General features: G+C 38.0%; 3 protein-coding genes and 1 long non-coding RNA gene across 6 annotated transcripts; 2 read left to right on the top strand and 2 right to left on the bottom strand.

The window, feature by feature from the left end:
- The first annotated feature begins 7550 nt into the window (after window positions 1-7550).
- Window positions 7551-20823, top strand: LOC146485471 (uncharacterized). Of its 2 annotated transcripts, XR_014863368.1 has the most exons (7): window positions 7551-7803; window positions 8603-8810; window positions 9252-9336; window positions 9720-9780; window positions 12889-12955; window positions 14011-14093; window positions 20770-20823. It is a non-coding gene; the product is annotated as an uncharacterized LOC146485471 (long non-coding RNA). The 2 variants fall into 2 exon arrangements; XR_014863367.1 differs by lacking the exon at window positions 7551-7803 and having other exon boundaries at window positions 7984-8810.
- A 9522-nt stretch (window positions 20824-30345) lies between these two features.
- On the bottom strand, window positions 30346-32377 carry LOC146485470 (uncharacterized). The gene is made up of 2 exons (XM_085103294.1): window positions 31873-32377; window positions 30346-30495 (listed from the first exon to the last, which is right to left on the bottom strand). The coding sequence occupies exons 1-2, from the start codon at window positions 32375-32377 to the stop codon at window positions 30395-30397; spliced, it is 606 nt and encodes a 201-aa protein (XP_084959420.1). The 3' UTR covers window positions 30346-30394.
- Window positions 32378-36905: 4528 nt separating this feature from the next.
- On the bottom strand, window positions 36906-55176 carry LOC146485469 (prolyl 4-hydroxylase subunit alpha-1-like). 2 transcript variants are annotated; one of them, XM_085103464.1, is made up of 12 exons: window positions 54762-55176; window positions 53136-53464; window positions 52474-52525; window positions 51685-51884; window positions 51385-51555; window positions 50189-50259; window positions 40914-41013; window positions 40284-40337; window positions 39147-39209; window positions 38583-38651; window positions 37843-37939; window positions 36906-37408 (listed from the first exon to the last, which is right to left on the bottom strand). In XM_085103464.1, exons 1-12 carry the CDS (start codon window positions 55105-55107, stop codon window positions 37338-37340), a joined length of 1623 nt encoding a protein of 540 aa, XP_084959590.1. In that variant the 5' UTR covers window positions 55108-55176; the 3' UTR covers window positions 36906-37337. The 2 variants fall into 2 exon arrangements, with proteins under 2 accessions (XP_084959590.1, XP_084959589.1); XM_085103463.1 differs by lacking the exon at window positions 50189-50259 and adding an exon at window positions 43313-43383 and having other exon boundaries at window positions 54762-55173.
- A 2381-nt stretch (window positions 55177-57557) lies between these two features.
- LOC146485468 (prolyl 4-hydroxylase subunit alpha-1-like) lies at window positions 57558-68933 on the top strand. The gene is made up of 13 exons (XM_085103467.1): window positions 57558-58119; window positions 60362-60502; window positions 61544-61734; window positions 62590-62641; window positions 62745-62911; window positions 63651-63821; window positions 64587-64657; window positions 65175-65274; window positions 65685-65735; window positions 66140-66202; window positions 67103-67171; window positions 67703-67799; window positions 68756-68933. The coding sequence occupies exons 1-13, from the start codon at window positions 57774-57776 to the stop codon at window positions 68824-68826; spliced, it is 1590 nt and encodes a 529-aa protein (XP_084959593.1). The 5' UTR covers window positions 57558-57773; the 3' UTR covers window positions 68827-68933.
- Window positions 68934-71932: the final 2999 nt, after the last annotated feature.

Raw genomic sequence — 71932 nt, 5'->3', positions numbered from 1 at the left:
CAACAACAATCGTAAAAAATCCTTTTAAAAAAGTAGAGTCATTAGAATATGAAACTTGTCGACTGAATTTCGTGTGTCGGTAATGAAAATTATAGTTCAAAGCCGTCTTAAAAAGTGATGTATTCTACGAAAGACAATTCCGGTTAACACAACCAATTAAATACTCTCTTAATGATCGCAAAACACGAATTTTACGTTTCACGGGTTTATTATTCGATTGACTGTTGAATCCATACTCAGTGTATTTTCCTTTGACAGCGAAAGCGAATTGACATTGCATGTAAATATATTTTCAACATCGGTCTTCACAGAAACGAACCGACCGGATAGCAAATGTAAGCTTTTTAAAAACCAACCATCGTATTTAATTTACCGTGCCAAGTCTTAAGTTTCAAGTTCAGGATTAAACCCTTTTAAAACCATTTAGCAAACAAATAATTCGGACCGCAAAAGATGCAAGATAACGAATTTAAAGGAAATTTTGAGGTTGGTAAATAAAGCTTGCAACATGTTCGAAATATTTTATTCAACACGCAGTCTTTGTTTGGTCACTGTTTAACTTCGGTTAAGGACAAACACAATGGCCTCTTTTGATTTCTATTGTAGCTGTTGTAGTTGCGATTTCGTTGGCCCGCTGTCGAACCGGTCATATAATAAATTTGATTTTAAATTTGATTTAAGTTCAATGCTATAGTGGTAGATAGTTATAGCGAAATTAAGGCAAATTATTGTCGCATAAGAAATTAAAATATCTTAATTATAATTTTTGCTTTTAAAAATACTGAAATCAAATAGACGCAAAAGCAACTATAGCTTTAACTCAAGAGCCTATGTTTTGACCACATAGAACAAACACAGATGACTAGTTTTTTGCGGGGGTGGGGGCAGGGGTGGGGGCGGGGGAGAGCTAAGGACAGTGTCAAGGGGCGCTGTCCATTCGACGAAATTTTCGAAAATTTCGGGTGGGAATCGAATGGAACAGGGTCTTTTCCGGAAAAGATTTTCGAAAATTTAGGACAATCTTTTTAGTGTTCCCGAAAAGTGGAAATTTCGGTATTTTCGAAAATTCTCGTGTTTCATTCAAAAGTTTCCAGTCGGACTGATTGAACACGTACGATAAACGGCGTCAAGAAGCCTGAGGCAAAAACTGACCACGTGATGACCGAGTATAAGCCCGAAAATTCAAACCGAAAATTTTTGGTGAATGGAAAGCACCCCCAAAGTGTGAAAGTTTTTTCGTTTGAAAACTCTGTTTACTTTCCATATTATCCCAATCTTTTTGAGAAGCTTCGATAGAGCGGTTTTCGATTGAGCCGGACGACAGTTTCTGCGTTTGCATTGCTTTTACTTGAATATGTCCTGTGATTGGTTGGCAAAATTCAAGCTACTTTCTCAACCAATAAGAAGCAAACCAACTAACCAATCGTGCCTCGCTTACACGCGTTTTCCCGCGCTTGGCGCCGGTTACACGTTTTCGCTACGAGTTTTAATTGCTTCATTGCGTTGCTTACGTTCGTTGTAGTTTGCGGTGTAATTACTTTGGTTTTGTTTTTACGTCGGTCAAATGAACTTAGTACAATACGTCAGTAAAGCTAAGATAAAAGAGAAAAATACGGGACAATGGTAAAGGAGAAATAATCAAAAGTAGTTTCCCAAACCGGGAGGCACACAAGCAGCGAGTCAAACAGCACACGTTTCCCTGTGCGAGTGAGGACCTCCCTGTTTACATAAATACCTCTTACTAACCGAGTTCGAGGTCCGTACGGTAAGTTACGGACCGAGTAATTTTCCCATTGATTTATGCCCCAAGCACGTGGGCCATAAATCAAAGGGAAAAAACGAGGATCCGTAACTTACAGTATACGGACCGAAAAAACGAGATTAGTAAGATATTTATGATATCTCTGAGGTTAATCGGGCACGCGGGAAAAGAAACTAGTTGAAGTCAAGGGAAACGGTCAACGGAATTTAGCGGACCGTATAGTGAAATACGGCCCGCAAAGTTGACCAATCACACCGCGCGCACTAACTGAGAGATATATAATAATAATAATAATAATAATAATAATAATAATAATAATAACAATAACAATAATAATAGATATAAAATATATAAATTCAAGTTAATCAATGTCCAAGTGCAATCCTTTCTATACCAAAAAAAAAAATTGGATTCGTAAAAACTATACATAAAGGGACAATTTATTAAGAAAATGTTTTCGAAAGCCGCGACGCCGAAAGTTTATACCGGCAAATTAGCGATAAATTAACAACCTGTGATCAGGCCCGATTTTAGAAGCCCTCGTATGTCCTCTTAGTTATTCACTCGCTAAGATTAACGAAAATAGAGCCTGATTGCAGATTAATTTGAATACGACCGATGTATCCGCGCCAATGGAAAAACAGACCTCCAGTAAATAACCGTCACTCGCTTACTAAGTCCCAACTAGCAGTTTCTATTGTCTTGACCTGTTTTAAACGGTCAAGCTAAAACATAGTAACAATTATTCACCGAAGTGGAGGTGAATAGTGATGGATATTTACCTCACCGCTTCACGGCTCGGTAAATATCCATTATGTTCACCGACACTGAGGTGAATAATTGTTTTAGTATATACCACACGAGCTGAATAACTAGCGGACCAAAAATTATTTTATATCTGACAATACACCGACATATGGTATGAACAGGTCTCGCACACCACGCGGTAAGCGATTTCTTATTGTAGAAAGTCACCATCTCGCTTTCTTGGAGACAAATAAAACTTTTGGAGGCACTTGTTTAGTTCCTACAGTGTCATTTCTTCAATTTTCTGTCGAATTCGTCTTGTTTTTGAAACCATGCTGAAAAATATTAGATGTTTCATTGTTTTCATTGTAATTTTAGTTGTCGGCAGTTTTCGTAAACAAGGGATTGTATTTTCATTTTTCGCCTTAGAATATGAGGTTGAAAAGATTAAAGAAATTACCTTTTAATGCCGTCAAACCAAACTTTTTTGTTAATTATGTATTTTTTTTTACAGCCGCCTCGTTTATCGAAATAATTTCCTCTTAAGTAACCGTGGCGAAACGGGAAGCCATCTTGTTTCTCTTCGGCTGCTCGGAGGTGAATAGCCAATCACCGCGCGCGAAAAGTGCTTTTTACTTGTGTGGTATATACGAATAGCCTACCAGGTACTCTGCCAGGTAATTAAATTTTCTAACGACCTGGTATTACTGACTGTAGGACATTGGTGTTAATGATTTTTTTTGGCCATTTTCATACTGTGTTCTCCTTTTTCATACCATTTTATCGTCGCAGCTTCTTAACCGAGCAAGTGATTTTGCGAGCGCTTTTGTGCATAAACTGTACATTAAGTTACCAAACGTTTTTATTGTGCTTGCCTGTCTTAAGCGGTCACTTTGCCTGATTCCCCGAGGATGACTACTTAGTGTAAGTTCGACTGTATTTCTCCCAGTCTCATATACCGACCTGGCAGTCTCAGCATTTGATCTTGTTGAAAAGCTCCCTCCCTCTCTGTCGCTCGCGGTTCGTCTCTGTCACTTAAGTCGTTAGTAATTGTCGAGCTGCACGGATGTTGTAAGGTGCCTTTGATGTAAGATATAGCCCAAGTAGTAACAGGTCAAGTCAGTGTCTGTAACGTTAAGTTCAGTGTTCTTGTAAGTGTTGTATCTAGCAAACAGAAATAGACATCAAAACAGTCTTCTTCCCCTGGCACTTTCTCTCGTGGTATGATGCGTCATGCGTGAATGAAGGAGACAGGAGAAAAATACCGATAAGTTCTCGTGGTAGCCTCGCAACCTGACAAGGGTATTCCCCAATTTCTACTTGTAATAGTCACCCTCGTCTCAGTTCTTTCACGGCGCCGCGTTTCACCGGCACCCAACTGGCGGTACTGTTTTAAAGTCGTCATTGCGCCTGCGTCTACATTAACCAATCAAATGGTCGTTTCTATACAGTATAGATGCATTCCAGATTTGAGGACCGGTCATTTCGACATCAGGTGATGATGTCAACCTCATCTCCAGGGCTCTCTCGCCATGTAAAAGGGCGGTGTAGACAAAACCTTGCCAAATAGCAGATCACCTTGAGATTTTCCAATAACTTGCAGTTTGATCACCACGGTGAACAATTAGGAGTGTATTAGGCTGATTTAGCAAAAGAACAGGAACGTCATTTGAGGACAGGAGTACGCGCGGAATAGCCTGGACGCGAGTCTCTTTCGACTATCTTTCATGATGCGCGCGCCGTTGTCAATTGACGTTCCCGTTCTAGATCTGTTGCTAAATCAGCCTGTTATTTCAAAACCGAACAGCGCGGGCATTTCTTTCAATAAAGATTGTAACTCTGCGCAGCGTAGTTAATTAATGAGAATTAAAAAGATTATAAAATTGACGTTGTTAAGAGAGTTTAAACCAACGTTTCGGCAATGCTGCCTTCTTCTGAAGAATGCAGAATTGCTGAAACGTCGGTTTAAACTCTCTTAACAGCGTCAATTTTATAATCTTTAAATTCTCGTTTATTTCAAGCCGCCGCGTGCACTTTCATCACGTGAGCTAAAGACGAATCTGATTGGCTGAATTTTGCGCGCGCACTTTTCCACCTTTGTTACGTCACAATTGAAAGTTGGCAGTTGCATAACGAAAATCACTTGCTTCGGACGTGTTTTGACGGGAAGAGAAAAAGTTAGCTAAATAACTTAGATTCGAAAGTCGCTTTGATTTCATTCACGTTGCAACGGAAAGAAAAAAGACCTCAGGTATGCCAGGTATTGCCGCAAAGAGTAGTGTTTGTCAAAAATATTTGAGTTGCTTCGCAACGCCTAAATCAAAATCATTTTGGACGAGTTTGAAAACTAGGGTCTTTCATGTCATGGCTCCTTTAATGCGCCTTCACAGGACAGACTAAAAGCGATGTTCCATGGGACATTTTTAACGCAATACTGACACTCGGATAACTGTTCACACAAAATTTTATTTCGGCAACGCGTTGAAAAACTTGCAATTTGTTACCGAAACAGAGTGCTTCGTTAAAAATTTTCCGCTTGCTATGTAACAAAGTTGCATCAAAAGTTATTCCGTCTAACATCACCTAACAGTTTGCAAGCGCCTGGTCGCAAATACAAGCTAACGTTGTTGTGCAAAAATGGTAAAAAAAGTTTGTCAACAGGTTACCGTTGTATATTTGTCAACAACGTGGACGCAAATTAAATTCAAACTACAGCACGCGCGCTCACATCACGTGGATACAAACGAATCTGATCGGTTGATTTATGAGCGCGCGTTTTCCTCCTTTGTGACGCCACAAAGGAAGGTTTCAGTTACAAAGCAAAAATCACTTGATTTAGCTGTGTTTTGCCGAAGAGAGCAAAAAGTTTGCCAAATAAATCGAGAAGAGAAGCGTTTTCTCTTCTTTTAAGGGAAAGAGAAGAAGAAGTTGGAAGCTAAAAGGTATGTCGAACTCAAGTTGCTTTTTAAATTAACGGATTAAAGTGAAGATGATGTTAAAGTGCCATGAGGTGGCAAGCTAACGTTACAAACTCCTGCTGGTAAATTGAATTTGGCGTGTTTCAGTAAAATAACTGTGATACTACTTGAGCAAGTGCATTTTCGCGCGTGTAAACCGATAAGAAAACAGTTTTTGTCAAAATATTAGCACTATTTCACAGAAGTATAAATCTACTAGCGTTCTATCACGAATACTGCTCTCTTATTGGCTACGCTACTCACTGTCTTTTCTGTTGTAGAGTGTGTAAAGTGAGTAGCCAAAAGTGTGCGGTTGTCCACAAAATGGCGGCCGCTTCTTCACGTTTTCGAAGTGTCTGTGAAGAAGATTTGTTGTTAAGTTTGGACAACTACTGAGCCTTTTTTTATAAGAACGTTGAAGCTGAGATTAACTAAAATTTATGAGCATACTAAGAACATTACTCAGCCTGAGAGGCAGTTAAGAACATTTTTATTACGACCAAATGTTTTTAGAACAAACAGTATAAATACCGATAAAATAATACATGTAAAACTTCAGTCTATATTGTCCAATTCGCCCAAATAATAGAAGTCTTGGTCACGTCCGCATATATTTATTGAAATACTATAGTAGGTAACCTAATAACATTTAAGGTCTTTTCAGGCTCAAATTGCCTCAGCCTCCGCCCCCAAAAATTAGACGTTCTTATAAAAAAAGAGAGTGTAGCAGATTTATACTTGTCTAAAACAATTAGATTATTCCCTCTCGATTTCTAGGTTTCATTGTTGATTCGGGGTATTCCCCTAATCAACTATCACACATAGAAATCGGCGAGAGCAAATAACTGTTAAATGTAGTATAAATACAGTATAAATACCGATAAAATAATACATGTAAAACTTCAGTCTATATTGTCCAATTCGCCCAAATAATAGATGTTTTGGTCACGTCCGCATATATTTATTGAAATACTATAATAGGTAACTTAAGAACACGTTAAGATCTTTTCAGGCTCAAATTGCCTCAGCCTCAGCCACCCAAAATAAGATGTTCTTATAAAAAAAGAGTGTAGTAGATTTATACTAAAACAATTAGATTATTCCCTCTCGATTTCTAGGTGTCATTGTTGATTCGGGGTTTTCCCCTCATCAACTATGACACATAGAAATCGAGAGCAAATATTGTTAAATATAACAGCAAACCGTTTTTGTCGAGTTTACAAACTTGTTAAGTTTTGCATATGGAGTCTTCTCACTGCAAACCTTAGCTAGCAAACAGGTCTTAAGTCTGTCTGTCTGACTGTCTGTCTTTTCATATACCAATGTCGTCTGTCTTGTCTTTCTTCTCTAATACCAGTTGGTCAATGTCCTGTGTGAACGTACGAAAGACAGGTTGCAAGCATGCCTATGCTGTCTGAATTCATTTTGGCAATCTGTTTTGAAAACGTGACAAACTTTTGCAAGCTTCATCTTTGCCTAAAAACACATTTACACAAGTTAATGCCATCTAAAAGCGTAAAAATGGTCAAAAAAGTCAGTGACCTTCATTTTTCGGTGGCAAAAGACGGTGTCTAAAGCTGATATTTGATAAAACGGTTTGCCACTTTAAAGCAACAAATCAAGAACAAACTTTAATTATTTCAGACTTTCTTTTCGCAGCGTTTAAGTTTCGTACACAGCAAATGATCGCCGGTTCACAAATTATCGTCAACGTGCAAATGTGAAAACACATGTACATACGCACTGACCATTGATTTTGCAACATCGCATACGCAATAGCAAGCACACAACTTTCAAACTTCACCTTGATTCCACGTTGTTGTTTTGCTAAAATGGCGCACAACGATTCTGAAGAAAAAAGGTAGAGTATTGTCAAGAATGGGAACAGGCTCCCACTCTTTCTGGGCAACCAATTTGTACTACAAAAGTGTGGCTTAATCCTTTTCGTCCCATGTAGGGACTCGAGCCTTCTCCCCTTTCCCGGGCAACATCTTGTGCCTCGTCCCAGATTAGATCCAGGTGTCCATCAGCTCCCGTGGGGGTACTCCTCCATATGGGCTATACGGGGACGTGTTAGATAGGGTATGGTTTTTGGCCCCTCTGCCTCGAACAGCGTATATAATTTCAATTGAGTCTGTCCTAATCAGGATCTTGATCCGTCCTAGATAGGGTGTGGCTGAAAGACTCTCGTCGAGTATTTAGCAATCCGAAATAGGAGACGTGCATCTGTATTTATTTAGCAGGTCATCAGTCAACATAACATAATTTTCAGGACAAGATATAATTAGCGCTATTGAAGGGTCTTAAATGGAGGGCGAGGACGTTGTCCTACAAAGGGTAAGTTTTTAAGGTTATTTTTGTCCTAAACAGGGTCAGCGTTTCAAATCCCCAGTGGCACCCCTATACCTAAACATGGGTCAAGTACCCTCCGGGGGGAGGGGGGGGGGGGTGGAGGCAGAGCATTAGCTCCGCCGTGAGAGTGATTGCCTTCCTTGAAAGACGCGACGAGTTCTGTTGAATCTTTTGATCAGGCCTTTAGGTGTCTCCCTTCAGTTGACTAAAGGGACTGATTAAACCGTACTTCTATATCCTCTAATATCCTTGACTGAGACATTCTAACTGTCACTGCTTTGAGAACATTGCTGCGAAATTTAAGCCCTCGTGAACTTCAATGCTTCGGAAACTGTTTTCTCGGCATTTGTGCGCGAATGCCTTGATAATCCACGCTGTTGTGTTTCACGAAGCATGAAAGCAAACAGAAATAATTTGAATTGTATGTTCGCAACAAAGCTTCCTTGTCTCAGCAAGGAGACTATTTATTTGACATTTTAAACGTTGAATTGCATTTATTTTCCAGGGATTAATATTCAGCTGCCTGAGTTGAGACAGTCTTAATTTACTGCAAATATAATTTAATATCTTTAGGTACACAAAATCTTCCATTTGTACCTTTCCGCACATTTTTGAAATTTGGTAAAAAATATCTCGGAAACCAAGGCGAAAATTATTGGATGTTGATCTGAATTGCAAATTATATGCTAAAAATGTATTTCTCACCTTTGACTTAATGCGGTGACCGTTTATGCGAAGAACGAAATATTGCTCTGTAAAGGGAGTTTTCCTGCCTTTTCTTCAGAGTTTTTGCCACGCTAAATCCCTGGTAATGTCCCTTGTGGTGGCAGAAAACACCGAGAAAAGTACGTAAGGACAAAATCTTCGTCGTACATCGAAGAAACTCTAAAAATGTGAGCACGTGGAGGCTGGGTCGTGGTCGCTGAAGAATCCTGGTCAACTTTGAAATTTAATTTCGAAAACAATCTCGTCGTACTCCAGTGAGTCGCTAGGTAATTTCCGTTATTCTATTTTCCTAGCTTAGAATTTATAGAACTTAATGCTGTTGATTTTCAACTAGATTCAACTCTGATAATTAAGAGCCATTCAGAACTCGGAACTAGTTAACGTTTGCGTATTTACTCATCAGTAAAGTGAATGAAATTATTATTCAAAGCTCGGTGACAAAACCACATTTTGTAGAACTATACTGCATGCTCATTTGGTTTTGAAGGATCCACAATTTAAACAGCCAGAACCACATTACGAAACTATAGTTTGTCTCTACTACGGTAGCGTTGTTCACTGATTTCTTGCCGAATAAGACGTTTGTGGTGGGCTATATTTTATTGCGGCATCGAGTACCGCTTATATATCTCGATGACAAATTCTAGAACTACCGGTAGTGCATCGAATTATTTAACTAACAGAAGGTATCTTCGATTTTACTGAAGGTTGGACACAATGAATGCAATGGATTGAAGATTTAACAGGGCCTTAACGCAACGACCATGAAACCCAACGAATTTATAGCGGAAGGTAAGCTTTTTTGTCATATGCATAGTGATAGAAGAATCGTTGTATTTTCTGTTATAAGTGGTCTGCAGATCTGTTGTTGGACCTACTGAAGAGTACTTAAATGAAATGGTTGCCCAATAGACAGATACCTGTAGAAATACAATATTGTGTTATCAAACGTTAGAGCCTAGAGGCTAATTAAACCGTTGAGTTTTCATCATCATCATCATCATCATCATCATCATCATCATCATCATTATTATTATGTTGTTGTTGTTGTTGTTGTTATTGCCATTGCTGATCAGATTGAAGTTTTATCTTCTCTGATGTTTCACTCAAATCTGTATTTAAATTTAAAAGCCAGTTACCCAGCATATCCTAACCTAACTGTTATTCATCTCCAGTGCGTCGTGAAGGCAAGTCTCTGACAAGGAATGATCAAGCCTGACCATTAAAGTTAAAGAGGTGAGACTTCATAAAGCACGTTAGAGGAGTATTATATTATAGAATAATATTTTGGTACACCCTTTTTCTTATACCCGACCTTGTAGATAAGGCGTGGGGAGCCTTTTAACCTTAAGTTTTCCTAAAGCCCAGGTCAAACGGCTCATGACAGTCGATGATTTGACTATCATCAACTATCATCGACTTTCAAGCGGGTGGTCAAACGACTCGGAGAAACTCGTGATAACTGACGATAGTTTACCGTGAGCCTCTAGTGTCAGGCACCTGCCGAGTGTCAACATCGCAAACAAAACTTCGCAGGGATGAATTTTTCGCGCCGAAAGAAAGCAGCTGCCTGCTTCTTTTTCCTTCAGTTGTTGGAAGAAGTAACTGAAAATTAATCTTGAGAGCGCTGGTGGAGAAAACAGCTGACCGAAGAACTATCATCAACTATCATGCGCGTGGTCAAACAGGAAAAACTATCATCAACTATCATGCGCGTGGTCAAACAGGAACAACTATCATCAACTATCATGAAGAATTTGAACACGCTCAAAGTGAATGATAGTTGATGATAGTCAATGATAGCGCATGATAGTTGGTGGTCAAACCAGCGCGCGCGCTTTAACTATCATCGACTATCATAGAGAATTTGAACACGCTCAAAGTGAATGATAGTTGATGATAGTCAATGATAGCGCATGATAGTTGGTGGTCAAACCAGCGCGCGCGCTTTAACTATCATCGACTATCATAGAGAATTTGAACACGCTCAAAGTGAATGATAGTTGATGATAGTCAATGATAGCGCATGATAGTTGGGGGTCAAACCAGCGCGCGCGCTTTAACTATCATCGACTATCATAGAGAATTTGAACACGCTCAAAGTGAATGATAGTTGATGATAGTCAATGATAGCGCATGATAGTTGGGGGTCAAACGAGCGCGCGCGCTTTAACTATCATCGACTATCATCAATTATTAAATTCTCAGCCTCGGATATTGCATTTCTAGCGTTCTGATTGGTTCACTAAATCTCGGTTATCAGCTCATATACCGTAGTTTGACCTTATATGAAAAACGAAAGCCTTAGGTGTCGCTAAGCTAAATTTCGGCGGGAAGCAAAAGTTTCTTCGGAAAAATGTAGGGAAAAAAAAGTTAAAAGGAAGAAATACCAAACAATGCCATCTCAATATAACAACAATAAAGGTCACAAAGTTCGGTATGACACTATTTAATGGTACGTATCTCTGAAGTTTCCTTTAAAATCTTCAAAATTGCAAGATTTTACGATTTTTTAGATCACATAACAACAACAGTAACAACCGGTTACCTTCAAAAATTTCAGGATGGCTTGCAAATCCTGGCGGTAAGAGGTTAAAGCCAATCGAAGAAATTTCTCAGGAAGAGCTTCATGCCTGCCTTTATGTTTTTACGAATTTACGAGGACTTCAGATGGTTCATCTACGAAATCCGTACGAGCGGCGGCCATATATAATGTTCGTTTCCGTCGCTCGGCAACACTCAGCAAAACATTTGCACTAATGTGCACAGCTCTTACGCTTCTCAAATAAGCTTGAAGTTTAAAAACTTGCATTGAATGCTTGTCTCAGTGAGGTTGTACCTCGTACACTTGGACTTTCCTGAAGTGTTTTAAATCGTCCGCAAGGAATTCAGTTCAGCATGAAAAAAGCTGTCCTTGCCCTGATCTCCTCCTTCGCTCGGCATCACACAGCCGAACATTTGCTCAAATGTACACAACTATTACGCTTCTCGATGAGCGGGAACTTCAAAAGCACTTGAATGCTAGTCTCAGAAAGGTTATAATTCGTACATTTAAACGTTTCTTGAATTTTAGATGTCCGACTGTGTCCGATTTTCTTCGCTTTCGATTTTTCATTCAACTCCGTTTGCAAAGCGCTGCGCATGTCATGTGATCATTAGGTTTCGCGCGCTTTGGTCGGAGGTTGCCTCAACATCCGGTCGTTTAAATTTTTAAAATATAAAAATTCATTAAACTTCAACAGCAATGTCCAAACACGGAGAATTTAATAAAACAATTATTCCATTCGCGCTTGTTGGATATGAGATTAGTTATAGCCAACTCATATCCAACGCGCGCTCATGGAATAATTGTTAACTATCATTGATTATCATGCGCCGTTTGACCAGGGCTTAAGTTAAAGCGGCTGGCACTGGTTTCCATGACTTTGCAGTACTAATACTTTTCACAGATTAATAGAAGCATTCTTTATCACTTGATACAACAATAATGGTATCAAAACCATGCCTAAACATTTGTGAACAAGTTATGGTCATTTTACTTGACATAATAGGTTACCATAGCAACAGTATGACCTGTTAAAAACACCACTAATTTTACCTTTAAGTGGTTATAACTTAAAAACGAGCTTAGTGGCCCCCAATTTGTTTTATTACGGAACTGTAATCAGCATGCTTAGATACAATTATTTGCAAAGTTTTAAAAAAATTCTACCAGAGGGGTCCAGAGCCACCTTAAATGTTTTGAAAATTTAAAGGTAAAATTAGGGGGTTTTAACAGATCACACTGTTGCTATGGTAAACCGTTATGTGGAGACTGCCATAACTTGTTCACCGGTATTGATGCTTGTTTTGGTATCATTATTGTTACATCCACTGATAAAGAGTGGTAGTATCGATCCGTGAAAGTGTCAGTGCTGTTGAAAGTAATGCAAAAAGGTGCCAGCCACCTTACGATGAACCTTGAGTTGATGAACCAACGGCTTTTTGTAAGCAATACTTGGACAATACAAGTTTCCCTTAGATGGCTTCACGAACCCTGCCTCTATTATCTGCATTGTCGTGTTCGTTCCTTGCACAAGAAACTTTTCTTCACATTGTCTGTACCCAGGTGTACAAATGTGTACCAGTTCAGCAAACTGTTACCTGAAATCGAATGAAATGTATGGGAAAACACTGCTATGGACTCTAATCTCATCTGGAAACCAGTTTTAGGTTTTAATTTTTGCCCGACTGCTCACGACTTCAACTTACCTCTGAAAGAGAGTAATGAGAACCATGTGTTCCAAAACCGTCCCTTAACTTCACTTCCAGTCGCTGATCCTCTATTTATCTCTTTCTCTCCAGGTAAATTTCAGACATGGGATGAGAAGTCACGAAAGACGCTTAAACCTAGAAATTACTGTCTAAAGAGGTGAGTTGGTTATTTATAATAGATGAATCTATAACCACTTTTTGGTGAGTTATTATTGGGGTGTTTAAGCAAAATCATTTATTGTGCGTTCGATTGGCCCTATTCCGGAATGGGAATACATTTAATGATTTCTACAAGTCCCTCATAAGAAGTTTTTGGAGTTACTGAGATAAAAAATGGTGCCTAAATTATCAATTATCAGCAAAAATTTGCAAAACTGTCTTCCCAAATTTATTAAAAAAAATGATCATTGCGCATATGCTATACATTGACATTCCAATCCTAGCAGTATGCAGGATGTTTGTCCCATGAACCTAGTTTAATGGCCTTAGCTCCCGCGAGTCTCCTGTAGCTCAGTGGTAGAGCATCCAAACTAGTAATCGAAAGGTCTTAGGTTCGACTCCTGATAGGATTTTTCGGATATGCCTGTGTCATTTACTGATTAAATACATCATTCTCATTTATTCACCAGGCTTAACATATTCCATCACGTTATTTCCACTGCGCAGAAATCTAACAGCTATTCCGCTTATTCTTATTCCGGAATAGGGTTCATCGAACGCAAGTTAGCTTAGAATGCGTTTGATTGGCCCTATACGATACGAATACATACAATGATTGCTTAAAATCGTTCATAATAGGTTTGGAATTACCAGGACACAAAATGGGTCTTGAATATCGTGCACAAGCAGATGTTTGTAAATTCACCTCCCAAAATTTACTCAACGAGAGAAACAAAGCGGTTATTACGTTTATTCCGGAATGTGGTCAACCGAACGCGACCTTAGACAAAAACGCAAGAAGGAGCAGAAACTGCTTCGCTATCGCCCTGTTAATTTTGGCAAAATAACCAGTTCTTTTTAAAACTATCAACACGAAATAACCAAATTATAGATCTCACCGTAAATCGTAGACAGGGCGTATAAAATTGAGACACTCTTAAATTGTCAACCAAACACATCGATATCTCAAAACAGTTTGAGCTTTCTATTACAATGTTGTCCTTGTCTTATTACATTTAGTGATCGATATATTTTTGTTTTCTTTTTATAAAGGATCCAAGGAAATTTCAGATGTCACATTCAAGCAAGCAACAAAGATGATCATCTCTGTAACTAAGCAAGCAATGCAAGTAGAGGTACAGAAAATAATTTTACTTTAGGAAGTGCAAAGATTATCGCATTTACTCACAGTTACGCCATACGAATTTGAAAAAAAAATAATTGTACATACAGTATAAGGTTTAAAGCTAAGAATGCAGCTTATACGCGAATACAAGCCATCCTCGGAGACCCAGGGGCAGCTAGTCGGGAGGAAGGGATTTTCATGGGCGAAAGTTTACCACAAGAACGGGAGATGTCCGGTTCTTTTTTATCATAGTTCATAGTTGAGTGCGCAACCAGCTTATGGTACACGAGTGAGTAAATGCGGTTGTTTTTACTTCAGTTTCGTTTCGTTTTTAGCAGCCGAACAAATACAACAAAGTCTTTCTTTTCAAGATACAGTGCAATCACAGATATAACGAACCCATACTATATAATTTTCCGGGGAGAGATAAAGAAAGCTGAAACTGCGTATCCAAAACGTTAGAACAAAATGGTATAATAAACAGCACCATTGTTCATTTAAACGGTCACACTTTAGGACTTCATGATAAAACTATGAAGCGGTTTATTTGCTTTTTGTCTAAAGAATAGCTTACCATTTTCTACAATGATATTTTCAATGATAAACAATTTAACAAGTTTGAGGAACAAGAAGTGATTATATATAGAAATTATTAGGCTGATTGTCTATTTCATTAAGGGTTTTGAGGAAGGGACACTATTTCTCAGTGTACTTGATGCAATTATCTTTCTAACAGAGGCTGTCATTTTTCAAAACTTATTCTCATGATAGCTTCACAATAGATCTAAATATTACAAAGCAAAAATAATGGACCATGATGATTTTCTTCGAATTCGGTTGAATCAGGCAGTCAGCTTTACTTGGAGATCTTGATGTTGAGAAATGTCCAAATTTACCCAAAACGAGAAATGTAGAGCTGTTGCGGTTTATCGCCATTTATCTGAATACAGTCAATTCAGCTCAACCTTAACGTTAAAAACGCTTGTCTTTGCTATTCCTTGATGCTTGATGGTTTTTTGTTTATAATATTCAAATTGCATTTAGTCCGTTTTGAGTAAATGTACTGAGATAGAGAAATGCTGTCCTTTTTTCAGTATTTTTAAGGCTAAAAATCAATTTCTTAGAAGATTTAGTGATGCGCCATTTTGTATTCACTGATTCGAGAAATGCATTCTCTGTGAAAATGGTATTCACAATTTTTAAACGGCTTATACCGTTTCAAGTAATTTGTCAGGTCTTCAACTGATGTTGGAAAACAACATGCCAGTAAAAATATATGGTGTTTAGGACATGTTTGTGATTTCAGTTAGACTGGTTTTACTGAATGTTTTTTGAGTGGTTTGTTGGGATGAAACTTGACGTTTGTTGGGATGAAACTTGACTCCCCCAAGGAACTTAGACTTAAAATGTCTTACTGTCTGTTGCAGTTTCTAAGGACAACGAGTGTTTTCTTACCAAACATCAAAGATCCATTAGTACATTTTCAAGGAAATTTTTATTGTTGTTCAGTTTAATGTTTTCTGGTGAATGCTCAAGAATTTGTGTGAAAAACGACGTTACAAAAAAATGACTTAGATCTATCGGTCTATTCTCGGTCCTGTTTAAAGTTTAAATCTTGTCATTTTGTCACTTTTCAATAAGGATTTTAAGGAAAAACAGGCTTTTTTTTTTTTTTTTTACTGAAAGCTGTTTCTGGTTCGACAACAAGCTCTGGCGTTTGAAGTGATTTATCTGAAAAGTTATTTTTCTTAGTCCATTTTCGTGCCTAGATTGTGGAGTTGAACATCACTTACGATTTCTCGCTAAAACTATTTGCAGGCCGTCATTCGCGGTTTTGTTCCCATTTAAAATTGGGTTAAACTTTAATAACATTTTGACGTTTAGGATCAATTCTAAGTGATTCTCAATTTGTTGTTTTCTACTGAAATTTTAGTTTTCACTGAAAGTGTTGTGATACGATATTTCAGTAAATTATTAGCTATTTGTCAAATGAGCAACAAAGATTCCGGGCGCGTTGTTGTGAATTCTATCCCGGTTGCGGCCAAAGAATGATGATGATGATGATGATGATGATGATGATGATGATGATGATGATGATGATGATGATGAGGATGATGATGATGATAACGATGATGATATGTCACTTTTTGGTTAGAATTTGAAATTGTATTTACATTCTTAAAGCAGAAATTAAATGAAAGTCAAAAGGACTACTGCAAGGAGGCTCGATCACACAATTTCGATTGAAACCCAGGGTCTGACAATCTGCGGATCAGCCCTGTTTCATTTTGATTTTGCCTGTTCATCTTTGGCTTTACATTTTCAGGCGTTTACTGAGTTTGAGACTGGATCTGGATTTCTCAACGATAACTTGTGGGGTGTTTGGCAACTTTTAGTTCGGTTTTTGGTTAAGGATGAGTCGGGTTTCAGTACAAATGTTAAATTTTCCTACTGCTCCTCGTAGGGAGATCACGCTTTCATAAATCTATGGATTTTCTGGTCTTTTTACTTTTGTAAAGTTATGTTGGATTCAAGATGCTCTGCATTCCTGTTTTGGTTACGTTTGCATGTTATCAATTTACCAGTTTTTGTCAAATTGATTTTCTTGGTCAGTTTACACGCCTGATAAGAAAGCTATTCAAGTGATGTTCAAAAATAGACATAATTTTCAGTCCCTGTTTTAGGATCACTTAAGACGTGTTTTCTGAACGAAAATTTGAAGTATTACTTCAGGGTTTTCGATTTTCCTTTTTATTAATTAGTTTGCAGTAAATATAAAGCAAAATTTGATTTTCTCAGTGAAAATGTTAACCACCGGTTAATTCATTTAGGACTAACATTTTCTGAATATCTTACCTACTTTCTAGCAATGCGTCTTTTTCAGTAACACAGACAATCATTTAAGGATAAAAGTTAGCGAGAAAACACAACATCGCGATGTCGCCATGACATCATTTGCAAGTGATAAAATAAAAATTCAAACTGACTTAATATATACAGTGTGAGGTGATAAAAACTTTTAGCATAGTAAGTGTGCGTGCATGGTATATCTAAACAAATAGTTTTGCGCGGATCAGGGAGTCCGATTGCTTGTTCAGGCTATAAAATGCTTCTCCTTCTTTATAAACAGCATCTCATAAATTAAACAGTCTTACTTTCCGTTGCATTTCTTGTGGACGGGGAAGTTGCTGCTAAGGTCGCCGATGGTTTTAATAGAGACCTTTAGATTCTAGTACAAGTACGAGTACGACTACGAGATTTGACTTCAAGATTGTAGCGAAGTACTAAGAACAGATATATCACAGAAAGTTTCATTTCACTCTTTACGAACGACGAACTTGACGCAGTTGGTTTAAATGACGATAGTTAAGCCCTTTCGTGTTTCCAAAAAGACGAGATCTCGTTTTCGCCACTACGAGACTCTTACAAAAACTCGTAGTAAAATGACGACAGCTATCACGTTTTCCCGCCAAAATGACACTGGTTCACGCGCGCGCACCCTTTGTTTATTGGAGAAACTCGTAGTCGTACTCGTACTAGAATCTAAAGGTCTCTAATGCCGTGATCGTTCACCAAATGCTTGCCAATTGCTGAAAAGCGGTGCTCGTCAATACGATGGTGTAAATGCCGGCTAGTGTAGCCGACATACTCTGCATCACACAGATCACATTGATAATTGTACACCACGCATTGGTGGTTTAGATTCACAGCCAATCAGTGGGTAAAATTAACCTCCTAAGGCCAAGACCAAACAAACAAGAAGGCCCGATCCAAAGGGAATCGCGCTTCCCTCACTTTCAACATTAGTGGATTTACATATTTGATTTTTAGCCGCACTACTTTAAAATTTTACCTGATAAAAGCAATAAGTTTTTCAGTTTGAAATTTAAGCAGTTTTAAGTTAATTGTAGCAAATACCGTTTACCTCAAAGCTAATGATTCAAGGAATTTCATGGAATTTATAGAATTTGGCGTGTTGCTAGCGTTAGCATACACATTGCACTTCAAATACAATGCAAGCTGTGATAATTACAATAGCTGCTTTCTATCTCTCCCTGCTTCTTAGAAATTCAAATTTTTCGAAAAAGTCAATTCTTTAGCCTTTTTTGGTTTAAGCAATAACAAAGGTAAACTACAATTTTCAAGCTTTTGCTATTGCCTTCCGATTGATAAATGAGTCCTGGCTTTCCTTAAAAACGTTTCATGAAATTGTTCAGTAATAATTTGTGATTTCTACTTTAAACTCGCGGTTTGAAAAGTTTTCGTTGAGTTAACTTTAATTTGAAATTTATTTTTTCTTATTTTTGGACAGTTACATCTGTTTTGCATTGCACTGTATCAATTAGCTAGCGACAATTTACACGGTGATCATTTGCTTACAACTGTCTCACGAGAGCATGCTGCTCTTTAGACGACAAAGTGCCGAACGCGTAGAAAATTTTAAACGTTCAACATGGCTACTACTACTGAAAAGTTTTTGTTAGCGCGTTTCCAAAACTTTTCATTTTGTAAGCAAAAGTCTTTGTCCTTGTCGTAACGTGATAAATTGTCGAAAGCAAAGTTTCAGGACAAGCCAAAACAAAAACTCCGAGTGTATTAAGCCTATTATCATTCACATTTACCAGGTATAATCATTTTATTCAAAGATTATCTAACAAATATTGTCACAATTTGTTTTATTGCCAAATCTATATAAATTTTGTACTGGCCTTGCAGTTTTTGATTGCGTTTCTTGATTTTGTTCTATGCCAACCGCCGTTCAAACGACTCAAATTTTCCCGCCAAAAGACTTAGAAAAAATACGGGCGCTCAAAATACGCATGCGCCGTTTTTTTAAATTTTTTTACTCATTCCAACTAGTTATGCTCTGTTTGAAAATTTTTTATTTTCCCGCCAAAAAACTTCGAAAAAATACGGGCGCTCAAAATACGCATGCGCCGTTTTTTTTAATCATTCTAACTAGTTATGGGAATAATTAATATCTAGATTATTTGTCAAGCATTTATTTCTTTTAGATTATAATAGAAGACAATAAAGATCAAACAGTTGTTTCAGTTGTATTGTATTTTCTTTATTTTCTTTCCATCAAAAAATCTTACTTCTTTTAACAATGCTTTTCAATAATAAGTTAATTAATTAAGTAAAAATCTCTTAACAAATTAAAGGTGTGACTAAAATTTCTCTTCCTATATATACTAAGTCTTTTGGCGGGAAAATTTGGCGTAATTTGCACAGCGTTTCCCCTGGCAACGACTTTGGCAAAAAATTTAACGGGGCACCCTTTAAAAATTTTTGTTTAAAAAAAAATTCAAAGAGTACCCCCAACAAATTTAAACCCGCCAAAAAAGCGTACACCACTTCGCAAAGAAAATTTTTGTGAAAGTTATCAAGCTTAAGGATTTCTTTGTTGCCAATTTTTAGTCCCTAATTTTTTAAAAATTTTCAACAAAATTATTTTCTGAAGTAAAGTCTCGTTTGCGAAGTGGTGTGCACTAAAAAGTGGCATGGCAAGCTGTTAAATAGTTTGGCAGCAGAAAAAAATTGATAATGGCGAAAATTTTGATAACAAAACCAATAGAATAACGCAATGTTTTTGATTCCCAAGCTTAAACTAAATTTATAACAGCTGCAAAACCATTTAGTTTACCATGTCACTTAAAAAGAACTTGTTAAACTAGTAAGTGAAGTCAGCACGGGCTAACAAGGTACATTGTTACAGAGGACAGGACGAATTTAACAAGTGAAGCATCTTTTTGGTCAAATTACTCAAGTTGGAAGCTCATGATGTTTTGAAATGCTCATTTTCTCTTGGACTTTGTCGATAATTTGTTCCCAGCCACAGTTATATTTTGTAACTGACGTTTTGTCGTTCGTTACTTAATACTCTTTTCGTACTTTATTTCGTTTGAAACATCCAAGCTGTTTTGGTTTGGCGCTCCTTGAATGAATTTCTCAAGTTTTCATGCCTAATCAGTGCTTTCACATTCAAAACTAATTTCTCTGGTCAATTTTCCACTTCTTTTGAGTAAACATGTTGGATAACTGACAATACAATATCTCTAATGATATTTGTTCTGTTTGCTCTTAAATTCGAGACAATATTATGGAAAATATCAAGACAATTTCAGTCCAAGTCTTTGCTGATAGTTGATATTTGTACGTTTCAGTGATTATCAAAAAATTGAAGATAATTTCTCTTCATTGGTATTTAGTTCATTTCCGTTCCAGTTCCAAATTGTTTTGCAAACATCTAGACTGTCAATTCTCCATATAATTTTTCAATGATGATGAAAAATACAGTTTTTTGGTTTTATTTGCTGCAGTCATTGATCACGTTTGGAAATATTTTTGAAAATATTAGTTCAATTCGTAGATTATATTTGGCAAATATCAACACGATTCAATTCCTCTCTGATGTCTCTGATGATTTTGTTCGTTTAATTTCTATTTCGAGTTAAAAATACGTGCTTTCATTCGTTTTTCTTGTCCCATGTAACACTGATTCAGTTGAACAAGATCTTAAACACAATAACTATATACTAAAAAAATAACGCCTGGTTGAAATAATCTGAAATGCCAAAGTAATGAGCCTCAATGCTTAATTTTCCCACCAACTGAGTAAGAGATATCCCCTGAAATTTCAAAATAGTGTATTTTTGTGTCATTTATTTATTCCATTCTTATAGTCAGCAGGACCACAAAGGACAGTACAGATTGTTCCAGCAAGTTTCAGTCAGCTCTAAAGTTCCGAAGTAAACGTTTTATTTTCAGAAAGAGCTATTTTCAATTATTTGTGATTTTAGATTTCGTCTGCTTCAAGATTTTAGATTCGGCAAAAACTTTAATTTGTAAGTTCACCAACTTTATGTTCCCAAAACGTAACTTATTTTCAAAGGTTTTTAATGATCAAACTTGAATGCACTCTTGTTTACGAAACATTTGAAGCCAACCGCTGGGAAGGTATTTCGCCTATTGGATGTAAATTAGAACTTGTCGTATTCTCGTGAAAATTCCAAAATAATTATCGAGTAGATCTCTGGAGAATAATTAGTTTTTCTGGTTGTTTTCATAGTAAAAGAATAGAAAAACCGTGGTCTAGTTTTGGTATAGAGAGCTCAAAATGAGTTATGAAAAGAAATCGAACAAACCGCATTCGATACAACTGAAATGGAACCGGGTACATTGTTTTTTTTCCCAAAAATTTCAATTTTATTCAAGACTTTTAACACATTTTGCACGTGACATAAACGTGTGAACAGCAGACAAAACTCTCGTGAATTATTTTGTAAACAACTCGGCTGAACGTATAATCCATTCAATTCTTTTTTCACAGAAAAATTTGAATTCAAATACAATACAATTGTAAAATTCCCTGTGGAATATTTTAAAATAAATTTAAATTTTGTGTCTGTTGTAAGCGCGATAAATTTGCTCAAATTCGCCCTTTTTGTGGTACCTCTATTCTTTAAATCACATTTTTTTTTATCAAATTGGCAGCGAAAGTCTTTCTTCTTGGCTTCGAAAATTTTAAAACAAAGATGTCTGCCCTCTGATACTTTTTGTTTTGTTCTTTTGTCGTGGTAAATGAATGAACTACTCCTTGAAGCACTCTTTTGGTATGCCTTCCTGTAATGATTTTAATCTTTAACAAAAAACTGTTTTCCAACCGGTAAGCAATTTACGTGGAACTTCTTTCAGAAAACGTAGAATACAGCAAATATGCAATGTTTTAAATCTCTGCCAGAAATCAAATGGTGCAAAAATTAGTCAATCTTTTGTGGTCCATAACTCTAATTTGGTGCGAGACATGTTTCCGAAACGTTTAGTCAGCATTATTTCAACCAGACGCTTGTTTTATCACACATACTGCAGCATGTAAAGGGAACACAAGGAATAACAGAAGGATCCTCCATAATTTTTCCGCATCAGTAATTGGTCAAATTTTCGACCCATGAAACCTTTTTGAAATAAGTCCAATTTTTGACACAAAATTTCAACAATTCACACGTTTCCTTGGGGATCCTCTTTAAAGCATCGTGTTCCCTTGACAACAGCAACGAAGGTGGAAATGCCAAGTGTAGATGCCTAATTTTTAGTTTTTTCCCGCCGCGAATTGGCCAAAACTGAACAATTTATCTTGAAATTTGAAGCTCCCAGTTTTTTCATAATTCAGTATAAAAGATCAAGGCAATCAGCAAACTTTAAGCTTGTATTCCACATACCAAATGATATAGAATTTTGAAAATTTTTGTAGCCAATCAGGCAATCCGTTGTAGCAAATTAACCAAAATAAGATCCAACACTGAATAATTTATTTTGAAATTTGAAGCTTCCAGTTTCTTCGTAATTCAGTCAAAAAATCAAGGCAATCAACAAACTTTAAGTTTCTATTTCAAAGACCAAATGATAACGAATTTTGAAGATTTTTGTAGATAATCAGGCAATTTCACATCGAATTAACCAAAACCAAGAGAGATCCAAATTGAAGATTTATTTTGAAATTTAATTGTCCAGTTTCGTAAGGCCATCGAGGAGGTTTCCATTCACAGACCAAATAACATTAATTTTGGAAGATTTTTATAGATAATCAAGTCATTTTATTTGGAATTAACCAAGACGGAGAGAGAACCAAAACTCAAGAATTTTTTTTTTTTTGAGCTTTCATTTCCTTTTTAATTCAGTTAAAAGGTTAATCCCATCAAGAATGTTTCCATTTCACAGACCAAATAATCTATAATTTTCAAGGCTTCTGTAAACAATCAGGTAATTTTATATTGACCAACGGAAACAAACGTTTATTTTGGATATTTTTCAATTCGACCTGTCCTTTTTGCCAGCGTTTTTTTTTTTTCCATTTTCCATCATACAACTTGCAGTTCCTGACCTTGGCAACAGCATATAACTGAAAATAACTTAACCGATTTCTAGAAAGCGCAACACTGAGCGATCGCCGATCTTGACATTTTCAATATCTCCCAGTTTTACTTTAAAAAAAGTTAACTAAAGTTTGAAGTTAAATTTGTTGGAAAATATTTTTAAATTTGTTGGAAAATCTATACATAAAACAAACTGAAATCGCGAAATGAAAAATGTGGCCTTAAAATAAATTATGTATATAATGTAATGATCGCTCAGAGTTAACGCTAAAAATTCCTTAACCGATCTGCAGAATAATACCTTAAAAAGATAATGGCTGGTATATTTCAGAAGGATTGAAAGAAATTCTGCTGCATCGACAGTGTTTTAAAAATTAAGCGACCGTATATTCGAGCGTCAGCATTTCTGACTGAAAATATCACCTTAATCCCCCAGGACCTGCCCTCTCACAAATTGGTTAGATAGTTGCAAAATTTAAACACTACATTTTAATAAACAGATCACCAATTTATTGCCGCTGAATTGAAGATTAAATAGTTTTGTCATACACCACCACCATCTTTCAAAGGTGTCATTTTTGTACAAAAGCGAAATCTTATCTTCTTCCGTTTGCTTTACTTCAATGCTTTTTCCTCTTTTCTGATCCTTTTGCTCCTCCTGTTCTGTCTTTATTCTCGTGAAAATGTCCTTTCTGAAAAAACAAAACAAGCAAAACACATGAGTTCCTTTTCAACAAATATACCAAAACAAAAACAACACATATGCTTTGGTAAACATTTTGACACAAAAATATATCCAAGTTTGTTTCTGTGATGTAACGAAAAACAAAAAGCACTACAGGAAAGCACTGCTCAGTATCATTCATTTGAATGGTCACACTTTAGTATTTCATTGAAAGGCTCAAAAGTTAGAACAGCATTATAAACAGCACCACATGAAAGTACTGCTCAGTAGCTTTCCTTTGAATGGTCACACTTCTAAGACTCAAAAGTTGGAACCACCTTGTACAGCATGATAAACATTACCACACAGCGAAAGTTGGTAAAGAAAGCCAACAAATTGGGAGAGTGAAATTGCACTCAATATTCAAAAGAACAAATTGTCTGAATGAGTTCTTTGAGGCAAAAGACTGATCAATAATACAAAATGCAAAATAGTCGACAAAGTTCTCAACACGTGGCCGCTTCGAACAATTTGGAAAAAAAGGTTCTTGCCACAGAAAAGATCACAAATTCAATTTATTTATCGTTAACTCTTCTGTAACTGTTACTAGGTACTGTTGAATTATTCTAATATAAAACCACGAAGAATACAGTGAACCCGGCACAACGTCGATCAAAAACCAAACTCCAGGACGCGCTAACGATTGGCTTCGGAATTTTACGTACTGAAAACATTTAACGAAACTAGACACTTACCATTAGCATCTTAGTGGAGCGAATGTTCCTCTCTTTAAAGAATTTGATGATCCTTGCGTATCAGCAAAGCTTCAACGACGGATGTCACCTTCACGCGTCCTCACTCGCCAAGTAGTTGCTCGGATTGGCGAAAATTCTGCACTTTTGGTCATGAATATAGATTAGAAGCTGGAGCCAATCGCTGGTCTATAAAAATGGCATATTTGACGCGGAATTCCACGCCTATGTTACAATGAATAAATTAAACCTGACATTTTTTATCTTGTTGTTCGCGAATAAGCTATTTGGAGTATTTTCCCGCACATTCAAATCGTGCCTTTTTTAAAAGAAGCCTTAAAGTCTCTTTTCATATTTCTTTCAGAAAATAAAAATTCATATACTTTTGAACTATCTGACGAGAAAAAAATCTATCTACTCTTCTGATCTCACCCCATTCCTCTTTTCAAAGTTGTTTCATCCTAATCATCGCTCGATTGTAAATTGTTTTGCGGATGAAACAACTTTGAAAAGAGGAAGAGGGTGAAATCCGTTCAAACTGTTACAAGGTTTATGGCCAGGATTGTAGTTATTCTTCAAATTAACACGATAGGAATTAAAGGGAATCAATGCTTGTGGAATCGTAAGCTAGCTAGGTCAACCTTCCATTATGATAGAGAAAAGAAGATTGAGACCAACTTGCCAGATTGGTTATAAATCCTATCTTATACGTATAAATTTGAAAATATGTGATATTTCTTTGCCGCGTTTGAACTGTTTGAATTATCTTATTTCACTGAGAGAAACATTGAATTTCTGTGATTAAGTTTTCTTTTATTAAATAAGAGGAGATTTAATTAAGATAGAGATAAAAGAAGATACATATGTTGTGGTTCAAAATTATCCTAGCTTTGAATTTTATCTTCCTATTGTTCTTGGGCATGGTAATGTATGATAATGAGTTTGAAACAATGAAAAATAAAATTTAAACCAAGGGCAAAATTGAACCACAACACATACACCAAGGGGAATCTATGCTCACAGTTTGGTCAGCATCCATCTTGCCAATGTTACCCTTCCCCTGCCTGATTCTTCTTTTTAGCTTCGCCTTATTTTATTATCGTTTTATTCTTTTCTTTTCTTTTTCCAAAGATTCATATTAAAAGCATTAATTTGAGACATTAATGGAACCGTTCTATTGGTTTGATTGTTTGAAACCTCGAGGAGCAACCCTCCCCCCTCCCCAAGGAAGACAAAGTTACTAAGTGCAGTTTATCAGGGTTCTTGTCAGCGAGAAAAGCAAGAGGGAAGGACACATTTAGTGATCAAATTTAATTGAAAATGTCTCGAAGATTTTTATCGTAATATAAGAAGGTCGATAAAATAGGAACTATAATTATATTTTCTTAAAGTAACTGAAATTAAAGTTTTCTTACAAGTGCATCTTCTGGAAAAAACGTCGACCCAACTCTTTAGCTCCGTTAATTCATTCTCACACGATACAACTGAGAATGGCCTTTTCCTGCAACAAAACATAATATTGATGTTCTTCCAGTAATTTCCTATAATAAGCAAACTCTAGAACGGAGGGCACATATTATGATCAAACGTTAATGAGGTCGCGTGTCCCCAAGTAACCTTGTGGAGTTGTTTTTGTAACCTACTGTTTCCAATTGTACTCTTACTTATTCCCTTTTCCACACTTTACAATCTCTTTACGAACTTTTACAAGTCTGAATATTTTAAAAGAGAAAACAGAGGAGATTTCGTTTTCCGTGAAGAAAGATTACAGACTCAAAATCTATCTTGGCTGAAATCCAAGAGGCAGATGTTGGTATTTCCCTCTCTGTAGCGACCATGAACCATAAATATTGTAAACGATTTACCCAGTTTAATTTGTGAAAGATTCAAATACAGTAGGCGGAAAAAGGAAAGCTATTGTTTTTCTAGGTGTCAAGAAATGTCTGGATTTTGGGATTAAAATGATGGAAATTAAGGTCGCAGAAATGAACGCTACACTTAGTTAACAGCCTGGAAATGAACGTTCACAAAAAGTAACGCGAATTTTTAAAATTGGCGTTAATTTAATGGAGCGTTAATTTCCTATTGATAATTGCTTTCGACGTAGAAAGAACGCACTCCTAATACAGGTTGGAATCGAGATTGTATGGGACAACGAATGAATGGATCTTGGGACATCCCCCGCAGATTTTGCAGGACTGAATGACATCATCACAACCTTGGCAAAGGAGGGAGAACCTGGGATCGAGATCATCGAACACACTCCTTTATCTTTGATTATTACTGGTAAGATACGTGGTTTATGGCGAGAGAAAAATTAGCGTATGATGGTGCCATACGTGTACCCATTGCTGAACCATGTGTTTGAAGGAGCGCTGTCCATTTAGCCAAACAATCCGGTTTGAAGTTTCGAAACATTCAGGTCCTTTCCTTCCGCCTAGAGCCGCCCGCGATGTTCTCGTTCAGCCCCCACCTTCCCTGAAAGGCTTTTTGGTCCCCAGTAGCCCAATTTAGATATATTAAAATTCCGTCTGAAACAATAAACATCAACAAGAGCCTAGCTCCGCGGAATAAACCCATATAGACTCTGAACTTGACTGGATCCTCGTCGCGCCTATGTGGCACATGAAGCTGAAACAACGTTCTGGCTAACCGATCGTTTACCTGTTTTTGAATGTCTCCTTGAGCTGCTCCTTTCAATACGTTTGTTTTCTGTAGATAAGCTAATAAAGAAGGAAAATTCAACTCGCCATTTCTCTTTCGTCTTGTTTGCACGGAAAAGTTCCAACATGTCGGCTGCTTCGTGTTACTTCGTCAACTGACTTACTGAATTTTAAACATGGCGCCAAGTGTTAACGTGATTCAAATTCCCTTCACTGATTGGTTCATTTAAATCAACGGCTTCCAATCTATGGCGTGTTTTCAGGGTCAATAAATGTAATTGCCAAATCAAATAAATTGTCAACTTACATGATGATTTTGTGCACTTCTTACTGGAGTTAATTTGATACCGGCTCACGCACATGCATGATTACTTTTGAAATCTCTTTGCATGCTAGCCTGCGTGGCTGGCGGTTTTGGTGGGCGGGAAAGCCGGGCCAAAACGAGTGGTGCAGCTGCGGGTGAAATGGGGAGAGAACCGCGGTAGTCGCGGCAAAGCCGCGTCAACGAGCGGCTTCGCCGCGAGGAACCATAAAAGCCACCAGTTACGCAGGCTATTTGCATGCTTACTTCCGAAAGATGTAGTAGTAGGATTATTTGATTATGAAAGCAAAGGAAGCATGTATTTTTAATACGACTTTATGGCCATCTTTACCGGTGTCGCATTTCGCGATGACTTTTGAATCCACTTTCGTCACACTAGCTTGACTAACGAAGTTTCAGTCAGGCGCTACCTTCCCTACATGGTGTGGTGAGAGTCCCTCCTCATTCCAAGAATGCCGCACAATTCTGAATACAACCCCTCCCCTCACCCAAATATAAATTCCCTAGCTAAACTGTTGACACTAGAATCAATCCAAACATAAGCCCTACTGCGCGAACCTAAGTCTTTAGGCTTTAAGATGTTTTCTTATTTTATTGTCAAACCCAATTTTCAAACATAGAATTTTCTCCAATTTGAACCTCCCTCCGAAAACAAGCGCTCCTGAGACAGCCCATATTATATCTTTTTATCGATTAAAATCCCAGGGTTCTTAATCGGAATTTAACAGTATTTTATTTGTAATATTTTTAAATAAGATTAGCGTGAAACGAAGAGGCTTTGTTTCAGATTACCAGGTTTTACACGTTTTCAAATGACACGGAATGGGTTTTAATCCACTTTTAGAGTTTATCAATCTTTGCTCAGTGATTAAAAGACTTAACAGCTTCCCTCTTGAAGTAGGCTTAACAAAAATGATAATTGCCCTCTTCGGGAAAATCGTCAGCTAAAAGTACGTTGAGTAAATTGTTTACGGACATTATTAAATCTCTCAGTTAGTACGTGCGTTGTGATTGGTCAATTTTGCAGGCCGTATTTCACTGTACGGCCCGCTAAACTTCAACTAGTTTCCTTTTCCGCGCGCCCGATTAACCTCAGCGATATAATAAATAGCTTACTAACCTCGTTTTCTCGGTCCGTACTGTAAGTTACGAATCCTCGTTTAAAACTTTCCGTTGATTTATGGCCCGCGCGCCCGGGCCATACATCAACGGGTAAAAACTCGGTCCGGCTTAACTTACAGACTAGTACGGACCTCAAACTCGGTTAGTAAGAGGTATTTATTTGCCTGTTGCATATTTGCATGGATAGCCGGAAGTCCAAACTTCCACGGTCCGAGTCGGTCTTCGATTCCGGAAGTGCGGTTGCGGTTGCGATATCATTTTAATTTCCTGTATATGAGTGGACAAGGAGTTTGTAGAAGCACAATAGGTGGAAAGGTTTTTGTTATGTCCCCCACTGAAGCTACATGACCAAGCCGGTTTGGGTTTTCAACCATCAGATGAAATGCTATTGGAAACAACAAACAAATGCTCATTGACAACCATTTATTTCTGTCAGTTTGACTAATATTTACTGCAAGCAGAACCTTAAATAATTAAACAAAACTTGACTTTTGCATAAACTCGCTTATCTCTTTGTTCAATAAACTATTCTCTCGGCCATCTTTCTTGTTAAAGCCAAATCAAACATGTTCTAATTCGAGGTAGTTATAAAATAAAAAAAAATGTATGTGTTACAAGGAGTTTGCTTTTTTATAACGTTGCCAAGCCTAAGTACCCTCGCTCTAACAAGTCTAACAAGAATTGTAAGGCGAATTCGACAAGAAAGCTTTTCCAAGACGTTGAGTTGCAAGACATTGAATTCATATTTCTAGATCCAGCTTATTTGTTTCCTCTGCATTAGTTTAGCAATTTATTCCTAAACCAAAAAATTCGTATTAAAAGCTTATAATTAAAAAAAAAAAAAGGTTTAATCAAGCGCTTGTCCCTCGCGACTCTGCGAACCTTTCTACGTCGATAAGACTGGGAGCTGGCTGTTTTGGATTTCCGCCATTCCTGTATGAAAAACGACGTCGGAAATGATTGAATTCAGGATTTTATGGCTAAGAACGTGAGCCAATTAGTCAATTGTTCCCACCTATGGATTGCTAATTAAAGTACTTCATCGATAATTCGTTTAAAATTTACTGTTAGCCACTGGAAATTCAGTCGAAATAGAGGAAAATACTGCTTAGCAGCTCTCTCAGTTTTGAATGACAACTGACCAAAAATAAAAAATGAACCAATTAACTTAAGTTCCCATATCAAATCGCCTTTGTGGTTGCTTCAATTCTCTTAAAAGGTTAAGGTTGCCTTGTTACGAGTCAAAAGCAAATTGGGTTCGCCCTTTGGTAGCCGCCGAACGACCGCCATGTATTCTTGAATTTTTTGATACAAATTTTATAGAAGGGGGGGGGGGGGGGGGGTGGGAGGGGGGAAAGACTCTATAGAGTCTATACCTCTATACCGAGCACTATGCGTTAAACTCAATAGTAAAAGTCAACTAAAGCACTGCCATAACATTCGTTTGACTGCTCTTAAATACAATTTCAGCCATTGAATGAGATTCAAAAGCTATAAACGTCTTGCACTGCTAATGAGTAGTACCAAAGGAAACCTTTGTTTGAAGGATCAACTTTCAGCCTCAATTAAAGTTTGAAACCCCTTTGAACAGCAAAAATCGCAGCATTAGAGTATTGATTACTTGGCTTCATTTAAATGGTCTCGTACGTCATAATGTGCTGAATAAACAATACTACAAGAAATATCTGCTGTACAGAAATTTACAGACGTCATCGTCAAACTTCACCAAGAAGCAAGATTGAACTTACAGTATATATCTCTTTGACTCAACTTTGTGCTCAAATACACAGCTTATATATCATATCTTTCAGTTTCAACGGTACTTCTTTTCAGCCATTGTCTGTTGAAACGTCTTGGCTTTCGTTGAATGAATCTGTTACAAAGATTTTCATCGCAGACAATATGTCATATGTCATGATGTCTCGGTGATGGAGTAAGCTTCAAGGGCGTCATTAAGTGAGAGATCATCCCAGTTTGGACCAACAAACTCATCAAGCGCTCCACACCAAAAACCTGCATAGAGACAATTTTAAACTCACATTAATTCATTATTTCCACAGTTTATAAATGTGTTTTCTTTCATGTATACGCCATGACTTTAAATTCTAATATAAACCTCATGAACGAGGTCTCAACTTATCTGCATGAAACCATTTCCTGCCATGTAGACAATTTTCCTTCGGGACAAAATTAACGACACAAGATACTGGCGAATTCTTCTATATCAATGGTCACAGTTTGACATCCTATTTGCCTACCCAAACGTTACAAACACCTAATGCAAATAAATTAAAATTATTAACCTCTTAGGACTGTGTGCAGTTGCTCAAGGTTTAGTAGCTTTCATTTGAACACTGAGTCACATACTAAACAGGTAGAGCCACCTTAGTTAGTAACACGAAGGGAAACTACTGCTCAGTAGCTTTCACTTGAATGGTCACACTTTGGCCGGATTTCATCCACAGACTTAACAGTTAGAGCCACCCTGCACAGCATAATAAACAGCACCAACCAGCCAACAAGATAGCACTACTCAGTAGCTTTCATTTGAATAGACACACTTTAGAATTTTATCCACAGACTCAACAGTTAGAGCCAATGTGTTCAGCATTATAAACAGTACCACAGGAACATACTGCTCAGTAGCTTTTATTCGAATCAGGCCACACTAGTTCGTGTAGCCGGGTTATAAACAGGTTTTTATAAACAGACCCAATAGTTAGAACTCCAGGGATTACTGAATACACTATTGCCTTTTCAATCTTCGGCCGTATTAAAACTGCGCGCAATTAATTTTCTTACATTCTGCAGTAAAAGCAACAATTTATTTGGCTATCCCGACCTCCTTTATCGAAGAATCTTTTCTTTTCCGTAATAGTTAAAGGTACCAGCCGTCTATTAAACATGATTTGAAGTCAATATAATACTGACAAGCTCAGTGCATTCGAACTTAGTTATCGAAGCATGTAATAGAAATTGATTGTGCAATTCTATTTAAACATTAGGAAACCTTTTTCAACAGTCGTCAACAATTGCACTCAGTAAACTGGAGGCTAAAAGTCAATTAACCTCTTCCAATCTTGGAGCTAGGCTTAGTTTAGACAGATGATATGTTTGCGTTTTGTAACATCGAGGTAAACAAATCTCTTTCGTTGCTTTTCGATCGTTTCTTTATCACGTTTGGTTGCGAAAACGCATAAAAATTAAATCGTAGATTCCTCTACGCTGGGGGTTTAAATTTGCTAACTTCACCCCCTTGAAGTTACCCCTTAGATAGGTGTAAAATTTGCCACCTTTTTAAATCAAACGAATAAACAGAATCCTGTTGCGTTTAAACGAATTTAATTTAATGTGTATACTTTTGATTAAATAAAGCTTAGAAAAACTTACTCTCATTAAAGAAGATTCCTTCTGGAGAATGCTCTGATCCAAATTCATTACTGCTTGCGTTAGATGACGTATCTTGGTCTTCGTCGCTCAAACGCTGCCTTTTGTTTGTTGGTTCAAGTTCGTCCCCATCTTTTCCCTCGGTAGAACTCTGTTCCAAAACACTCGAGAGCACGGAGATGTAGTGAATCGCTAGTCTCAGCGTAGCGATTTTCGAAGGTTTCTCCTCTCCATCGTAGCTCGTTTTAGGAATAACTTTTCTTAGTTCTTCAAACGCCCTGTTCAGCTTATGCATACGGTTTCTTTCTCTCACAGTGGCGCAGTCCCGTGCTGATCTCAAATGAGGGTATCTTCGAAGCCTTGTGGAATCGCTAAAACAATCACAACACACTTCTTCATCCTCTTCAAACGCTGCCAAAACAGCCAGCTTGCTTCGCGATTCCCGAGAAACTGGGCGAAGATGGTACCGTCTAGAACCGCCTTGTCCTTTTTCCGAAGTGTCGTCCATTGATGATTTATGGCGCGCGTCTCGCGTGGGTCTTGGTCCTTTTCTCCTATGCTAGATATCTTTTGTTGGCTTTTTTTGCATTCCTCAATTGCCACAAGCTCCGCCCCACCAATCAGGGCTCATTAACAAGTTCCGATACATGTCCTTAATAGATGACAGCTGTCAGTTTCTCTACCAATCAGTGATTCGCTTTTGCGGTACAAAGATGATACCCAGCCGATCGCCTTGACCCCCGATAGTTGATTTAACACCGACGGCTCTTGAAAATCGATGGCTAAAAATCCCACTTGTCTAGATGATCATGATAATCGCGTTCTTCAGACGAACAGCTAAAGGCCTGTACTATAAATATCTCCAGAAATATTTGAAGTAATTCGATGGTCTTTCTCGAAATATTGCGCTTGGAAGTCAATTAGGAAATTGAACGGAAGAGACTGGCAGAAGTGATTTAGTTTCTTCTAATTACTGCATGACAGAAAAACAATGTCGGGTCTTTGTAGTATTGACACAGCTAAAACACTGAACAAATAATTTTCCCGTATATCGTGTTCGGCCGTTATATATGCAACCTCTGATGCCAAACGAAAATAAATGAAAATGTTGCTCAATATACAACTTTCATATCACGAGCAAATATTGGTGCAACCCGGTGGGTGATACTGGTAAATATCAATAGTCAATAAGTCGAGTCAATAGACCCCTTCAGCCTCGATCCTTGTGTCAACCCAGCGGACTTTACTCTACAATGGTCGCTGTTAATTGCTTTTTAATAATTACTTCCATGTGCCCTTAAATAACTCGGCATTTCCCGGAAAAGCTTCCTTCAAAACAAAATGCAACATGTTCTTGTCATCAAAGAGAAGTATTGTTACTAGCTGTCAAGTTTATATTGGGAAGTCGCACCGCAAACAGGTATGCATGCCCCATTTTGAAATGCTCCGACAATGCGGTCACGGAAGTATTTATTTTGCCTCCCCTGTGGTTGTTCTGTTCTTGATCACGGGGCGGGAGGTGTAGGGAGAAAGAGGGAGGGGGTGGGGAGATTTCATCTGTTCCATCAGCTGTAAAGTTATTGACCAGTTTGGCCTGAAGTCGGGAAGACTTTCCACCCTAGTTTGAAATATCTTAAAACGTTTGCCATTTTACCATGAAAATGGGGAAGATCGGTGGACGCGAATCAACTTCTCTGAAACAGGGTATTTAAAGTTATATATGTTTTTATAAAAATAGGTTAATGGGGTTGTGTCAGCCCACCTTTAAGTAGGACTTTAAAACCTGTGCAAAACTGTGTTATTGAAATCAAAGTAAACTAAAAAATAATGAACCAGTTTTGTTTAAAATTGCTCCACTAATTTCTGAACAAGTTCTTTTGGCCACAATGTAAATGAATTTTTAAATTTATTTCCTTGTGTCGCAGGACAAAAGCTCTAAAAACTGCATGATCATGGTTTGTTTTGCCTTTGAGAAAATCACCTGAAATATTATCATCCGATTCTGTTGTTCTAGGACGTATTACGTGATGAGAATTATGTCAGCACGATCCGTTGATCCAGTAAATGTTAAAATCCCGAAGACTATCACAACGTATCTCCGTTAAGTCGCGTTTCAACTGATCTCTTTCCTCAAACCCCTCCCCCATAATCCTACGCAATACTTCACCCGGTTCCTAGTCTCATTGCAATCCCTTCTGTCCTACTGCAGTGCAACAATAATGCGTTACAATACATGGCTGTACTCTGGCTAACTCAAGGAGAAAGACTGTAGAATTATTTGAGAAGCAGCAGGCTGGAGGTACCTTTACAGACTCATAGAAAGATAAGATAAAATACAATCTGATAATATTTCAGGGAAGCAGGTTGGATTTTGAGATAAAGTTCATTAGAAACAGAGAGTCCACCTTTTTCGACCGGCCAAGCATGACAATGATACAGACGGATAGTGTAGGACCGAAAGCGAAAGTGATAAACCTTGATATGCAGGTTACCGCCACCTTTTAGCTAACGGAAGATGATTACTTCGAAGAAAGACGAAGAAGAGAAGTTTAACCTTTAATCGTTTAGCCTACGGCATAAGCTAACAGCAACCGCAGTTTACAGTCTTTCTCAACCTAAGTTGGATCTATCCTAATTTTTTTTTTATTTTTAAAAGAATTCATTTAAAATAAACTTGCGCGAATTCCGAAAAAAGGGTGTCCCAATTAAAACAAAAAGTAGTAAAACTGCGACACCGTACCCTGTTTAAGACAAATCTCTGAATACCCACTCTGTTGTTTAGACCAAAATATGTAATTTTCCGGTACCTTTTTCAAACCCAACCTCTAAAATTCATACCCATTTTCAGACCTGATTTCTAGAAGCCATATCCGTTTTCAGACCAAAATACACGGTTGTTTAAGTTGTTGATGAAATCTGGAAGTGTGACCATTCAAATAAAAGCCGGTTATTGAGCGCTCGTTTCCTGTTGTGCGGTTGGGGCTTAATTTTGTCTGATTAAAAAGCTTGGGGAAAGTTGACATTTTGAAGAAAAGCAACTGCCAGACGCTGTTGACGAAGTCTTTCAAAATAATCAAATAACTAGATAAATAAATATACAGAAAAAAACTAGACAGATTTAAAAATTGATAGATCAACAAAAGTCATTATTGGAAAAACAAATAACTATCTGAAAATAAATATATATATGATAGCTAGTTTATATAGGACGTTTCTGGAGGAAGGACTGCGGATCTAGTTAGCTAGGAATTTAGTTTTAAAAAATACATTGTAAATATTCTTCAAAGTACAACACACGTTTATTGATACTGGTAAGCAGTTCTGGGCTTGCGGACCCCATTTTGTGGCTTGCAGAAGCCCCCTGAAACGAGTTTTTTAACACATGGTGTAGCGGTTGCCAAGAAAAATTCCGGGAATCTCGGTTTTTTTAGTTCGTTCCGTTGGAATATTTATGAAGAGTACAGGCGAAATTTATAGAACTTTCAAAAACAGTAGGGTGCAAATCCTTTGCCGGGGAAAACAAACAGTGACGGGTAAGGTATTTAAACAATGGTACGCAAGGCTGTTTTTTAAATCGACATACCAAACTGAAAAGATGGCGGCGGATTGCCCTTAACAGTTCAGTTTCCAATTCGATCTCGTCGTAATTTCTTATTCTAAGGAGACTGCAGAACAGTAGACACTGAGAAAATGATGCAGGATTTTTTTGAAGTTTCGACCCAACCGCGCACTTTGCAACTGAAACTCCACTTGCACTTCCGACTCTAAAATTCCCAGAATTTTGGGTAAAAATAGCGGTTAACACCCGTGTGCTGTTTTTTCCGGTTCTATTATTAAAACAAATCTTGCAAAAAATAGCCTTAGAATGTAAGGAATAGAAATTTAAACCATAGCCCCTATGCAAAAATGGCTGACATTTCAATACTCTTTTGTTTACATTCAAATTTACCCTAATAACCTCGTTTTTTAGTTCAAAAATCAAAAGAATACTTCACCTTGAACGAGGCTAGTCAGGCTAATTTGAATGCAGACAAAAGAATATTTAAATGTCAATCATTTTTGCATAAGGTCTATTACCTTTGCCGCAAAATATGAGGTGGTACACGCAGTTTTTTTAATTGCCCCTGGCTCGCCTTTGAAGTACAGGAAAGTTAGGAAAATATAATTTTTGTGTTTATGTATGTACATGTGAAAGTGGTCCCATTCCGGTAAAAGGCGGTACGAGGAAGGGTGGAACCCCAGGAACACCAGGAACACCTTTGCCCCTCCCCTCCGCTGGCTTCCACAGCCGTCCCAGTACCCTGTGATCAGGCCCAGAGATCAACCTTACAGTTACTGTACGATTCTGTAGCATCTGACGCTTCTTCTTCATCAAGATATGCACTGTTTTTGAGACTCTAAGTGAATAGGTAATATAGGCTTATCATGGTTTTCGACGCCATTTTGACGAGTAGGCAAACACGTCTTGAAATAACAGTGTTGGTATGGAAATCCGATGTCAAATAATTTTCATAAAACATCGCTTCTGAAAAATTCATGAATTGGAAACTTTAGGCACTTTGCAAATTAAGGATTTTGCAGAAAATAACTGAGGAATGTAGCTGTGCTAGAAAGCATCTAGTTGCGTTTTGACATTTCCATACATTTGTCTGTATAGCGAACCAGCCGTGAACTGCTACTAAAAATAGTTCGCGGGAAAAAATACAGGGAAATGTATGGGGAGTTCAAAACACGACTGGACGCTTTCTGGCACCGCTACATCCCTCCAATTTTTTTTTCTTAAAATCTTTTTCCTAGTGCCAAAAGTTTCCAATTCATGATTTTTTCGGAAGCGATGTTTTATGAAAATTATTTGACGTCAGATTTCCATACAAACACTGTTATTTCAAGACGTGCTTGCCTATGGCGTCGAAAACTGTGATGAGGCCTATAGAACCCTTTACAAACTAACTACTCTTGTCCTGAGTTTGAGCTAAGTGTGGTGATACGTCGATCATGTAAGAAGGAAACGCAAATCCACAAGCCGACACAAACAATACCATATAAAAATTTATTTCCATTCAATGGAAGTATTAATATTTTCTGCGTATAAAGCATCAGAAAATATTTGAATATATAAAAATTGATATTGTTCATTGATACTCGGCATAAAATTAATTATTCTTATCATCTATTAATTATTCTTATCATCTATTTGCTTGCATGTTGGTTGGCCTGTGACGGTTATGTCACAATTCTTTTCTTTTGCGCGCCGCGCGTAGCCTGGGTCAGAGCATTAGCATAAAGTTAGGGTTAAATTAGAATTACGACTCTTCATATCAAGCTATTTACTTAGGCTGTAAAATGGACCAACAAAACCTATTTAAAATACGACAAAACAGCTCGTTTACAAATGAACGTTGAAAACGTCATTTCCATATTTGAAATCTTTCAAGCTTTTTGTGAGCCCGCTGCTGTTCTCTGCGGCATTAGTCATGGCGTGAGAGGCCGCAGCGTCGTCTGAACTCCTGGCCTCGCTCGTGGATCCACTTGTTTGCCACTAAAAATATGATGATATGAACTATTATTACATGGCTGAAAGTGGATACGGAAGTTATTTCCGTCCATCGATTTGTTTTTCACGAGCGAAATTGGCTAAATTTTTCCGTTGAGACAGCGCGCGTTACATCTGACACTTTTATTGTCTGTTCGGTTATAATCTAAAAAAGAGCAAGGCTGATTTCCAATATTACGAAAGGCACGGTCTTTTTTCCTCAGGGTATGGAAATATTGGAAAAATATACTTCCCTGACCGTGAAATTAGCCTCCCTCTTTTTTAGATTATTTGTTCTATAATTTTTTTGCTGATTAGATCCTTCACTACAGGATTCGGTACTTTTATTTTGTCGCGGTGGTCCTCGCATACTCAGTTAATTGCTGGTTTTTACTGATCTCTTATAGTCAATAGCTACGAGTCAATCAATTTTGACTCACCCCACTTGCTGCCCACCAGTACAGGGCATCCTGCGTGTCTCGTGCTCTCATCTCCATTTCCACTTCGCTTTAAGTTCCACCAGAATGCAGCGTCGCCCTAAATGAGCAGAAACATCGAGCAGCATGGTCACTGTAAATGCCTTATTATGGCTTTTCTGAAAATTGAACGCCATTTTTCCCAATGCGCCACAAAACACGTTGGTACAATTCTAATGCCGCGAATGCTATACTGTTGACACTTAAGTCAACTCCATATGACAACTTTTTGAACTCTTTCTGATTGGCCAATCAAACAATAGAACTGTGTGACGTAGAATTGCCAGTTTCCATGGTTACACTGATAACTTGAGCTTTTTGATCTCATTGGCCAGTTGAAAAAGAAGCCAACAGAAAACTTTCCAAAAGATGTTAAAAGTAATCAAAACTGTGTCAATGATAAACTGCATTCAGCAATGTACTGAGTAGCCTCAGCAGACGCTGCTTTGGCTCGTCACGCAATCTTTCCTCCCCAACGACTCGTTGGGAAGGAAAGATTGCGTGACGAGCCAAAAGAGCATCTGCGAGGGAGGTTATGTACTGAGAATAACTTCACAAACTTGACAATCTTCCCGAACGTTTTGTTTCGTTAAAAATACCCCATTTTACAAAGCTCAGACCCTTTTAATGCGAACGTTTGTGTATAAAAACAGTAGAATCTCGGAATTCTTCCTTTCAACTACGTAGCTTTGTCAAGTTCTGACCTTGCTAGGAAATAGTGTTGTGCCAACTTGTGTAAAGACCGTTCCTCCACCGGCTTCAACATTACTCATCTAGGAAAAAACACACGGTATATTAAGTACTACTGTCTTTTATGTATCATACCTTCGCACAACTTTATGCCAATTTAAGGAAAAATGTGAAAATCACCGAAAGCAGGCGTGGCCGTCATTTTGTTGAGTTCAAACAGTTCATGTTCTACTAAAATTTCATCTCTTCCGCTTTCACTTGTAGACACCAGGCCGTCGTTCGGGTTGTCACGCTTCATTAACGTTTCAGATATTTCAGTGCACTATGACCATATTTGGGCAGTGTTACAGTTTGTTGAGTAACAACATCCATTCTCCATCTGTCACGCAACACCCCCCCCCCCCCCCCCTAAAAAAAAATACTTCGGATCGGACGTCATTGAACTCTTTACAAACACTCAGGGGCAAATTTTGAATGTCATGCAATGACTGACGTCACGCAAGTCACACAACGCTCATCGATAGGGAACATACTTTGCAATGACAAAATGAAAGGATGGAAATAAGATTTTGACTTACGTAAGCCAAGAATGTAGCGATTCTGTTCCCAGTGCCTAACGAGGAAAACTTGTCTTCATTATCCTATGGATACAAACACCAAGCAATAGATAAAAAAATTAAACAGATCAATAAATAAGAGCGGTTTGTTTTAGTTTAAAAATCAATTCAACAAATACAGCGTGCTGGATGCTCAATTTTGCATTTCTCTACCTTTTAAATTAACAAATTTCCCACAGTATGTCTCCCAGTATCTCAGTGATAAGACCACTTGGCGAACAGCTAACGGTGAACGGAAGGCTATAGGATCGAGTCCCATCATTCTTATGTGCTATGCCGAACATTAACCGGGGTCAGAGGCCGTTAAAACGCAAGAAAAGTCCGTAAAAATTATAAGGTTATGATTTTTACATCGAGAGCCCAAGGCTGACAAGTTTTTTTTGTCAGTCTGCGAGTTTACGTAATCATTTTATGATTTACTAAAAAAGTTTCAAGTTTTTTTTTAAAGTGAAGCATGCGGGAGTGATCGGCGCTTCACTTTAAAAAAAACTTCAAACTTTTTTTTAGTAAACGTACATTGATTTAGTAAAATCTGACTAACAAAAAACTTATTATCTTTCATCTCTCAAAGTAAAAACCCTTCCTTTAACAGACTTTCATTATTTTCAGTTTTACGTTTGACCGCCGAGATTTCTTGATATGCACGCTATGTGCATGCGTGTCTTGCACTAGCGTCCAGTTTTTAGCATCCAACATGTTGCCTTAAGTGTAAGAGCGGTTTTCAATTGAGTGTTGTAAAGCCAGAGTAATTACTCTGACCAATCAGAGCAGACGTAACGGCAACGCAATGAACCAATCAGAACTTAAAGCAAATATATGCAACCGGCGCCAAGGGCGGGAAATCACGTGCGAGCGAGGCACGATTGGTTTTGGTTTTGCTTCCCATTGGTTGAGAAAATGGCGCGAGCTTTGCCAACCAATCACACACCGACGTAAAGGAATACCAAAGCAAAGGCATAATTACCTTCGACACCCAATTGAACACCGCTCTATTGTGACGAAACCAATTTCTCGCATTCATATTAACTCAACGGACCTTGAACACCATGGTCTTGAAATTTAGAATACAGTATACAGGAAAATAATATCGGAACTTACCCGTGCGAAGTCATAATGAGGCTCGTAATGTCCAGCTATTCCATAGTTCACAATCTACATTATAATAAAACAAACAAATATCAACAAAGCTGAAATTGGAAAATTGGATTGAACATGATATGATCGTCCCTAGCGGTTTGCTAATGAAACCTTGTCACGGTAATATAAATTTTTGACGTAGGCCAGAAAACGTAAAGCCATTAGCACGGCTGGCAACAACAGAAAAACTCTAATTGCTTTTATTGTTCAACACTAAATTTTCCTCGCTGGGACTGGCACGTCAAACTTGATTCGAGTTCACGATGTTATAATCATTTAGCCAGCTTATTCTTAAGTAATGTTTAAAAAAAAGAGCGTTTTATCGGGTCTTAACGGCTTCAAAAACATTCCTGGAAAAGCGTGTGTCAATAGAGTTGATAACAATTATTCTTTTGTGCACGTTGGAAATTAGCATACGAGAAAAACACCGCATACTAATGAGGAGCGCTTTATCAAATGATAAAACACCGCGAACTAATAAGGGGAGGTTTATCGATATAAAGTCACTGCACGTGGTGTATTATCGACCATTTAATAGGTCAATAGGCTTATGAACTATTAATGAGTTTTTGAAGTATCTTTATTCCACACCTGTAGTTCTTCAGCGGTGTCCATCGTTAGCCCTGTCACGTCTTCAATGCGAAGACTTACTCGTCTGATGAGTTCATGGTCAGAGTCCTTCAACCAGCCACTTACAGAGAGTAAAAACAAACAAACAAACAAACAAAGTAAACAAACCAAATCAAAGAAAAAAAGGATAAAAGATAACGAACTAAAGTAAACAAACAAAATGGTATTACTACAAATAACAAATCAACAGTACTTCACATACTAGAAGTAAACAAACAAAAAAGTAAACAAACCACATCAAGTAACAAAGAAGAATAAAAGAGAACGAACTAAAGTAAACAAAAAAAAATGAAATTACTACAAATAAACAAAACAACACAAGGAAACAAAACACCACTTCTTCATATACTAGAAGTAAAAAAGCGAACTTTGTAAAGTAAACAAAACACTTCAAGTAAAAAAGGAGATAGACAACAAACTAAAGTAAACAAACAAAATGGAATAACTACAAATAAACAAAACGACACAAGGAAACAAATCACCACTTCATATACTAGAAGTAAACAAACGAACTTTGTAAAGTAAACAAAACACATCAAGTAAAAAAGGAGATAGACAACAAACTAAAGTAAACAAACAAAATGAAATTACTACAAATAAACAATACAACACAAAGGAAACAATTCAGCACTGCTCCATATACTATAGGTAAAGAAACAAGAAAAAAAAGTGAAAAAGGGTAATTAAAACAAAATAAACTAAAGTAAACGAAACAACAAAACAAAAACAGTGAACGAATAATATCAGGCTGAACAAAAACAAATACTGTAGTTTAAAAAGATGCCCTTCCGACCTAAAAACGTTTGCAATGGGTGACCAATGGTGATGGGCTCGCAAATTCCAATTCATATCTGATCCTCTAGAGCTGGGCTCTCGCTCGTGAGCAAATTTCTCCCAGATTTTCCCCAGTTTTATCAAAACAAATGTAACAATTCTTGATTTCGCTTTCTTTTGTTATAAGCAGGTATCAGAAGCAATCACATAAAATAATCTTTTTGTTGTTGTTATTTTCACAGAGTAACTGGAATCACAGTTGTTTGTTTTTGCTTTCCTTCAGCAAGAAAAACGAATACACAACAGTAAACGTACTAGCGAAATAAACAAACAAACAAAATAAAAGTAGACAAAAACGAGAAAATGAAAGTAAGTATGGTTAAGTTTAAAATAAATGTAGAGTTCGCCGAGTTTCGTCGGAATTTTTCACAATGGGTAAAAATTATTATCAGCAAACTGACCAATAGCCTTCAAGAGCAGACGCATTTTACGGCTATTGTTACACCCGCCGCGAAAAAGCGCCTTCTCTCGAAGGCTTATTGACCAACAACAAACTACAGTACTGTCATTGAAGCGTCAATTCAAACGGTAGGTTTGATCTGGGTTTAAATAAATTAAGATTAAAGAAGTTTGCTTTAGTTTAAAAACGGACAGGAATACATCAGCACGCGTTCACTTGTTTAGCTCAGTAGACAATTCTCGAGATGATGATTATTCAGTGAGTAACACAGGCATACTCCGAAAAAGAAATCAAAGTTCTCCAAACAGGAGTCGAACCTAAGACCTTCCGATTTCTAGTTCTGATGCTCTACCACAGAGCTACAGAAGACCCGTGCGAGCTAAGGCCTTTAGACTTTCTTGTATGTTAACTTCAGGCGTGATTTTAAATGGTTAAAAGTCTTCACTTTGAGACGGTTACGAGGAAAGCATCACATTAAAAGTACTTTTTTTATTTCCTATTAACATTAGAATTATCTGCTTTAAACACTGCGTTATTTAGTTAGAGCTCAAAATTTAGGTCGCGGTTAACTCTTTAGCCCCATTAGTTCAGCATCTAGGTTCTCCTCATCAGATGTCAATTATCTTCTTAAATATTAATTGTGAGAATTTATACGGCAATCTATCAATAGTAGTTTAAAAATCAAGGCATTATTTCGTTAGGTTCACATTATTCCGTTAAATCAAGTTAAAGTGTTAAGCAAAATTGCTTAGTAATTGTAAACGTCACGTCCTATTGTCAACAAGTTATCAATGATTTGACCGCAACTCTTTGACAATAACTTTTTTAGTTTCTGGCTAATTCACAGTCTTCACAAGTGGTTATCTAGAACGGTCATCTGCCAAGCCAAAAATTCGAGTACTTTCGTTCTCTTCTTCCTTCAGTTCTATTGTCGAGCTTACAAAGTAGCGTCTATTTCATTCGGTTGGTATAACAAGAAGAGAGTCGTTGAGTTTAGTCAAATTTTTAAGAAGGTACTAAGAACACGCCCACGTCGAGATTTAGTCCCAATCATCTTTATTTTTCCCGCTTGTTTTGGTAGAACGTGTCACAATCTCGCTCACTCACGTCTCGCTCATTCACAAACCTTTTGCTAATGCGGTAGTTGGCATATTCAAGGTTCCCCGTCACAGGATGTTGAATGGTTGCTCTGCGCAGCTGTTTGAAAACGTTTGTGAATAATATGGGTGAGTATTACACGAAAGACAAGCTTATGCTTAGCATGCGAGCTGGCTGATAACGTGTGTGATCGACAGAACTTATTGAAAACAAACGCACAAACAAAAGAAAAAATAGTTTGCTTGAAGAGGACCCACCTTGTCTGGGGTAGGGGGCTTACCGAAGACACTACATATCTCATGAACATTACCGACAAATTGGCTTTAAAATTGGAGTGACACAGAAATATTCAGCTAGCAAGAGTCAGCATTGCTAGATGAACAAGCAAAGTGAGATTTGAATCTCACTGTCGTTTCTTACTGCTGGGTAGAGAGGTGGCTATGCAATAAAGACACCATCTTTTGAAGTTGAGAAAGGGGGGTGCAGGCAGAGACCACCATCTATTTTGTGGTTTGGTGGGTCCTGTTCAAGTATAGTAGTTTTGACCACTTCCCTAAAAGGTATCAGAATCTCGTTTTGTTGGCATGGCATAAAGGGGAAGTCTCACGGGGATGTCCCCTTTTGGTGCAAATAGTGAGACAATAACTTCACGTAGCTACAATACAATTCCAGAATACCCTCCCCACCCCCCACCCCCCCCCCCCCAAAAAAAAAATCAACTGAATTCTTGAAAGGAACAAATCAGGAACTGTGATCTATTCTAGCGGATTTTGGAAACGAAATGCGAGGACTTGAAAAAAAATTAGCCTTACTTTTTTTTAAGTTGTAATCAATACCGACCAAGTCTATCTATAGCCAGAGACGCTCATCAACAGTTTTTGTTTATTGGAGTGGTAATTTATCACAAAACTAGAACAATATTTTTATGTTTCTGTTGATAGAACGTTCAACTTTTTTAGATTTGTGACACCGTGATACTCCCCCTTTAAATTTATTTTCACTCCTAAGAGAAATTAAATCAGTTAACTGACAAATGTTTCCTGCCAAAGTTTCGACTAAATACCCTTTAAAACGTTTCAAGCAAAATTTAGCAGTGGTAGTTATGGGTTACCAATCCAAAATTCCTTCCCCCTCCCCCCTCAAAAATGGTATTAAGACAATTATCTCTATCATTTTATATGTTAGTCCCTCAGAGGCTGATATTTGCTACTGTATCTCAAGCGAGAGTGTCATGCTTTGGTGAGTGACTAGTTACTCGGCCAACATGCAAACTCAGCCACGTTGAATTTAACTTGCTGGCATGATCACATGATATGTGTAATAAAAGCCCTTTCCTTCTGATTTTTCTCCCCCTTTTTTTATGAAAATTCAATCAGTCCACCCCCCCTCCCCCCCGCGCTCCTTTGAGGCAAGACTTCAGTCCCATAGGAAAAAAACTTTGATCTTGAACTTAAGCTAAAATCGTGCATGTAACGTTCAATTTGTTTTCTATTTTACTTTCGAATGTAACACTAGGTAAAATAATTACGAAAATATCAGAGACTAATCAGTGCAATCGATAACTAATCGATGACATCAATGACTAATCTTTTTGCCTTGAACTTAAGCTAAAATCGTGCATGCGACGTTCAATTTTTTTTACGTTTGAATAGCCACACGATATCAGTGACTAATCAATGCAATCGACCACTAATCGATGACATCAATAACTAATCGATGGCTAAAAATTTTGTGACCTATCGATTAGTCATCGATTACGCATTGATAATCGCTAATAATCAATGAATGATTAATCAGCTGATAACCAATCGATTGTTCATTGATGCCACTGACGTCAATGATGTCATCGGTATCTGTTGTCGTTAGCAAACGCTGTATCTAGAAAGTCCATCATATTGACTAATCTTGTAATCGTCCTGATGTCGACATGTAGTATTCTCTTCACGAAGAATTTGAAACTCGAATTGCAAAAAAATGCTACTTCAAGAATCGGCGCGAAACTATGGAATGAGACATCAACCTATCTTCGGGAAAAGCCAAAACAAGCCTTCAAAAGAAAACTCAGCACTACACTTAAGGATGGTGCCTACTAATAAAGAAGTATTTTTGTTTGGTTTATGACTATGCAGGCAGAGCAGATCTTAGCAAGGGCTATTGAAATCCAAAAAGAAATTTGGGGGGAACCACGCATTTTTAGAGATAATTATAAGCAACAATTATTCTTAAAAACAGTAAAATACGAGGAAATGTATGGCGTTTTGTTCAAAATTAAAGCTTTTTTATCTCTGAAAAATACATGGTTACCCCCAATGTTCCTTGTGGATACCAAAAGCACTTGCTAAGTTCTGCTTTCTCCGCATAGTTTTAAACCACGCAAAAACATCCCTTCATTAGTAGGCACCACCCAAAGAAAACCCGAATATCTCGAGATGCACAGGACGTATGCGCAGTAACAAAAGTAGGCACCGTCCTTAACGAAATTTTAAAGGAAGAAAATTCTTATATCAGTATATCTCAAATCATTTCAAAAGTTAAATCTAAAGTAAGTCATAAACAATAGTATGTATATATAGCTGTAAATAATAATCCTTAATTAGTACGTAAGTTGCAATCCTTAGTATGTAAGTAATAATTTGTTCCTCGTTCTTCTTTTCCCTGTGCTTTATTTATCATTTATTATTTATTTATAATATCATAATCTTTGGCTGGCCCGCCTAGATTTACGGGCCAGTCTAATGTATCAATGTATCATGTATAAATCAAAGAATAAAGTTGTTAAACATCAAAGACATTATATTTGGTGATTATTTCCTTTACTCTCATAACCTGTATGTTTGATTAAGCAGTGATATTGTGAGGAGAAATTAGATGCTGGTCACTATTGGGGCTTAAGAGGTGAAATCATGCTGCTCTATGATAAACACTTTACATAGAATCTTGTAAGTGACAAACTCCTTCACTTATAAAAGGTTTGAACCCAAGAATCATGTCATAAGTACGTTAATTATGATCATCTGGGTGAGTGTAGTCCTGAGAAGGACTGTCTGAGGTGACATTGACTGACGTTTCTACAACCTGAACTGAAGTCATCTTCAGAGTCACGTAAATTGTGGAACGTCAGTAGATGATATAAATATCTCTGGTTATTGACCTAATTGGTCAACAAAGTCGGGATGTTATTGGTCGTTTGTCAGCCGTTACGCCGTGATGTCATTGGCTGTGAAGATTGTAAAACGTGACAAACAAATTCTTCAATTTGTGACCAAGTTAATTAAAGGGGTATCGAATGGTCCCATTCAATTTAAAAGTGCTCGCAAAATTTGGCCTTTGCTCGAATTGCTCGCAAAAATTACACGGGTGCTCGCTTGCTCGTGCTTGCAAAATTTTTAAACTGCTCGCATGCTCGCATTCAGTCGATAACATATGCTTGATTGCTGGAAATTTCTTTAATCCTGCTTTGTAGTTTTTCTTTTATAGATATAATAAACGGCGATAAATCAGTTATGACTAGAAAGAGATGGAAAACTTTAGATCGCGTGTTTTTAACTCTAGTAGATCTCCTTGAGAGCTCTTGAAGTTCTTCACCCTGACTGACTCACGTGAAGCTACGTGACGTAATTTGGCATCACTGAGCAGGGCACAATTGGCTGTAAGATGCTGGGACTGGTTGAACCGCCCTTGGTTTGCACCTTTTGTTCTGGCGCAAAACAAAGTATCCTATTAATAAAAGAGAGATTCCAGCTAGCAGAAAATTTACGAAGTACTCGAAGTGCTCGCTGCTCGCCATCTGTATTTTCTAAAGTGCTCGCTGCTCGCAAGAAATATTTGACAACTGCTCGTGCTCGCAAAAATACACACACTGCTCGCATGCTCGCAAAGACCATTCGATACCCCTAATTAACGACTTTCCGTTTGAATCATTTCTCCATCAAACACTTTTTTCTAGCATCTCCTAAGCAACTACACTTACTTAAACGATTTTTTGAAAATTTACTTCAAGTCTTTCATAAACGACAATATGCCACCAAAAAGAAATGAGAAATTTTATACCAACTAAAGGTCCGCTTAGGAGAGCCCGTAACTTTCTTGACATTCTTAACCTTACATTGGTGAACAATTTTTCTCTATATAACACTTTTAAATGGAAATTATAATCTTATGGTTCGCCTGATATAAGGTTAAGCCAAGATTTTTTAACAACGTTGTATCGACAAACCTTTTACTAACTCTATATTCACTTGTCTCTAAACTTCCGTCTTCGTTAGTTACTGTAGCACGTGCAAGCTACGTAATTTGACAAAACATACAAAGAGAATTAAAACACTACAAGCAAAGTTTTTAAATTCAAACTGCGGACTTAATTCGCTGATCTTGCACAACTGCTGTGCATGCAGCACAGTTGCAACTGGAACTTGAGAAAGTTTTTGAGAATAGTTTGACAACTGAATGACTTCTTAATGACAGCTTTCTGATGGTTTCCGTTTTAACTGACCAATCAGAATGAAGTAACTACAAGGAGAGGAGAATCCAATTGGTGGAAAGTAAACATGCATCTTGACAACTCCACACTCCTGCAGCTTTGATTGGTCAATCAGAACGGAAGCCAACAGAAAGTTGTCAAAAAGTTCTCGACAATTCAGTTGTCACAAATCAATAAAGCCCCCTGAGGGTACTCAATTTAGTAGCCTATACAGGGGGTTCTGCAAGCGTTTCCCTGGGGTTTGTGCTTTTTTTGCTTTTTTACTGCGCGGAAACGAAAAACGAACAAAACTCCACCGAAATGCTTGCTAAGCAGGCTAAGTTCAGCTCAAAAGGGGTGCGGCCTTTTTCAACCTTGTATTATGTTAAACGGTAACGAAATGTTGCAGTTTAGTATTTGAAAGGGTCGCAAAGTAGACTCTGAGCCGAAAGGGTAATGAGCAAATCTACATTCTTTGTGTTCTCCCAGCAGTCTGCAAATCCCATTGACTTCTGGCTGTTACACACAGTTGTGATCCCACTCAGAAGCCTTTAAGAGAATCACGCCAACCCGGCCACATGCTGACACGGAGAGTGGTCACAGCTAGGGTTTATTATGTACTCAGAAGTTCTTTTCCGTCCCCAAATTGGTGACGGGACCGCCATTTATACGTGGCCATCCAAGCCACGTAAAGCTCTAACCATTTGCAGAAGACAAAACAAAGGACGGAACTTTCTCTTCAGTTATTTTAAGACTCTTAGTGCTGCTCAGGCCGGGGAAGGAAGCCCGTTCTCCCATGCCGACCGTTTGAGTGGACATTTGAACAAATTTTCAAAGACGGTTAGTCACTATTACAACCATCCACAAATGTCCTGCAGTGGGGCATTGAACAACAAATCTCAGCTAGGTACATATGCCCTGTCTTCGCCTTAGTGCATAACTACAACAAAAGGCAGACACCGCCCAGCTAAGATGGTGCCAGGGTTATCCGACTTAAAAACAGCTGATTGTACTAATTTTATTAGTTAAATGAGAATTACGCATTAACCATTTCCAGCAGTGGGCATTAGGATTTTTTGAAAACAAACTGGCAAATGGCCCACGGGGGAACAAACGGGCTGTTCAAATGCCCCACGGTATAGATAAAAAGAGAAGTTGATTTCTTTTCTTCTTGGTATACCTTCATTCTAATCAAAGCTAATTCAGGCCAAACAAAGTCCCAAATTGCCCAAAATAAGTCCCACATCTCTGTATCGCTACAGGGACCGTTCGTTCTGTGGATCTACAGCTGTACCATCTCATTTCGTCCTCCTTAGAAAAATTTAATCAAGGCTTTATCGTCTTTGCCGATAAAATGAAAGGAATTGAAAGTGCTGTAAGGTGAAAGTGCCCCTCTAACCCTCCCCCCCCCCGGGGGGGGGGGTGGGGAGAGCACTGTTGGAATTGACTGATGCACCATTGAATGTGAAAAATTTAAGGAATGAAAGTTACATAATTCGAGCACAATGCAACTGACCAAATCGATCCGGTGAAGAAAAATTTTGTATGTTGAATCAAGAACGGGCATTACATGCACCACAAGATACCTACTGTATCCACCTATGGGACATTTATAGAGACTGGGTGTTAACTAGATCTCCAACCATTTGCTTGACAATCAAATGACAGTTCTGAAGTTGTGGATTGTTGACAAAAAAGCAAATTAGAGGATCAGTGTTCAAATATATGGTGATAATTATTGAGATATAGGCACAACTACTGAAAGAAAAACCGAAAAACGGTTCTGAGCCTTGAATGGTATGCTGAGATTCTTATTATTAAATTACTATAACCATGATTATCAACTTGTAGCATATAATTTAGAGTTACAATCAGAGGCAAGAGCCAGGTGCTTATATGGCATGGGATCGGTGATGCGAGAGATTACAAATCAAGATGTGCTAGTTAAAAAGGTAAACAAAAATGCTTGACTAGATATAAAAAGCCCTCGAGGTATACATGTATTCAGTTGGTTGTGGTTAGACGAAGATGAGAAAGTAGACAAAGATTTGGTATATGCATAATTATAATTGGATAGTAATATAGGATCAAAGAGAGTAGAAAGAGAAAAAGAAACTTAGATAATTCTTAACCCTTTAACCCCTTATATCAAATTAATGACAAATTATCCTATGTTGTCCTCATGCCTTTCTCACAAAAGTACTGTGGAGAAGTTATCTAAATATCAAGAAAATTCACCTTGGGTGATCATATCCTTAATTTCATGACCTCAGGGGTTGAATAAGCATTGATATTACAAGGAGAAATTTGCATGACGCTGATCACTGTTAGGGCTTAAAGGGTTAAAAGACACCAAAGTCACACAGCAGCATAGAAATGGAATCTTAGAAATGAGAATGACGTTGAATTGGGTAAGATCAATATAACAACCAACTATTGCAGTACCTTTTGCTCACTCGATACTGCGCATGCTCAAGCAAACCCGTTATTGGACTTCGTACTGTGGCTCGGCGAAGCTGATTAAGACAAGGTCAACAACATTTGTTTGTTGATTCTGACTTTTAACAACCATGTTACATTCTATTTGAAATATTTGTTTACAAAGTTTAACGCTCAGCCCCACTAACATCTTGTGCTTTAAACCACACTAAGGGTAAATAAAGGTTGTATTTTAAAAAGTGGACCATTGTAAGTTGTATAATGACATTCTAGGGATTTGATTGGTTTACGGTCGGCCATGGTATATGAACCATAAAAGCGATGCCTGAGAAAAAGCGACCATCAAATTGTCTTCTGGTTGTTCTTGCAAAACAAAATCAGCAAGATCTGGGAATAGTTTTTTTATTGTTTTTAATACAATAATTATTCCACTCGGGCTTGTTGGTTATGAGATGATTATATAACCAACTCAACTTGGTGCGTATCATCTCATATCCTCGCACGCTCGTGGAATAATAAATTGTTAATTATTTATTTATATGTTCAGTTTATCATGTGGACGAATTAACTCCAAACTGTAGGTAAGTTGGCATGTAGGCAAAGTAACCAGACACTCAGGCTGCATGTTGCATACAAAAACTAGAGTGGGCATCTCATTTTGCTTCACTTGTCACCCTCGAGTTTCTTAATGCTACTGACCAGACATTCAACTTCAAAAGAATGTTACTTCCCACCAACCATCAATTCAATGCACTGTAGAGTTCTACAAGTCCTTCAAAAGTAGAGACTATATTTCATGGTCACTTGCAAATCCCAAAAGAAGTGACCCAAACAAAGATATAACCTTCTGAACTCATAGTTAAGCCAAGTGGCTTGTTCTCACAAGTCCGCACAAGTTACTGTAATTTTCTGTATGAAAAACAATAATTCTGGAATAGGCTTAACGAACACCCTGTATCAAAGGACCTGATTAAGATTTGCTGTACCTTTGGGAGGGGGTAGTCCTGTATGCATATGATGAAAAGGCCACCTCTTTTTACTGTTAACATTATATATGACATAAAACTTCAAACCATTCATAAAATATTATTCTAACCACTTGAAAATTCGATGCATATCTTTGCGCTGCCGTGTAATATATTCCTAGATATGTACAAAATGTACAACATCAAATTAAAAACAAACAAAAAATGTTACATTACCCTTGGCGCAGCTAGTTCCTTTATTGTTCTCATCTCCTGCTCTGTTAAAATGCCACGGAAAATGATGATCTCTGGCTTTACAAAAACTCTTTCAAACTTGGCAGACCTTAACTTTAGTCTTGGGGCATCATTGTAGTACCAGCAGATCATTTTACTTTGTTCCCATTTAGTCTGAAAAATATTTTTACATGTATATGTATTATCAACAATCAGAATGAACAGTATTGTATAGTGGCAAATTAACTACAGTGTACATACATGTACTCAAATGAAACCTGCTCTAATTAAAAACCAACTTACCAAATTTCTAACTTCCCCTCTACACAGCCGTTCATAATTCTGGAAGGATGATGTCTGGTGCCAGTTTTGTCGCTCACTCCTGGGTTTCACCTTTGTGTCTGTGATAATTCCAGTATCGCCCCTACGACCAGTCTTTTTGTACATCTTTATTTCTTCTCCAAAGTATGCCACATTGCCCTGTGCTCTTTCATGTGTAGGGTCTAAAAATTGGATATTATTAAAGAGATTGAGGAAAACCTCTCCCAGTGGATATCTGTCTATAGTAAGCGAATAACTCACTACAGTTACCCGATTAAAATTACATGTATAGTAGTGGTATTTCAATTTACATGTAGCATAATTAATTACTCACTTTGGTGATTATTAATAGAGATTTTCTTGCTCTCACCGGTCGACATTGGATCAAATGTTGCTTGAATCACCTGGCCATTGGTGATTGTACCAGGCACTCATTTCACTCATTTTATTATGTCATGAAGTCTAACATAGCATGAGGCATTGTTCTAGCTAATACACTCCTGACCACTGATCCAGGCAGCGTCAACCTGGCCTTAACCCTTTAACCTCTAATATGTCTCTTGTTCTCATACTTTTCTTGTAAAGGTTCTGGGAGAAGTTATTAAAAATACCAAGAAAATTCACCTTGGGTGATCATATCCTTAATTCTCATGACCTCAGGGATTGCCTAGGCATTGATATTACGAGGAGAAATTTGATGCTGATCACTATTAGGGCTTAAAGGGTTAAAAACCACATTAAATTAATATTTATTTTTATTTTGAGACTTACCAAGTTCTACCATCTTGAGGGAGTAATTTAACGCCTTGATAAAATTGCCACGCTAAAAGGAAAATAAAAACAATAGATTTGTCTAACTGAACAGCTGGAATCTTCTCGTCTACTGCCCTCAATTAAATTATACATGTATAGTGAAGTCAGAAACTATTTTAAAAAGAGCATGCTGGAAATTTCAAGAAACCTAAGGCCTGTTGTGAAATTCTCTACTCATGCACAAGCGGATAGAGAGATTTAGCATCGCAATTGTGGCAAACGGCAAACGCCAGGCTGAAATTTTCACTTTGATGAAAAACAATGAAGCTTTTTTGGTTTAAGCTTATCTCCATCCAGTCGGCGACAGCTATCGAGCAAACGCAAAAAAGAGAGAAGTGAGTACGAGAAACACAAGTTTATACATTTTAGAACAAGCAGCGGCTTGATGTTTCCCGTCTGGCGTCAGCCGTAAACGCGAAGCTAAATCTGTATTGACAAGATGAATGAATTCATGCAGTTGACATCCTGGCAAAAAATTACTACTGTAAAAATAGCTCATGCTATTTTATACTCTCTCTAGTACAGCCCTGAAGATATTGTTTTATTAAACTGTAAAATCACTGTGCTATATGATTTCACTACATACATGTACTAACAGTAAATTACGATCATCAACTTACCTTGTATTCTGAAAATGACAGATGGTCATAAATATCAAACAGACTGACATCCTCATGATCATCCTGGTTATTGTATAATTTTAATGTTTCCTCCATCCATGTCTTAGTGTAAAACATGTCACTGTTGATATATGCATGTCTTCCGACGTCATAAACCTCACTTAAGCCCATTTTAGGTGACCGCACAGCGCCAGGTAACGTCCCTTGTGTGAACGATGATGGTTGCAGCTGATAAGTATCTTGGAGTCGCAGTAATGCAGTGATTGCACCATCATAATCTTCTTTTGCAGGAAATGCCTCTTTGTGCTTGCCCACGGTATCAACCAAAGCTGGAAATGCAAAAAAAAAAAAAAATTATTTGAAACAGGCCATTATTCAATTGAAGGCCAGATTTTTAGCAAGACTAGCATACGGTGTAAATCATGCCTTTTTTCCTAGGATCTCGGTGGCAAATTTCGAGGAAAGGATTAATTTCTTGAACCTCAAACAATAAGAGAGAACAAAAGCGATTTTGAGGATCAAGTCGCAAAGTTCGAGTTTCGAGGGACCGTCAACTTACTTTTGCACGGTACTGCACATGCACCACTTTTAAACAAAGTTTTCATATTAAAACCATTCTCCCAAAAGTTTTCATCCAATCTCTTCCTTGCATTTTGTTATAGATCCAGTAAAAGGTAAACAAAGTCATGATTAAAGAAATCAGACAACTTATGCTGTGAAGAAGGCTTGATTTCCGCCACTCTCTGAGTCCGGTCTTTGTTCCTCCCCAAGAAGAGACGGCTAGGCTCGATTTCTGCTGAGCCTAACTGTGAAGCAGTCATCTGATTTCGTTGATCACCAAAATATTGTCTTACCACAATAATTTGAACTGGACCCCACTTGGGCCTGTTAGTTACATTATGAAAATATCTGAATAAATCTTGGAAATAATTATAACGTATAAGAACTTTATCAGTATTTTTTCAATATTTTAATATGTCTTATAGGAATAATGAATATTTTTAATATTTTTTATAGATGGTGGGTCTTTTAAAAATCTACTCAGTGCCCATACTACATGTATTATTTTATTGAAATGTATACAAGCATTTACTTTTCGAGTATAAAAAATATGTTTAGAAAACTCCCAAATTAAAAGGTTACTATTCATAGCTGTCAATTATTATTGACACCAATGGAAAACACTTGAATCCCAAGAGGGTTGTAACATCACGGAATTATGACACGTAAGCTCAATTATTTAAATTGGAAAAAATAAAAATACTAGGCTTTGTAGAATTCGGTTATTTTCAAGTTATTGTGAATCAAAACATTGCGGGATGTGTAAAATCTTCGCAATAATCACACATCGAAAAGGCGATCATCATTACATGCAAGGTACATAAGCTTATATTTGCCCGACTGTGAACAAGATAAATGACTTGTTTAAGCGCTAACATCTGCAAGCAAATTAATGGTTATAAATTCAAGGTATAACGTTAAACGGAAGTTCAATGAAATAACCACCAAGAAATAATAAAACACCAGCAGAGATGAGGTCAAATAAAATATTATTCGTTCGAATACACATCAGCAAAGTTTAACGCGCGTGCATGTTGAGTAAGAAGGGCAGATTAATTCACCTACCTTCAGAATTGTCAAGTTGAATTAATCTTTCCACCTCAGGCCACTCTTTGTGAAACCTCCTGATTTCAAGATATGAGTTCACAGGGTGTCCCAGATATCGGGAAATATCCTCCCCAACGACTTCATGTGCGGCGTTCACTTTGGCAAGAAACTTCTGTAGTCTCGTCAAACGCTCTAGTTCCAAATTGACGTATTTTTCTAACTCGAATCTCATCTCTCGCTCTCTGTAAACCAAGTTTTCCAAATCGACTAACGCTGTGAAAAGTTCTGCTCGAGTTCTCTCCAAAATAAGACCAAAAGTGAGTATAATTAGGAGTGAAAATGTATAACGTACAGCGACTGCCATCTTGCCGGCAGGGTTACGGCGCAAAGTGAAATGTGACTCAGGGTGATTCGGAGTCAGACAACCGTAACCGCGGGACTAGTGAGAATTTAATATTTATCTTTAGAGATAACATAAACAAATACACTAAATTTGCATGTAACAATTCCAAAATAATGCCGATTATAATATGCGCTACTTATTATAATTTTAAATTTATGTTTAGCTTAAAAGACCGCCTCTGAAACGCAAATGGTGTTGCGAGAATGCGTTTGAAGGAGGTTGACAAAAAATGCAATTTCTTAAAACCTGCGTGACTAGGGCACGCGAACCTGCCAAATAGTTCTAAATGAATGAATGAATCCTTTCTTTCATCCGGCAAACAATCAATTATTTATATCGTTCATCTTGTAAAGGAACAGTGAAATGTGACTAACTTCACGTACGTATCTGACTGGCAGGGAGATACTTGAAATATTTTTGTTTTGACAAACACACGTGGGCGGTGAAAGGGTGAATACGTCATGTAAGATTTCCTTAAAATGTGCGCGGGTTTTCCCGCGAAAAGTAACACATGAGACTCAGTTGCTTTACTGAATTTCGGAGTGTAAATAAAATGTTGTTGTTGTTGTTGTTTTTTACTACCGGTTTTGCCCTGATTCGTCCATGGCATTTGAAAATACGGGAGAGGGAATCCAGGAAAGTAATTAATAAACCAAACTTATTGCAAGGCTGACATTACGGCAAAGGGCTTATTTATTTGGGCCAATATTTCAACTAGTACAACTAGTCTTCTTTAGGGCCAGAGTTAGAATGAGAAAAACTAACGGCTCTTAAAAGTTTAAATTAGAAGGAGTGGTTAGGATTGTTAGTAGCTTGACTAACAATCCTAACCGCTCCGATGCCACAGCAGCAATTCCTGCACACTTCAACTTGCCGGATCACTGTGCTAAAGACATGAGACTAAATCCTCTGGAATTACAACGATCCAGCAACAACGGATCCCGACGGAAAGCGAGAGAGGCTTACCTCATAGAAAGAAGTAAAACTTTGTCACCAGATGGCATAAACCGACGAAATGAACGTTAATTATTTCTGTATTTTTCTACTTCTTTACATGTATCCTATGAACCGTTATATAGGCCATATTTATAGTTATATGTACTCTAACCTTCCGTTCAACATTTTTGTTTACGTTGAAATTTAAACTTTTTGTAGCCGTTATTTTTTAATCTATATGCATCTTATGTACTGTTATATACGCTACGTCCTGTACACTAGCTAACCATTAACCGTTTATGTTTACGTTCAAATTTAAACTTTTAAGAGCCGTTAGTTTTTGTCATTGTAACTTTAGCCTGAAGAAGACTAGTTGTACTAGTTGAAATATTGGCCCAAACAAATAAACCCTTTACCGTAGTGTGAGCCCTGCAATCAGTTTGGTTTATCTGCACGTAAAGTGACGTCTGGCACGTGCATTTCTACTACAAGAGATCCGGCAACGGATCGTATTTAGAATAGATTATTTTGCGTCGTGTGGTGCTCTGCATCCAAAAGTTTCGTAATTAATAAACACTGCGCAGATTTTTTTAGGCGGGTATTAAATCTTGATGGTTCATTTGCTAATCAACTGCTTGCAGGATGTTCTGGATAATGTTTTCTCATGGATTTTCTTTCAATGGTCCACCTAATAACGTAAAAAGAGCACTATGGCACTGGAGGCACTATCGAAGGGTTAAAAGGAGATGCCATCAGCTCACTCGGCTCCCCCCCCCCCCCCCCTCCCCCCACTTACATCCGGTAGTAACGTATTTCTCAGCAATACAAATTCGAAGTTAACCTAAAAGGGAATTGTCAGGGTTTTTTTTAGCTTTTTTGTTAAAAAAGTTGGTATAATTAAAACCTTCACTTAGCTACAAAAAAATTCTACAACAACGAGAGCAAAGAAATCAACTCAATTCTTGAAAGGAACAACTTGTCCGTTCAGTAGCGCATTTTGGAAACAAAAATGCGAGAACTTGAAAACCGTTAGGCGTAACATTTTTCAAGTTTCAATCCATCCCGACCTACTCTGTTTCTGGCCAAAGGCACGAATCGACAGTTTCATTTCACTGGGGTGATAATTTATAACAAAACTAGACAATTATTGTTTTGTTTCTGTTGACAGACAAACGTTTACGTTTGTGAGTTTTGACACCAAACTCGCGTGATCACAGCTTCCCCTTTAAGTTTCAAAGTCGGGGTTTATATGATTACATATAAAGTAAAAAATAAGATAATTCTAGCTTGGTTTTTATTTTGCAACTGTCTTTGACGTTTCCCTTTGATTTCGATTCTCTTGCCCGACGGAACAAAAGAAAAACCCGCTGTCCACCTGCCAACGATGAAAGAGAAATTTTTAAAAATTCCTAGAAAAATTCCATTAAAATTTTAGTCTTTAACATAAATCCGACAATAAATTCGTGGTTTGTAGGTCTGAAAACTGAAACATTATATAAATTGCGGAGTTTGCGCTTCATTATTGCAACTTGAGTATACAAGCATAAGTTATTGTCCATCGCGGCTTTCAAGTACTATAGAAACGCTCGCCATAAATAATTAAAGTTCTGAAAACTTTATTTTTCAAATCTTGCCAGCGTAGACAAAAAAACACAGATCAAATCACGTGTAACTCGAGGCAGATCGGCAAAATGAATACACGTCTCTTTAGTATCATTATCTTTATGGCAATCTCAGGGAGTTTTCGACGGAAATTCTGGGCGACTGCCGACAGTTTTGCGTCCATAGCACAACTTGAGGAAATTGTGAACTTAGAGATACTATTGAGTGAAAGCCTGGAGAAATTTGTGGAGTTGGAGAAGAAGCGATTAGACATGATAAAACAATTTGCTGAGAGCGTTAAGGAAGCGACGGAATTGGTTAAAATCGATGGATATAATGCGCTTGAAAATCCCATTGTATCTTACGCTGTTATAAAACGATTTGCAAATGGGTGGTCAGAACTAAGCGACTTTTTGAGCAAGGATAATTCTCAGGGTAAGTATCTTATTTATAATGCAATTTAATTGTTAGTTTAGATATTACATCCTTCGTATCTAACGAAATCTTCGGTCAATTGGAGATCCTGGTCACTGATTGAAAAATAAAAGAGGTGTGTGTGTGCTAAAGTTCGTATGGCGTGTGACACTTGAAAAAATAATTTGCATTTTAAAACATAAAAAATAATAACAACAATAATAATAAATCAAGAATTGAAGATAAGATTCAAAGTGTTTTGCAAAACGAAACGGTTTTGGGCAGAGCCCTCCATTGTCATGACGTTTATTAATTAGTAGCCATCACAACACTAACGGAAGGGCAATGGCCGGAAGTATTTTAACACTCGTCATCAATTTCCGGCTTATTATCGACTTTTTGTTAGCATTATACAGTACCTAAATTGGACACTATCATGAAAATTCAATTGACGTTATAAAAATGACAATTACTCTTCTGGTGATTATGAGCGAGTATGGTTTCAAACTGCTTCAGGCTAGTCATTCTGTATTTGCCAATTTATCTATTTTTCCCCGGAGGCCGGTATTCCTCCAGGATCTTTTATTACCGCCGAGTGCAGTTTAGCCTGCGAGCCTCCCCACCTCTCTTGCTCGCAGGCTAAGTGCAGCTCGGTTCTCCAAACGGCTCAGATCCTCTTTCAGACCAAAATATGTAAAATTCATACCCATTTTCAGACCTGGTTAAGGGGGGATTTTACCTAAATTTGAATGAAATTTGAAGAAGTTTTAAGAACAGATAGAAGAAAGAAAATGATTTTTAGAACACCAACAGACAGTTAATACCCACGCAAGAGCACCCCAGGTTGCCAGTGAACTAACTTGGTGTCCGTCTATTAATTATTAACTACAAATTCTAATTTTAAAACTTCACTAAATCTTCAATATTTCTTATTTCTCTTAATTTTACCAATCCTTCAACAAAAACTATCTCCTCCCGAATATACCCAAAAATCACCCAAAAATTCACAAAACACCCCACAACACAGATCCACGGCACAACACAGATCCACGGGAGAAGGGAAGAGTTTTAGGATTGCTTGAAACGTGAACGAGATATTTCCATTAGAGCCATGTCAAGTGGCGGAAAAATGGCGTTTAGGTAAAATTCCCCCTTAAGGACGGTGCCTACGTACTTTTATTACTGCGCATACGTTCTGCACGCATCTCGAGATGCTCGGGTTTCCAATGGGTGGTGCCCACTAATACAGGGATATTTTTGCGCGGTTTAAAACTATGCGGGGAAAGCAGAACTTAGCAAGTGCTCTTGATATCCCGAAAGAAAATTCGGGGTAACTATGCATTTCTAAGAGATAAAAAGGCTTCAATTTGGAGAAAAATGCCATATATTGCGTTGCATTTTACTGCTTTTTAGAATAATTGTTGCTTGATTTAATATCTCTAAAATGCACGGTTACCCCCAATTTTCTTTTTGGATTTCAATAGCCCTTGCTAAGATCTACTTTTCCCGAATAGTCATAAGCCGCGCAAAAATACCTCTCTATTAGTAGGCACCGTCCTTAATTTGTAGAATCAAAACCCGTTTTCAGACTTTCACACCAAAATGACCGTTAAACTCTGTACCCTATTTCAGACCAAACAGCTCAACATACACACACCAGGGCAGCACCCTCCTCTGAGATTTTGCCGTTCTTTGCTTGCCTTATATGAATATTTCTAGCTTACATAAGTTTGTATTGAGCGCAACCAACCGGAAGAGATTGTGGTTACTATTTACTCAGGTGGGTGTTGTCTCAAAGGTGTGATTTGTGCACCGCTTTGGTCTAAGAAATGACGAGCATTAATTTAGGAGTCCAACCACCGGTTGAACGCTATTCCTCGATTAAACGTTAACCAAGGTATCTGTCTCTCTGGCTATAAAATGTCTTTAAAAGTTAAAATTTAGCTTATGGCAAAGAAACAAACATCCTAGCTTTGGAAGAATCTTTACTGATTAGTAGTAAAACTCAAATCAAAGTTGACGTTAACCCTGGATTAGCTTAATCGGGCTTTGAGCAACTGGGCCCTGGTCTGAGAATAGGTAGTAAACATTATATATCTTTCGTCTTAAAATGGGGTGGAAAATAACGCATTTCAATTGGTCGGAAAATGCGTACGTAAGGGGTTGAAATATTTATACGAGTAACCCAAGGGTCGATATGTTATGGACGACTGGTATTCGGCTTTGAAGTCTGGTACTTCAGTCTGGTACTTCTTTCCTCCAGATTTACAAAATTTACTGCAGTCAAACAAGTGGCAATTCCCAAATTATGGTGAAGACCTTGTAGGCGCTATGGCCGCTTTGTTTCGTCTTCAAGATACCTACAACATCTCAGCTGTTGATATGGTAAACAATAATATTCAAGGTAAGAGACTGAAGCTATAGCAGTTCACAGGAACTGTATTAATTCCTTGAGTCAACCCTTATTCCCGTGTAGAAATGCTTTTCCCTCGAAAAGGTATGAAAAAAGACAATTTGACTGCCATTGCTCTTCGTTGATTGGATATATGAGCTATAGGCGTCAGAAAGGTACACTAAAATTCGTTCTACTCTGGAAAGGGCTGACACCAAGGCTTACTATAACACAAATTTGGAAATTTTTGCACCATAAAATACCAGAATCTTGTTTAAAATAGCGAAATGTGATATGTATTAACATTAACAGTTATATTTACGTGTCCGATATATGTGTACGTAATTAATGACCCGCCTTGTAATTCAGTTTATACTGCAAAAAGGTTGAATAAACGATCATTATTATTATTATTATTATTATTATTATTATTATTATTATTATTATTATTATTATTGTTATTATTATTAAAGAGGCTCCGGGTCACAGGTTCCTGTACTTTATGAAAAAATGGTACGCCAGGTGTTCTTGTGCCACTACTATGGAAGTCTGACCTCTCGGTCTCACGAAAAATAGGCGGCTGCATGTATTTGCATGCTGAAGCCTTCAACGTGAATGTTGAATTGTTATACGCCAACATTCGGAAATTATGTCAGGAAACACGAAAGAAAAGAAGTTACTATGTCACCAATTGAATTTGAGCCGCGGTCTAACTCGGGAAGGTTATGAATCTTTCCACTCCCACGAACACTAGTATGTAATCTTGTAAGCCGGTGTGTAAGTTGTATTTTTACTTGTTTCCTATGCTCCCGAAGAGGCGTTGCGTGAGCAAAGACCCAAATAAATAAATGAATAATAATAATCATTTAGTACACAGAATCAGTCTCCCATGTAAAGTGTTTAAACGAAAGATACTTCACAACTTGGTGACAAATATGGTCCATTGAAATACTACAAAGGAGCCGAGTGCCGTCTATAGATCTGTTGCAGAAATTAGAAGTCCAAGAAGTTCATATGAGAGTCTTCTTGATTTGCTGTTATGTCACATTTTAGGGTGTGGTCCAGCTCCGAGGCTATTAGCAGAAGACTGTTTTGATATGGGGGTACTTGCTTACCAGGCGGGGCGGTACGGACAGGGTCTGGACTGGCTAAGAATAGCAGATGAGCTGACACGCCAAGGAAAACATGATGGAGTGATAAATCACACTGCAGTGTTAGAGCATTTGGCATGGGTGGAATTCATCGTAAGGGTCGACTATAGTAGCGCGTTGTTTGCTACATGTACTCCATTCATCTGTCCTTTCTTCATTAATTAATTAATTAATTCATTCATTCATTCATTCATTCATTCATTCATTCATTCATTCATTCATTCATTCATTCATTCATTCATTCATTTATTCATTCATACATTTGTTCATTCGTTCATTCATTCACTCACTCACTCACTCACTAAGGCGCAACTTAGGCATACTGTTCCTGTTCCTGTTACTGTTACTGTTACTCACTCGCTCACTCACTCATCCACTCAGTACACTCACTCATGTGCATTTATTCATTCATTCATTCATTCATTCATTCATCCATCCATCCATTCATTCATTCATTCATTCATTCATTCATTCATTCATTCATTCATTCATTCATTCATTCATTCATTCATTCATTCATTCATTCATTCATTCATTCATTCATTCAATCATTCATTCATTCATTCTTTCATTCATCGTTCATTTGTCCATTCATCCCTCCAACCATGCATCCATCCACCCGTCTATCCATCCATCCATCCATCCGGCCATTGATCCAACACTCAATCATTCTACCCACCTAACAACCCCCCCCCCCCCCACCCCCGTCCTCCCCACGAACAGGCCCACTCATCTCATGTACTCGCAATCCAACTGTCAGGTAGAGTTAAAAAATGTTTGAGTTAACGAAAATTATAATTCGGAGGTGTTGGAAATAGATCGTGTAGTACAGTTGTAGAGGGAATCAAAGGAATCTGCTTTTGAAAGGTCGTTACTGGGCGTGCTTATAATTAAATATGGGATTTAACTTATATCCGTAGTAACTACAATATTATGTCTACTTTTCAGAAAGGAAATCCCGAACGTTCTCTAAATCTTACACTTGAAATAGTGAAAACAGGTAAGATCTTCCTTCTTAAGGGAAGGGGATTGCCCATTCAAATTCTCGTATTTGTAGTATATGACCAAGGTAAATGTTTATGCTAATTTATACTGCTGTATAGTTCCTCATAGCAAACAGGCTAAAGAGAATGTCATGCACTACAAGAGAGCTGTAGAACAAGGCACAAGTGAAACCCATGAACAAATAAGAGCGAAGGAAGAAGCAATTAATACAGCTGAATTCACACGCGGGGAGTATGCAACTCTTTGCAGGGGCAACACGAGCCAGGTACCAGTCTTCTCTCTCTTAGCTTTGATGCGACAACAGGTGAATCTCACTCACCAATTATCTATGCCTGCAGCGGTGCGATTAGGCAAAACAACAAAGTTTGATTACTCCTTTAATGTGTTTGTCTTTAACGTTCCAATCGTGAAGACCGGATTGTCATTTCTACGTAGTCATTCAGGAGGTCGAATCATTTTGAAGAAGTTACGTTATAAAGAAGACAGCACCTTCGATATCGGCTTGAGCATTTGGAACAGACTAATGGAACGAACCAGAGTTTAAGCCCCCACTTACCCACCCCTCCTTCTTGCTTTCCTGTACCTCCCCGCTTCAAGGACCAGTATCACATTTTTATTGAAGTTAAGGCTGTTTTAGTGAAGAAAAACCAATATTTTCCCCTTTGTGTGTGTGCTGTTGAACTGTGCTCGAAGGAAGTATCACAGCCTTGACTTACGTTTTCTCGGTGGCGAGTTTGTGGTCCGGGCACTATCCTATCTGGGCAATGGCGAAAATATTTGGTATGTTCAGCATTAAGAGTCTTTTTGGAGTGCTCGTGTTAACATCACAGAAAAGTCACAATGATGACGTCACAGTATCGGTATCGATGTTGATATCGGTAACTGTCCTACTCGTATCGTATCGATTTGAAAGAACTGGTATCGCTCCAGCCCAACAATTTATCAAGCTCTAATGAGCTGGTCAGCGCGAATTAAAAGAAGATGCCTTTTTCCATTTTACTTAGAATACCCCACAGGGGAACCTCATTTGCTGGTACCAAGGACGAAAGAATCCTCTCCTCATGCTCAGACCGATTAAGGTAGAAATGGTTTGGCGAAAGCCCCGGTTATTCATTTTCAGAGATCTCGTGAGTCCATCGGAAGCTCGACGAATTAAAGCTGTAGCCACACCAAGGGTATGTGAAATTAAAAGACGACGAGTGTGAATCAAATTGCACGAGTCAGTGTGTCCTTAGTTATACCGCAGAGAGAAGAACCAAATCTTAAACTAACGAGTGTGAATCAAATTGACCGTTCCGGGGTCAAAATGAAATTGGAGTCCATCACAAGAAAGATCACATTAAAATTAGTCAGTTTACTAAATGTGAGGTTCTTATAGTCTCTAATTTTTCCGATTTTTAAAAGCCTTCTACAAATATACATGGTTGCAATCGAACGACAGAACCTCAAACTTGGTAGACGTTCAAATAGTTATATGATCTTTCTGGCAATGGGGTTTATTTCTTCATATGACGCAATTTGACCAATGTGTCAACTAGAGCCAAGTCCCTTTAAAAACTTCGGAACGGAAAATTAGGAATTAATGCACGAGAACAAAAGTCCTTAGATACTGTTTAAGAGTAGAGCCACATCTCCTGTAAGTATTTTTCATGTTTCTCCCCTTTATAGACTTCGCAATGGAATCCTTCAGAATCTGATAATTGTGTTTTTACAATTACATGTAATTGAAAACAAAAAAAACAAACCTCGAGTAGAGTGAGAATCGGCCAAAAACTAACCTAGATATGCCGGCGGAGGGTTCAGCGACAAAAACCTGGCATAAATCAACGCAGCGAGCTTTCACCAAGCTTGAGCTCTTCGTCATCGTGAAAATCTCCTATTTATTTCTAATATTTCATCTGTTTTTTATGCCTCATGTCTGTTCTTGGTTTTTTCGACAGCTACAAAGAGCAACTGTCTTCAACAAAGAAACTGGTGAACTGGAAAACGCGGATTACCGAGTAAGCAAAAGGTACTTCTTTTTCACTTCTGCCATCAGTGAACCAAATGACTGTTAGGCATGTGTGTCGAGCTGCTGATTTTACTTAGGGACCTTATCAGAAGGTGTCACCTTGCTCATTTAGTACCTTGTTCAGTCGATTTCATTTAAAACAATGATAACCATTCTCAGTCTCGTTTTGTTCATTTTCCTACTAGATTTGTTTCAAATGTACATTTGTTTTACCCTAGTTTTAAATTCTTTCTCAAGTTCCATTCTACATTAATCCCGGGTCCTCGGAACCCCTATAACCTTCCCCCCCTCCCCCACCCCCAGATTAATTCACACGACACTTGCTTTGCGAGTTAAAAGAACCCGAACAACATTGGAGTTAAACTGATAGATACTGATATTGATTATAAACTGGACTACACTTGTTGATAGTGACTGTAGTTTCGAAGTTTAGTATAACTTGTACAATTATGCGAATGATGAAGAATACATGCAATATTTTACACCGTTTTACTGACAAACTGTTTCTCAAATGCAGTGCCTGGCTTGAGAGCACGGACGATGACGTCATTGCAAAAGTGAACCGTCGTATTGGGGCCGTGACGGGCCTGGACATGAGTACTGCAGAGCCATTACAGGTACAACGGGCTCAAAACAGGTTTTGAGTTATGTTAGATTCGGGAACATTTTAAAAATTTGGCAGTTTTTGTTTTTTTCCCAACGATTTTAAGCTTTAAGTTAACGAACTTAGACGAAAGTTTCACTATCTAATCAGCTAAGAGTTGTTTTTTTTTTTTTAATTTCTCCGCTACTTTCAGTGAATACATTCAACCAATCACAGTTTACAGCTTCATTCAGCCAAACATTCACAGCCTTAGATGGCGGCTATTCCTACTTCTCATCTATAAATCATTAGTCATTAGATTGAGCAAAGACGTCGGGGTCCGAACTGACATTTTACTCAGCTGTCAGCCGGCCAGAATCCCACGATCTAAGCGCTGGTGCATCACTATCATGTTATTCTTTTCGAAATCTTTCTTACAACCAGATTGCCAACTATGGAATGGCAGGACAGTATGAATATCATCTGGATTTTGGGGTAAGTTAAATCATTTGGTACTCAAAAAATAATCAAAACTAAACAGTAAACCTTAAAGAAAATATTTGCTTCAATTAAAGTTAGCAGATGTGTACTGTGTGTCGATGATTGATGAAAAGGGGTAGCGCAAGTAACAAAGTTAGAGTTAAAAATCTGCTATCGGCCGACACACCCTGGCCTTTGATTGTTCGAAGAAACACAACAGCGGAAGTGGGCGGTGGGGACGGAAGGGGGAATATCTCCCTCATGCTTAGTGGGTGGTAATCCCATTATATAGGGGTTAAATTTTCAATCTAATATTAGGATTAATTTGTGATGACATTTGCAGTATTGCCTGTAATCAGTAAAGCATCCATGTCCTTTAAATTTTAATTCCTCTCTTCGCTATTTTTCAATGTCTGCAGGATCCTGGTTCACCTTTGGATATGTCACCGAACGGAAATCGTATTGCCACAGTCCTTATTTATGTATGGAGATTTGTTTAATCCTTATCCTTATTATATGCAAAAAATATATATATCGCATCCCGAAGAAACGTTTCGTTTGCCATCACCCTGACTCTCTAACTTGAAAGCATGTCGATCGGGAGGTGAGGTGGGGGGGGGGTGGGGGGGGGAGAAGAAATGTGACGTCATGTCATATCACGTCACGTCACCTCAAATGATGGCATGCCATTTCATGTCGTCATATTGTGAGTATATCCCATGCTGGTGACATCATGAATAGAACGGTTTTCAATTGAGTGTCGTAAAACAAAATCAAAGTAATTACTCTGGCCAGCCACAAAAGACGTAACAGCAGCGCAATGAACCAATCAGAACTCGAAGCAAATAGATATAGCCGGCGCCAAGCGCGGGAAAATGCGTGCGAGCGAGGCACGATTGGTTTTGGTTTTGCTTTGGCTTTTTCTTCTCATTGGTTGAAAAACTGGTACGAGTTCTGGCCGCAGTTGTTCAAAGACCGGATAACTTTATCCGCTGGATAAGGCACTATTCATGCTCCAAAATATACTTCACGTTAAACGTTGTCCAAGGTTTTCGTACACTTCCAAACTTAACTGTGGTTAGAGTGTGCATATTCACTTGTACAAGAGAAAATACTGAAATCTTTGCACAGATTGAAACTGTCGGATAGTGACTTATCCACTGGATAAAGTTATCCGGCCTTTGAACAACTGGGGCCTGCTAACCAATCAGAGAGCGTAGTACAATCAGAACTAACCAAATACAAGGACAAAAATACTTTTGACACTCAACTGAATAGCGCTGTACATGAGGTTTATTCATTACACGAACTCTCCACAATTACCATATTTTTATCGCTGTCCTAACACATCCTGAATATGCGTCATTTCTCCATCCCAACAGTTAAATGATGTTAGCAGGGGAGGATACACAGTATTTACACGAGCGAAAACTTTTGTCAGCCCCACCATGGTAAGAGACAGGGTAATCTTAGAAACAGGTTGAGAATACTTTAAACAGTTATTAATTGATGTTTTCCTGATTCGGATTGATATTACGAGCACTTGGTTCTGAAAGGAATTGAAAGGCTATTGAACAGTTTTACAGGAAAAGTACTGGAAGACGCGTGGCCTTAACAGCATAACAAGTTGGACTCCGGATTGGGCGGTCCACTGGGAGTCGGGGTCACTGTGCAGTGTTCTTGTACAAGACACTTTAATCTCGCGTTGCCTCTCACCTCCCATAAATATAAATGGATTCCAGCCAACTGTCAGGGAAAGCCTTCTTAATTAAAAGCCCAAACGAACCTGTAATAGACTAGCATCCCATATAGAGTAAAGTAGCAGTACCCCTAGCCGCTTAATGTGATGGAAACCTGAGCCACTAGCGGCCGTACGTGTGTAGGCGTTTTCTTACAAGAATTCTTACCAATAGCTTTCTTGCAAGGCTACTTGCATGCTCTACAAGATGATGGTTCGTCAAAATGTCGGATGTGTTTTGCAGGGTGATGCGGTGTTCTGGTACAACTTAAAGAGATCCGGACAAGGAGACTACGATACAGAGCATGCGGCTTGCCCAGTCCTCTGCGGTAATAAATGGGGTGAGTGGACTGGTGCGTTATATCTCGAAAGCCACACTGACCAATAGCAATAAATCATTCGTTTTTTATTAAATTGGAATCGGAAGTAACTTACTCTTGAGGTACTGTACGGCGTAAACTTACAGTGAAACGAACTTAATCGGGACCACCCAACATTTATCAGCCAATCACAGGTCACGTTTACAACAAAGGTGTCTGGCTTTGGTAGTTTGTAAACCAATCAAAAACAAGAACATTTCTTTAAATTTCAAAGTGTCGGTTTTTTCGGTGGCCCCGGTTGAAGTCGTTGCACTGTAACATATTCAAAACTTTTCAGAACTATTCTCCCATTATAAGCTTCCAGTTAGGGAGTTCATCGTGCAAGCAAGCGCATTAACAAAGCAAGCCGTACGAGGCTAGGGCCTGAACGAGAGAGCAAACAGACACAACTAGACAGTAACCTGAATAACAGGCCTTACTAAGGGGAGGAGAGAAGGGGGGGGGGGGATGGCAATAGACAGAATTGTCCCAAAATAATGCATCCTGGAGATAAGGGATATTCTTTAAATGCTTATCATCCTGGCTTGTTCATTGAGGGTTGTGTATATATTTACTGACTTGTTGTAACTAAGGTTTTAGAAATTAACAAAGTTGAAGTTTGAAGTTGGAGTCTGAAATACACGAAAATGTTACCACTTCCACGTTTTCCTACCTTGAAATAGAATATTCTGTTATGAGGTTTTGCTGAAGATTCCTTGAATAAAATTTCACGATTTCGAAAACAAATTACCGGGAATGAACATGGGGATAGCTTGCATCTTTTATTTATTTATTTTCTTTATTTATTTATACAGGAAATCTGGTTTAGCATACCTAGTTAATTTAAACAGAGTCCTACAGAAAAGCCAGCTTTTAAAAGCTTTTCAATTTGCGGCAACAACTTAACGCAACAATTGTTTTATTTGTTTTCTTTTCAGTTGCCAACAAATGGTTGCACATCCGTGGACAGGAATTCCGTCGTAAATGCAGTCTTAATCCTGATCTCTGAACTGATAGTGACAGAATTACGACCATTTCTTGAAAGCAAGAGCAATTAGGCTAGTCTAAGAATAATTTCAATTTCGAAATTAGGTTCACTTTATAAGTCTTCATAATACCAAATACCAAAAAAAAAATCTTGAAAGCTTTCCCAGCGGAAAAAACGTGCATACTAGCATAACAGCTCAAACAAAAAAAAAAAGCGCAGTCTTCTAAAAAAAATCATACGAAACGTTTGGTCACGAAATAAAATTCAGGTAGAAAAAATTTCTCAACCCCCTCTCAAAAATGAAATAGTCCTGTATATAGTCCTTTCCTAGAATCGTTTCCGTTCAAAGGTAATTAATGCATACCCGCTTCCGGTCTCTTCAGTTATTACGTACGGCGTATAAATTACAGAATTCGAAAAGAATTCAAAAGTTATGTACCGATAGGTTAGAAGCAAGAGGGGATGGTTCGAAGACAATAAAGAAAAGTCGGTGGGACTGAGATGGAACTGACTGAAGAAAAAACATTGCTGCCAATGCCTAGGAGAAAAGAGTTGAAAATTTCATCTCCTTGCACAATCACACAATCGCAAAATCACAGTTAATAGACCAATCACGTGCCACCAATGACATCTAAAACGCAATCAAAAGCGTCAGTGGATCACGGTTAAAGATTCTGAGAGGAGTCGGCCATTGTTCAGAGTTAAATTTTACATCGGAAAATGAACCAAGTCGCGTTACTATCATCCTATAGTTGGTTCAGTCTATACTTGCCACAAGTCAACTTCTTATATATGGCGCCGCTAATTTCCGCCTAATTGGACTCCACGAAAACGGGCTTTAAGCCTGGTTTACACGTACGACGAAAGCATAAGCATAAGCACAAGAAACCTACGTGTAAACCGGTGCGACGCAAGCATAAGCGCCTTTTGCTTGCGCTTGTGCTTAAGCTTGCGTCGTCCCGGTTTACACGTACGACGCAACGACGCAAGCACAAGCACAAGCACAAGAGGATGGAACGGTTTCCATTCTCTTGTGCTTGTGCTTGCGTCGTTGCGTCGTACGTGTAAACCGGGACGACGCAAGCATAAACACAAGCGCAAGGAAAGGAAACTGAAAAACAGTGACAAGTTGTCAGCGTTCTGATTCTAGTCCGCCATGTTGGAATAAAATCTCGCGCCAAAAGGCAGTCCAGCCGCGCGATTGTGCCAAATTTTTATGCTTCTGCGCTTGCGTATGTCAGCTTATGCTTATGCTTATCGCACCCGTAAACAACCTTGTGCTTATGCTTATGCTTATGCTTGCGTCGTACGTGTAAAGCAGGCTTTAAGAAAGTCTAGGTTTAATAGTGCGGCATTTGAGCGGTAACGTTATAGCACCTGGCTCATACCCAGATACCTCAAAAAATTCCCAGAAAAAAAAATGGAGATATGACTTGCTCGCGCAAAGAAACATGGAAGGGTGGAGATTCACGCAAAGGGTCATGGGAAGTGCTAACCGATAAGTCGTCTTCCCAAATTGCTTTGCGTGCTTTGAAAATTCAATCCCAAGCTTTTACAATAATAATAATAATAATAATAATAATAATAGTAATAATAATAATAATAATAACTAGTAGTAATCGAAGATTATAGTGCGTCGACTTAGGCCCTTAGGCACCCTACTGGGTTGCATTAATCATGTTAAGATTACAGGAACCTCTAAGTATAGTTGCAAAACATTAGCTTATTGTCTCGGAACAATTGTCAACAGCCGTTAGAAACGTTTTATGCTACCAGTCCCAGGTGTTTATAGGGCATCCTACCAAGGATGCGGCGGATATTTCAGAAAGAAAAGGATCTTACCTTGTCTTCCCGGCATAGTAAATCGAACGTTCGAAAATCGAACTCAATCGAACTCAATCGAACTCAATCCGTGGATTGAGTTTGATTGAGTTCGGCAATCGAACGAAATCGAACACCAGACTTTCAGTGAGTTCGATTTCCGAACAAATCGAATTCAATCGAACAAATCGAACTCAATCGAACTCAATCGATCTGATTGTGTTCGATTGAGTTCGGAAACTCAATCCATCTGATTGTCTTCGATTGAGTTCGGAAACCGAACTCAATCGAACACAATTTAATTGATTGGGTTCGATTGGCTCTGGTAAACCTATACAAAGCAAGCCCAAAGCAAGCCCATTAAAGCAGGTTTTTTTGTGCTTTGTTACAATTTATTCAATAACAGAAACCTCATTTATAAACTGTTCACGGCATTTAAGAGAACAGAACAGAACAGAACAAAGCTATCAGCGAAACACTTTCCATCGTCCATTGAAAGGGTCACAACTATGACAGTTTGCCACACGCGTTCCTTTATATCCCGGGTTCACGTTGACCGGGCAATGAAGGGCTAATTGTCCGCGCTCTTTTGCAATTCGGAATGCACGGCCTTTCTCGCCTATTTTCTTTTAAACCTGGAAAGCTTCGCCATCCTTGACGTCAAAGCGACATTCCTGGTAGCTTTTTTACTACGCATTTGAACCTTACAATCCACAGCGCATCTGAAGCCATTTCTGCGTAATTTCTTCGTTTACGAAAAACACGTGCGCTACACTCCGGACTGAAGTAACTCGAGCTCCCAAGATGATCTGGTTAGGGATTTTCAAAGCCTGTTTTACAGAAATCACGAGTTCGAAAATCGAACGTTCGATTGGGTTCGATTGATTTTTTGTCTTTTCGGTGAGTTCGATTTCGTTCGATTGCCGAACTCAATCGAACTCAATCCACGAATTGAGTTCGATTGAGTTCGATTGGGTTCGATTTACTATGCCGGGCTTGTCTTGCACTTTTCGTTTTGTACTTTTCGCAGCGAAACCACGGGGAACGGTACGAAACGCGCGCGGGACGTCAAGATGCTATTGTGACGTTTTTAGAATGAACGGTGAAAGAAAAGTGCCTCGGAGATGCATGACATGACCACACTGAAGAAACGTCTGTGTTTTTTAAAACCATTTTTGCACTTTTTGATATTTATTTTTATATCAATCATATTCGATATACAACCTTTTCTCGATTTCTCGCGCTTAGTAACATGCATGTGCACAGAGGTAGATTCTTAGTACAAAATGCGGTTTTCTCCACACTG

The sequence above is a fragment of the Pavona decussata genome, unplaced genomic scaffold (assembly GCF_977016875.1).
Source record: "Pavona decussata unplaced genomic scaffold, jaPavDecu1.1 SCAFFOLD_26, whole genome shotgun sequence".
Classification (NCBI taxonomy): Eukaryota; Metazoa; Cnidaria; class Anthozoa; order Scleractinia; family Agariciidae; genus Pavona; species Pavona decussata.
Note: the sequence above shows the minus strand (reverse complement) of the source record. Positions and strands in the feature narration are given on the sequence as shown.

Bases quoted from the DNA above. Each gene is read 5' to 3' on its own strand.
- LOC146485470 (XM_085103294.1), bottom strand. From the start codon at position 32,377: ATGGACGACACTTCGGAAAAAGGACAAGGCGGTTCTAGACGGTACCAT. The intron at 30,496-31,872 runs GTAAGTTTTTCT...GTCTCTATGCAG, and splicing joins AGGAATCTTCTTTAATGAGA to GTTTTTGGTGTGGAGCGCTT.
- LOC146485469 (XM_085103464.1), bottom strand. From the start codon at position 55,107: ATGGCAGTCGCTGTACGTTATACATTTTCACTCCTAATTATACTCACT. The intron at 52,526-53,135 runs GTAAGTTGATGA...TTTTCCTTTTAG, and splicing joins TGTCATTTTCAGAATACAAG to CGTGGCAATTTTATCAAGGC. The intron at 51,556-51,684 runs GTAAGTTGGTTT...AATATTTTTCAG, and splicing joins GAGGGGAAGTTAGAAATTTG to ACTAAATGGGAACAAAGTAA.
- LOC146485468 (XM_085103467.1), top strand. From the start codon at position 57,774: ATGAATACACGTCTCTTTAGTATCATTATCTTTATGGCAATCTCAGGG. The intron at 58,120-60,361 runs GTAAGTATCTTA...TCTTTCCTCCAG, and splicing joins GAGCAAGGATAATTCTCAGG to ATTTACAAAATTTACTGCAG. The intron at 65,736-66,139 runs GTAAGTTAAATC...CAATGTCTGCAG, and splicing joins AATATCATCTGGATTTTGGG to GATCCTGGTTCACCTTTGGA.